The 60,131-nt window shown below is 49.8% G+C and overlaps 2 protein-coding genes across 16 annotated transcripts; both read right to left on the bottom strand.

Moving 5' to 3' along the window:
• Positions 1 to 3,752: 3,752 nt before the first annotated feature.
• On the bottom strand, positions 3,753 to 30,959 carry LOC310826726 (glutamate receptor ionotropic, NMDA 1-like). 8 transcript variants are annotated; one of them, XR_014555951.1, is made up of 22 exons: positions 30,707 to 30,959; positions 27,880 to 28,014; positions 27,061 to 27,237; positions 24,792 to 24,854; positions 23,421 to 23,521; positions 22,636 to 22,757; positions 22,281 to 22,455; positions 21,691 to 21,835; positions 21,460 to 21,543; positions 20,703 to 20,838; positions 20,281 to 20,408; positions 19,535 to 19,699; positions 19,079 to 19,197; positions 18,194 to 18,306; positions 17,579 to 17,727; positions 17,214 to 17,371; positions 16,208 to 16,369; positions 15,496 to 15,605; positions 14,414 to 14,559; positions 10,749 to 10,859; positions 5,755 to 5,845; positions 3,753 to 4,949 (listed from the first exon to the last, which is right to left on the bottom strand). XR_014555951.1 is itself a non-coding variant. In XM_083701940.1 (21 exons), exons 1-21 carry the CDS (start codon positions 30,953 to 30,955, stop codon positions 4,881 to 4,883), a joined length of 2,817 nt encoding a protein of 938 aa, XP_083558066.1. In that variant the 5' UTR covers positions 30,956 to 30,959; the 3' UTR covers positions 3,753 to 4,880. The 8 variants fall into 8 exon arrangements, 6 of the variants coding, with proteins under 6 accessions (XP_083558066.1, XP_083558068.1, XP_083558067.1 ...); XR_014555952.1 differs by lacking the exon at positions 10,749 to 10,859; XM_083701940.1 differs by lacking the exon at positions 5,755 to 5,845.
• Positions 30,960 to 33,073: 2,114 nt separating this feature from the next.
• On the bottom strand, positions 33,074 to 59,703 carry LOC310826724 (glutamate receptor ionotropic, NMDA 1). 8 transcript variants are annotated; one of them, XR_014555949.1, is made up of 22 exons: positions 59,305 to 59,703; positions 57,094 to 57,228; positions 55,965 to 56,141; positions 54,274 to 54,336; positions 52,937 to 53,037; positions 52,109 to 52,230; positions 51,754 to 51,928; positions 51,284 to 51,428; positions 51,053 to 51,136; positions 49,726 to 49,861; positions 49,046 to 49,173; positions 48,224 to 48,388; positions 47,894 to 48,012; positions 47,183 to 47,295; positions 46,630 to 46,778; positions 46,222 to 46,379; positions 45,050 to 45,211; positions 44,407 to 44,516; positions 43,529 to 43,674; positions 39,227 to 39,337; positions 34,927 to 35,017; positions 33,074 to 34,119 (listed from the first exon to the last, which is right to left on the bottom strand). XR_014555949.1 is itself a non-coding variant. In XM_083701933.1 (21 exons), exons 1-21 carry the CDS (start codon positions 59,551 to 59,553, stop codon positions 34,051 to 34,053), a joined length of 2,817 nt encoding a protein of 938 aa, XP_083558059.1. In that variant the 5' UTR covers positions 59,554 to 59,703; the 3' UTR covers positions 33,074 to 34,050. The 8 variants fall into 8 exon arrangements, 6 of the variants coding, with proteins under 6 accessions (XP_083558059.1, XP_083558061.1, XP_083558060.1 ...); XR_014555950.1 differs by lacking the exon at positions 39,227 to 39,337; XM_083701933.1 differs by lacking the exon at positions 34,927 to 35,017.
• Positions 59,704 to 60,131: the final 428 nt, after the last annotated feature.

The raw sequence follows: 60,131 nt of genomic DNA, 5'->3' as shown, positions 1-60,131 counted from the left end.
GAAGGAGAGTCCAACCTCCCAAAGGACACTTACACCCCAGAGGGAAGCCGCAAGGGAGCCTGGACTCAAAAAGGTTTAAACCCCCTGATGTACAGTATAATGTTGCAATAGAAAATGTAGTAGTAGTAGTAGCAAATGTTACTATTTGACTTTTGAGTATTTTACAAAACCAAATGAGCATATGACCAATGCACTAATAATGAAAATCAACTGATTCCCTTAAAGCCACCTACCACCTGTTTGTCCATAGCATTTTAACATTTACTGATATCCTACAAGCAATCCTCACTTAAAATCTTCTAGCACGACACAGCAAGACTTTTTCTCAATCAATATTTTAATCAAACTTGCAACTATTTTTGTTCTGCTTGCAGTAAAAATGGTTCAAATGTTACTTAAGACATTACATCAGGCGCCACAAACTGCCTTCTAGAAGGATGAATTTGCATCAGGGGTGGCTAACCTGTGGCCCTCCAGATGTTGGACTAAAACTTCCACCGTCCCTGGCTATTAGCCATGCTGGCTATCTAGTGTTACTCCAAAAACATCTGGATGGTCACAGTTCCCTATCCCTGGTTTTTGAGATGACTGCAGTCATCTATTGATGACCTGTTTTCAATTCATCGCAGACTGGCCCCCCAAGCCAGGAGCCTGACGCATAGGGTCACTGGGTGCTCCTTAGTAGGGCCAAGGGGTGCTTTGGCTAGTCTCTTAGGACTGAAGGTCCCCTAGGTTGGTTGCTAAAAGCCAAGGGGTCCCTGGGCTGGTGCCCCACGCCAAGAGCTTGTTCCATCAGGTTGAGGAGACCCCAGGCTAATTCTTTAGGACTGAAGGGGGTCCCCAGGTTGGTCTCTAGGGCCAAGGGGGCCCTAGGGTGGTGCCACAAGCTGAGAGGCTGGTCCATAGGGTGAGGAGGTCCTTGGCCAGTCCTTAGTAGGGCCATGGGATCCGTAGGCCGGTCCTTAGGGCGGTAGGGTCCTGAGCGTGGTCCCTAGGGCCAAGGGTTCCTAGGCTGCCCCCCAAGCCAAGAGCCTGACCCATAGGGTCAATTGGAACTACTTAGTAGGGTCTAGGGGTCCTTGCCTGGTCTTTGGTAGAGCCACAGGGTCCCTAGGCTGGTCCTTAGGGCGGTAGGGTCTCGAGGTCAGTCTCTGTGGCCCGCGGGTCCCTAGGTTGGTGCCCCAAGTCCACAGGATCCAGGGGACCCTGGGTGGTCCTTTCTAGGGCCAACCAGTCCATCAGGTCAAGAGGCTGGTCCATCAGGTTGAGGAGGCCCTAGGCTAATTCTTTAGGACAGGAAGGGGCTCCCTAGGTTGGTCTCTAGAGCCAAGGCGGCCCCCAGGTTTGTGCCCCAAGCCCACAGGATCCCGGGGTCCTTGGATGGTCCTTTCTAGGGCAAACAAGTCCATCAGGTCAAGAGCTTGGTCCATCAGTTCGAGGAGACCCCAGGCTTATTCTTTAGGACTGAACGGGGGCCCCCTGGCTACATGGGAGATTAGGTCCTCACAGATGGAGAGGGCCATCCGGATGGCATTGGGCTTTGGGGGACGGAGGTGCCGTTGAGCTGGATCTTCCAGGCGCCGTGGTGCTTGTTGGCCTGGCCAATGGCCTTGCGGAAGACCTGCTCGTGCCTCTTGGTGCTCAGTACCGCTCCGATGTTCACCACCTTGGGCTCGCAGTCCCCCTGTGCCACCGAGAAGCACAGCAGCACGGCCAGCAGCATGGCAGTCACTCCACCATCGCCCGGCGTGGCGCAAGGGCCCCAGGCACTGGAGAACCGCCCCGCAAGAGCGTCTATCCGTGGTCCTCAACCAGCCCTGCAGAAGGACCAGAGGCGGCCACTGTCCCTGGTGCTGAATTGCCCCCTTGCAATAAAACCCCGTAGCTATCGCTGGTGCTGAATCACCCCCTTGCAAAAAAACACAGTCTTTGGTGCTGAATGGCCCCCCTGCAAAAATGCACTTGTCCCTAGTGCTGAATTGCCCCTGCAAGAAATGCAGCTGTCCCTGGTGCTGAATTGCCCCCCCCTGCAACAACGTCACAGTCCCTGGTGCTGAATTGGCCCCCTGCAAAAACCGCATCTATCCCTTGTGCTGAATGCCCCCCCCCCCATTGCAAACAGCCACCGGATCTCCTTGCAAAGAAAGGGGGGGAATCCGCCGCTGGCTGCGGTGCTGAAGCACAATGGCACTGTTTAAGGTGCCGGAACCCCCCTGCAAAGACAGGAGGAGGAGGAGGCCCACCAATGTGGCGTCGTTTTGTGGGGGGGCAGGGCTTAGGATGGGGATAGGGAGGGAGAGATAAAAGCAGGGGGGCTGGAGAAATCGTGGGGGGGGAGGAAATCAAGAGATTGGCCGTGCCCCCAATATATAAAGCAGGGGGGCCGGGCCGCTCAAGAGATTCCTCCACCCCGACAATCTTCCTAGGATGTGCCCCCCCCAATACAAAGCAGGGGTAGAGGAAAGCCAAACCTCCCCGCTCAAGAGATCCCCCCCAAATATTTATAGAATGTGCCCAATACAAAGCAGGGGGGCTGCAGAATCCCAAAGCTCCCCGCTCAAGAGATTCGGGGGCCCCCAAATCTTTATAGAATGTGCCCCCCAATATTCTTCAGTTGGCCTTGCTAGCTAGGGGTGATGGGAGTTGTAGTCCAACATCATCTGGGGACCCACATGTTGTGAACAGCTGATATATGGTATTTTATATATATATAAATTATATATTGTACAGGTATTTTATTAATGTGGTTAGACTACAACTCCCATCATCCCTCACCACTGGCCCCGTTAGCAAGGGATGATGGGAGTTGCAGTCCAACAACATCTGGGGACCCACAGCTGCTAGTCTCTGCTTCTCAATTTGTATTGTATAATTTTATGCACTGCGGCTTGCCATTGTTTTATTGATTGTAGTATAGAAATTATTTCTCTTGAACTTTTATATGTTTATATGGATATATAACTTTTACATGTTATATGGATTTCTCTTGAACTTTTATACATTGATCTTATTCTCTTGGACTAGTCTAATAATGGTTGAACGTTCCTTAATTGGATGTTGGTTGCTTATTTTAAAGTATTCTTTTATTATCACATTTTTCTATTGCATCCGATTATCAGGTGTACATTTTTTGCTTCTCCAGCTGGCAGACCGCCTTGAGTCTTGTAAGGTAGAAAGACGGTATACAAATAAAAATGGTGATGATAATTTATTATTTATTATGATAATTTATCTCCTTCTTTCCTTTTTCCTGGGAGGTTCGGACGGCCCTCGGTCCTGGGTTCCAGATGCGAGATTGCTCCCTTGCGGTGGGTCAGACTACATGACCTGGGCTCCCCTTTCCAGCTCTTCCATCCCGTGCTCCCGATTCTGGGCAGCAGACCCCCCCCCCAAAAAAATGCACACACATCCTAGCTGATTTTCAGATTTCCCTTGAACAACCCCCCCAAAAAAACCCAGTTATATATTATAATGATATATTAATACGTGTGTGTGTGTGTGTGTGTGTGTGTGTGTGTGTGTGTAATAACCCCCCCCCACCCCCACCCCCCAATTTCAACTGGAGATCCGGTTGAAAAATCCCGCTGATACAGGATTATTGTAATTATTGTTATGTTCACAGGAGATGATTGGATGAGCAGGTTTGAGCAGGAATTTGGATAGGCATATTAGAAATTCAATTTAAATTCATCTAATTATCTACTTTTTTCTCCCTCTTTCTGTGGCTCCTTACATTTAACAACAACAACAACAACAACAACAACAATCTTTTATTTACATTTTATTTTAATAATAATAATCAATAAAATCCACAGAATCCTTGGGAGGTGATGCCCAAATTCCAGTCTGCAATTCCAGATGTTAGGTAAATATGTGAGAAATGATTTCAGATGAGTGAAAATGCTAGCAGGATTCAAGTAACAACAACAACAACAATATCAATCATAATATCAACAACAATAATATCAATAAAATCAATAATAATAATATCAATAAAATCAATAATAATAATATCATTAATAATAATAACTTATTTATACCCCACTACCCTGTGTTTCTGACAACATAATGTACAATAAAGGGAAGATCAGGGGAGGACTGGATCTCTAAGAGACCCGAATGGATCTCCAAGAAGGGAGGAAGTCAGCTCAATGGATCCATGGGAATAGGCAGGAATGTTGGGGAAATGAAAGGAAGCAGGGAAGAGGCGGTTGGGAAGTCTGGAAGGAAGGAAGGAAGGAAGGAAGGAAGGAAGGAAGGAAGGATCAAAGGATTGAAGGAAGCATGGAAGGAAGGAAAGAAGGAAAGAAGGAAAAAAGGACGGATGGACGGAAGGACAGAAAGAAGGAAGGAAGGAAGGAAGGAAGGAAGGAAGGAAGGAAGGAAGTCGCCCGTCCCCCAAAAATTGAGTGATCCCCAAAGTGGACAAAAGGAAGAGAAGCAGATTATGTACATGGACAGGATGGTCAGTCAGTCAGCCCCCAAAATTGAGCAAACTCCAATGTGGACAACCGGAAGCGGAGCACTGTACACGGACGGGATTCTCTCAGTTGCGCGCAGCTGCCTCCTCTCTCAGGAAAGCGGGCAAGCTGGGCTTTCCTGGGAGGGTGTCCTTTGAAGGGGCGCAAGGAAACGGGAAGTGGGCACCGAAGGCACATCAGAGCTCAGTCTCTGTCCGTCTGTGGTGTGTGAGCGGGGCCACTTCCTCAGCGCCGGTCCCCAAGGGAGGTCCGTGGGAGAAGAAGATAAATAGCCGGTCCATTCCGAGGCCCCTGGGAGAGTCTGAGAGGGGGTGGGCAGGAAAGAAGTGACGGGGTGTGGTGGGGCCCCCCAAGTCTTCCCTCGGGCATCTCAGCTGCCCCTTCCCAAGCTGGCGGCCGTCACACCACAGTGCTGACCGAGGGGTCCGAGAGGTTGAGCTGCCCCGCAAGGTCGGTGGGGTGGTACTGCTGCGGGAGAGACAAAAGACAAGAAACAGGAGGGCCGGCGGTCAAGCAGAGGTGGGCCAGAGCGCAGCTGAGACACACGCCACCCCTGCAGGCCGCCGCCGCCCTGGCAGGAAACTGCTCAGGGAAGATTCTGTGCCTCCGAATCGGGATGCTTTCAAGGCTGCGAGCGCCAAGCGGGGAATCTCCGGAGATCCGCTCTCTTCCCACAAAAAAAGTCAGGGTGCCACAATGTGGGCGGAGCCAAATGTACGGCCACCCTTCCCATTTTAGGGACCCTGACATACTGCCACCCTACTAATTTTGGAACCCTGACCTGTGTCGTCATGTCTTGCCCCCCGTTTCCATTCGGCTCAGCTCCTTCCCGGTTGGAGCGCATCGTCCCTCAGGGATCTCCCCCCGGGGAGCAGCCACATGGGGCAGGGGCCCCCTCCCCCACGCAGCGCAGCCCCTGCCCCCGGAAAGCAGCACCCGCTAACTCAGCCATTTTGGGCCAATCTCCTTTGGAACCACCCATCAGCTTCAACCCCTTGACAATTTCAGGTCAATCCCCTTGGAAATCTGCCGATGACTCTCCCTTCGTGGTCGCCAAGAAACTCCCTCCGGGAAAAAGCTCAGCGACTCAGCTCGCAAAGGAGCCACATTTTCCAAGATGGCCGCCCAACTCTCCCGCCTGGCCCTTTTCTGGGATGTCCCGGAAGGGGACGACCGGACGTTCCCCCCACCAGCACCACCACCCGTCCCACAAGATCAAACAGGACTTTGGATACAGGACAAAAATGCATCAACATTCACAACAAGATCCCACCCTTTGCGGAGGAACTCCTGAAGCCGGGAATTCTCTACAGGGCTTTATCTGCAGCTCACGGACTCTGGGTGTGGCGGCCTCGCGGGGGTGTCTGTAGGGAGCAGGCGCATCAAAGGGATGGTCTATTACATCGAAAGCCGGCTTTGAACCCGGGGACACTGCCGAAACCACCACCCCGGGAAAGCGGGACTCCGCCCGGCCAACCCGGCCAACCCGGAGCTGTGTTACTCCTCCTCCTCGTCCTCCCTCCGCCCTCCATGCTGGAATGCCTAGAAGGGAAAGCCACCCGAGGAAGCAGACCCTCCAAGCACCCCTCTCTCTCCCGGGATAGAAGAATCCAGCCCGGTTTCCGCCGAGATCCCGGAAGGTTCCGCTGTTCCTGGGATGTCCCTATTTTCATCGGAGAAATGTTGAAAGGGGTGGAATAGGACGTCCCTATTTTCATTAGAGAAATGTTGGAGGGGATGGACTAGGACCTCCCTATTTCCATCAGAGAAATGTCGGAGGCTATGCAAATGCCCACCGCCGAGGGAGAGACTTTTTTTATAAATCCCTGCGGTTACGAACAGGAGGAATAAACAGAGAGTCATGCAGGGGGAGTTTGCGAAGGCGGGAAGCCATCTTTTCTGGCCAAGACCTTTCCCCTTCTGGAATACCACCCTCCCAATATCTTGTGACAGACATCCTTTAGATGGGGAGAGAAAGAGAGGAAAAAATCAGAATTTCAAGATGGCTGAGAAGTTGGCTTTCGCCCCAGGTGGACCTTTCGATATCTGGGACCTTTGGAAAGACGCCAAAGGGGGGGGGATGAGGTCGAACCCGATGGCCCGCCAACTCAGAAACATGCATAATAGAGGGTCTTTAAAATGGGCCGAGGGTTTGGAGAGGGAGAGGGAACTTTCCTGCCCACATGGCGACTGTTCCAGAAAGGATGATGTGCAATGGGGAAAATATCTGGGAATTAAATCAAATTTGGTGGAATGATTTGGACAGGTTGCTTTGCTGCAATCGGCTCCCTAGTAACAGCCGGAATCCTGCAAATGTGGATCAGAATCCTGATTTAATCATTATGACAGATTGCTTTGGTGCATTCTGCTCCTTGAAAATAGCTGGAATTCTGTAAATGTTGATTAGACATGGGAGGGAGGAATGAATGGATGGATGGATATTCAGAGGAAGGAATAAAGGGATGGATATTCAGCAGAACAAGGGAATGGATGAGAGGAAGGAAGGAATGGATGAATATTCAGCGGAATGAGGGAATGGATGGGAGGGAGGAATAAATTCAGCAAAATGAGGTGGAGCCGGAATGCCACAGAGTGGTGGCTTGGGACATCCAACAAAGAAGAACCTGCCATGGGAAATGGACAAAAAATTGGGAAATGGATTAAAAATAAATAAAAAGGGATGAGAACGGATTGACATGCTGTTAAACAACTTCTTAATTCTGTTTCCTCCCTTTATGGTCTTGATTTATGGGCTACTATAGGCTACTATAGCCAGTGTGATGTAGTGGTTAGGAGCGGTAGTCTTGTAATCTGGGGAACCGGCTTCTCGTCTCCACTCCTCCACATGCAGCTGCTGGGTGACCTTGGGCCAGTCACACTTCTTTGAAGTCTCTCAGCCCCACTCACCTCACAGAGTGTTTGTTGTGGGGGAGGAAGGGAAAGGAGAATGTTAGCCGCTTTGAGACTCCTTAAAGGGAGTGAAAGGCGGGATATCAAATCCAAACTCTTCTTCTACTACGAGATGCGGGTCGCGCTGTGGGTTAAACCACAGCGCCTAGGGCTTGTCAATCAGGAGGTCGGCAGTTCGAATCCCCCCGACGGGGTGAGCTCCTGTTGCTCGGTCCCTGCTCCTGCCAACCTAGCAGTTCGAAAGCACCTCAAAGTGCAAGTAGATAAATAGGTACTGCTCTGGCGGGAAGGTAAACAGCATTTCCATGTGCTGCTCTGATTCGCCAGAAGTGGCTCAGTCATGCCAGCCACATGACCCAGAAGCTGTACGCCGGCTCCCTTGGCCAATAAAGCGAGATGAGCGCCGCAACCCGAGTCGGTCACGACTGGACCTAATGGTCAGGGGTCCCTTTACCTTTTTATAGGCTACTACTACTACTGCTAATAGTAATTAATAATAAAATAAAATAAAATAAAATAAAATAATAGTAATAATAATAATCGTTCTGATGTTTCTTCTCTTTATGGGCTTGATTTATGGGCTACTACTAAAATGAGGCTGCATTTTAAGCTGTATTTTAAGCTGTATTTTAATTAACTGTTCTTGGGTTTTTCCTATTATTTTCTATTGTAATTTATATTTGGTGTTAGCTGCCCTGAGCCTGACTTCTTCTTCTTCTTCTTCTTCTTCTTCTTCTTCTTCTTCTTCTTCTTCTTCTTCAATTTATTATTATTAAATTTATTATTATTATGTTTTATTAGAATTGTTTTTACTGGTTTTGATATGTGTGTCTTTTTAAATATATTTTTTTCATTTATTTTTTTCTGTTTTACAATCTTGAATACTCATTTCAACAGCCTTGAAATTCAAGGGTGTTTTAATGTGTGTGTTTTTTGGGGGGGCTGTGACGGTGCTCTTGGCACTGATACGGGAGGATTTGATGAGGAAATTTGGAGGAGAAGCGGTGAGGAATATTCAGGGCTGGTCTCCAAGGAAATGACAGGGAGCTTAGCATTGATACAGGAGAATTTTCAGAGGAAATCCTGAGCGGAAACAATGAGGAATATTTGGGGCTGATCTGAGAGAGGGACAGCGATCTTCACATTGATACAAGAGGATGTTCAGAGGAAATTGTAGCCCAACGCCTTTTGGAATAAGTTTGAGAAATCATGGGAGAGGTTTTGTGAAATATATTAATTTCCATTAATAATAATAATAATAATAATAATAAGTATTATTTATTTATTTATTTATTTATTTATTTATTTATTTATTTATTTAATTTCTGCTGCATCAAACCAACACAGCTGCCTACCTGGTGATAATAATGATAATGATGATTATATTATATTATATTATATTATATTGTATTATATTATTATCATCACCACCCCACCCCCACAATTATTGTTGCCAAAGAGCCATAACATAAATTAATAATAATAATACCCCACTCATCTGGCTGGGGAACTGCCTGCACATAGGAAAACAGCAGAAAGTCTGCAGATTGTGGAAGTTCAGGTTGTCCTGCCTTGGCCTCATTCTCAGCCTATCAACAGATTGGGATGAGGGATGCTAACAGATATCCCAGGGTCCCTATTTTGCAGGGACAGCCCAAGATTTGAAGAAGCCATGGCAGTTTCTGTTTGATCCGGGGTTGATCCCGCTTTTCCTAAGGACATTTCTATTTTCATGGGAGAAATGTTGGCAGGTATGAAATAGGACGTCCATATTTTCATGGGGGAAATGTCAGAGGGGATGGTAGGAAGTCTGTATTTTCATGGGAGAAATGTTGGTGGGTATGGAATAGAATGTCTGTATTTTCATGGGAGAAATGTTGGCAGGTATGGAATAGGACGTCCATATTTTCATGGGGGAAATGTCAGAGGGGATGGTAGGAAGTCTGTATTTTCATGGGAGAAATGTTGGGAGGTACCAAATAGGACGTCCATATTTTCATGGGAGAAATGTCGGCAGGTATGGAACAGGACAGGGGTTGGCAATTTTTTCTAGCAGCCGGTCGGTCTAGTGTACCACAGACCTTGTGGCGGGCTGGAGAAGTGGAACAGGGGGGTGGAGCTGGAAGAAGAGGCAAGGGGGGTCAAATTGTCCTCCTCTCCACCCCCCAGCCCCAGCTTCCCAGGGGCTGCTGCCACTGCCACCGCTGCTTCTCGTGAATAGGCAGAGTGAGCTTGTTTGCTCGCTCCCTGGCCCGTAGAATAAGGTGACCAGATTTCCCCCAATCTCCATGGATTTTGTAGGATTTGTAAATCCGGGGACGGTCCCTAGGAAACGGGGACGCCTGGGAACCTTACCCTAGAGGCACCAGGGCGGCAGGTGGCAGCGGCGGAAGAGGCCGAGCGGCGGTGGGAGGAAGAGGCGTAGTGAAGCCAGAACCCAGGATTATTGGCAACAACGATGGGACAAAGAGGCCAAGAGGTGGCAGCTCGACCAATCCCACACCGCGCCCAGATCCTAGCACAGGGTGGGGCCGTTCATGCCGATCAAATGCTGCCAGAGCAAACCGGGTGTGGCGTTGGAGCGGCCGAGCCGCCACCACTCTTGGTCCCATCAGTGTTGCCGAGAATTATGGATCCGGCTTCCCGGATTGAGGACCCGGGTGGGCCTGATCCATAGCTGTCAATGGTTCCCTTTTTAAAAGGGAAATTCCCTTATTCCAAATAGGATTCCTCGCAAGAAAAAGGGAAAGTTGACAGCTATGGCCTGATCTGGCCCGGGGGGACTTGGGTTGCCGATTCTGTCGGGTCAATGTCAGAGAGGATGGCCAGACGCCCCTGTTTCCACGGGAGAAACGTTGGCGCGGGCTAAGCAATGGAGCTCGGCCGTCCGCCCGATGACGGAGGGCCCCTCCCCCGCCTCATCGTTTCCAAGGAAGCCACGGACGGAAAGCACAGGTAAAGAAGGTGACGAGAGACACGGTGCCAGGTGAGGCCATGTCCCTTGCCTGAATCTCACAGAAAGTGCAGAGGCGGGAGACGGCTGGAGACGGCGGGGCAGGGGACGGACGAGGGGAAGACGGCATGGCGGACCGCTTTCCGGGAATGGACCAGGATGGGAAGGACTGGAAATCCAAAGGGGGGAAAGAAAAATCTGGGTTTTTTGGGGGGTCGGAACAGAAAGGAAAACAAACCACGTACGGGGAAAAGAGGGAACCCTCGATCTTTGGGACAGACGGTGGAGACAGACTGACAGAGGACGGACACGGGGCCATGGCAGCTGTGAGATGGGGCAATTGATGGGATGGCAGGAGAAAGAGAGAGAAAGAAGGCGGGCACAACCGGTTGTCTTCTTCTTACCGTGTCTCTGCAGGACCTACGGCTCTTGAAGCTGTTGGCCAGCGTGGATGTGATGGACCTAAAAGTGGTTTTCATTCTAGGGCCTGGTTCTGCTCTAGCACTTGGTCTATCCTAAAACGAACATGTACATAAGCGGTTAGATCTCCGGACGGCCGCCACCGGCCGCCGCGTCTACACTGTGCCTCGCTTTCACGGACGGCCTCACTTGCCTGGTGTGCTCCTCCTGCCCTACAGGGCAGCTGGGATCCAGAGGGCCCCTCCGAGCACTGACCTTCCGAGCGGCCATCTTAGGCTGGGCCAGTCCTGGCAGCCGACCCAGACTCTGAGCGGATCCACTGTCCTTTTCACAGACATACCTGAATTACATGGGACGGGGTGGGAGAAGATGCCCTTCTTGGAATGGAATCGGATGTCCCTCTTTTCATGGAAGGGGGAGGAACCAGACATTCCTCTCCCCTAACTCCCGGAGAAATGTCAGAGAGGATGTACAGTTGCTCTCAAACCATCCCATCCCTGGGGCAAACGGGGCAGGTTCCTGCCGAGAGGCCGATTTTGGAGGTCTTGGACGGGGTGGTTCGGGTCAGAAACACTCCAAGCATTGGTGGGAGGGGTGATAGGAAGACCCTTTTTTCCGGGGAGGAACGTCATGGTAGGACGTCCATAATTTGGTGGTGGGACTGTCAGAGAGGATGGTAGGATGTCCATAATTTCATGGTAGGAATGTCAGAAAGTGTGGTAGGACATCCATAATTTCGTGGGAGGAACGTCAGAAAGGGTTGTAGGGTGTCCATAATTTCATGGGAGGAACATCAGAGGGGATGGTAGAACATCCATAATTTCATGGGAAGAATGTCAGAAGGTATGGTAGGACGTCCATAATTGCGTGGAACATCAGAAAGGTTGCTAGGATGTCCATAATTTCATGGGAGAAACGTCAAAGGAGATGGTAGGACGTACATAATTCCATTGGAAGAACGTCAGAGGGCAAGGTAGGACATCCATAATTTCATGGGAAGAACCTCAGCGGGGATGGTAGGACGTCCATAATTTCATTGGAAGAACGTCAGAGGGCAAGGTAGGACATCCATAATTTCATGGGAAGAACGTCAGAAGGGGTGGTAGGACGTCCATAATTTCATGGGAAGAACCTCAGCGGGGATGGTAGGACGTCCATAATTTCATGGGAACCACATCAGAAAGGGTGGTAGGACGTCCATAATTTCATGGTAGGATGTTCATAATTTCATGGGCGAACATCAGAAAGGGTGGAAATATGTCCAACAGAAACTATATGTGGGGTGGACCCTTTTCTGGAACGGGTTGGGGGCAGGGCGGGGGCGGGTCTATGAGCATCGTTGGGTTCCTGCAGCATCTCTGAGGGCCTCCTCTCAGGATTTTGGAGAGCAGGGGTCCCCACCCTATTGGGGGCCGGGGATGGTCCCTGCCAGTCGCTGGCACCCCCTTCCTTCCATCTTCTAGAGGGGGGGAGAGACTTTTTCCACCTACCCCTAAATAAATAGGATCGGGGCCTTTGGTCAAGGCAGGTCCTACGGCCGGGAGATAGAGAGAAGACTGCATCAGAAGAGAAGGGAGGTCATTGTATGTTAATGGGGTGGAATGGGGGGGGGGTAAAAAATCAGAATTAAAAAAGAAAGGAAAACCAATATTGGGGGGGTGTTTGAAAAGGGTATATAGGTCACCCGAAACCGGCCGCCGGAAGCTGGGGGCTGCTTTCCGGAGGGATCCCGGGCAGGAATCCAAGAGGGGAGTTAAATGGGGAGGAGAGAGCTGAGGGTTGGGGGGGGGCAGAGCAGGAACGTAAGCCATCAAGGAGGGGGGGGAGAGGCCAGGGAATCAAGGGTAGCGGTCGGGCGGGAGGCAACCAGACCTGGTTTTGGGGGGGTTGGGGGGCATTTTTGGGAGTGGAACCCCATTTCTGACCCCACCCCTTTGGGCTATGGTGGAATTTGGGGGGGTTAGGGGAGGGGGTCCCCGATCTGAAGCCTCTGTATCCTCCCCTTGGGGAACCCCATTTCTGACCACTCCCCCTATGGATTTAGAGATTTGGGGGAGAGAGAGACCAGGTCTGGCTCCTCCACATCTGGATTGGGGGGGGGGCAACTGGAAATGAATCCATTTCCTGCTTCTGTTCACAATGTTCCTCTTCCCCGCCCCCACTCCCCTGTGCATGCATAGGAAAAAAAGCAATTAATAGGATAGAATGGATGAAGATCTATATCGAAATATATATAGATAGGGAGATACCCCCATATATATATATATATATATATATATATAGTTACATATATTGATCTAGAGGTATCAGTGCGTGGCCTGCCACAGTGTTGCGCCATGGCGGAAGGGTGACCAAAACCAAATAATAATAATAACAACAACAATTTATTAATTCTACCCTGCCCATGATTTCAAATAATAATTTGAAAAGAAACACCCGTGTGTGTATATATATATACACACACATACATATACATATATACATTATATATATATTATATGCATTATATATAGTTATATATATATTATATTTATATGTATTATATACACATATATAAATTATATATATACTATATATATATATATATATATATATATATATATATATATATATATGCTTTCGTAGATTTTCACGGGTACAGGAATGCAGGTTTTGGTGTCCTCGGGTGTCTTCCCGTGTATATATACTATATATTATATATATAGGCATATATAAATTATTTATATATTATATACATATTCATATATATATATATACACACACACATATATAATTATATATATAATATGTATATGTGTATTTATATGTATGTGTGTGTGTGTACATTTTTTTATTTTTTAAAATTGATTTTTATTTTAATTGATTTTTTAAAATTGGTATTTATTGAACAAAGAAATCTTCCCGCTTGCCTACCTTCTAGCATTGTACTAGTGGCTGGAGGGTTCCTCCTGCGGAAAAGTCTTATATTGTCAAACGGATCTCTGGAACGTCTGCTTTCCTCGTCGTCCGTGGGGTGGGTGGGCATGCTCGGCCAATGGCCCCCACCCAAAAAATCCTGGACCCCCCATATCTCGGACAGCCCCCCAAATCCCGGGCCGGACTTGCCGTCAACTCAGGGAAGTGTTTCTCCTCTGTAGAAAGTTGGCATGTGAAAAATGGCAGTGACAATTGTGCTCAGGATGCCCTACAAAATTCGAGCCTGCAGGACGCAGGGATGGACAGACCCCAATTGACAGGATGCCCCTATTCCCATTGCAGGGGATCAAATAGGATGCCCTTATTTCCATTGGGGCATTTGCCCCCCTATTTAGGAGGGTAGGGGGCCTTCAAAGGCTTTCCCAGGATGAGTGGGTCCCCCAGGGGTCATCTAAACCAACCCTCTGCCCTTCTGGAAGGAGTGACTCTTATGGGGTTCCCCCACCCCATAAGTGGGGGCCACGGAGAGGGCGTCCCTCTAATACTACTCCCCTTTGGCACCGTAGTGACTGTTGGGGTGAAGGAATGGGAAATGGAAAAGGACCTCCAAATTAAAAAACGGAAATTAAAAAATGGAAGTTCCACATGTGTTGGTGTTTTTTCTGGCGGTTTTGTGGGTTACCTGCCCCCCCGCCAGAGGTCTCTTCTCCTCCCAAAAATGGCCTCTTCCTACCTGTAGGTTCTTCCTCCAGACGTTGACGGCGGCAAAGGCCAACTGCATCTGCTTCCGTCGGGCGTCCTTGTGCCTCTTGTAGGCAATTTCGATGAAGATCAGGAAGATTCCGGCCACGATCCCACCGGCCACCAGCATGAAGACGCCTGGGAGGGGTCGAAACGCGGGAGGGAGAAGGGTCAGAGAGCCGAGTTCGAAGGAAGCACGCACACACATGCCGCCACCACAGTCGAGGGTCGTCCAGGAAGCAGAGTGAGAATCGTAATCATGGCGGCAATCATTGTGATAGTAATAACGATGAGGATCCGGAATAAGAATAGGAATCACAAATGACAATCGTAAGAAGAAGGATAGCGATAGCGATAGGGATACTTACAAATGGTGGTGGTAGCAGTAGTAGTTAGAAATGGCAATAGTAACAATAACAGTAATATATATATAACTAATAATAATAATAATGATGATGTGAATCTAAGTTTGGCACTCATCATCATCGTCATGATCACCACCACCACTATCATCTCAATAGTCTTACAGTGGTACCTCGGGTTACATACGCTTCAAGTTACATACACTTCAGGTTACAGACTCTGCTAAGCCAGAAATACTACCTCGGGTTAAGAACTTTGCTACAGGATGAAAACAGAAATTGTGCTCCGGCGGTGCGGCAGCAGCAGGAGGTCCCATTAGCTAAAGGGGTGCTTCAAGTTAAGAACAGTTTCAGGTTAAGAACGGACCTCCGGAATGAATTAAGTACTTAACCCGAGGTACCACTGTATTCTTAAGAGCCTGGCTAAGCACCCATCACCATCATCCATCACCACCACCATCTCAATATTCTGATTCTTAAGAGCCGGGCTACATATGGACCTAAACATTTTGTGAATCTAAGTTTGGCGCTCATCATCACCATGATCACCATCACCATAACCATCATCTCAGTACTCTTATTCTTAACAACCGGGCTAAGCACTGGACATTTGGTGCCTTGCCTTGGGTTGGACTGTGTCCTTCGTGCCCCTTCTTCTCCGATCCCTGAGGGAAGGGAGCTCCGGAGGGGATGGGGAGGTCTAGGAACCCACCTGCCATGTTCTCAAAGGTGAGGGTGGCCGGGGCATTACTCCTTGAGTCGCATTCCTGGTACCTCACCCACGTCTTGTCCAGCTCTTCCATGAAGCCATTTTCGTGGAGGCTGTGGGACGGGAGGAGAGAGCTGAAGTGGGGGGTACCGCCATCTTGAATAAAATATGGATCGGGGGTGGGGCGGGAGGCCAGGTGAAGCCCCGCCCCATGACTCTCAAATCTCTTAAGGGGACCCAAGGGAGTCCCAGGAAAGCCCACTTCCTGTTCCCTGGACCACTTCCTGTCCTCCAGGAGACCAACTTGGACCAAGAAGGCTCCTCGGCCATCTCTGACAGACCCAGAGGAGGTCAGGCCCAACCGGACTCCCTCTTTCTGGGTTCAATCCCGGAACAGCCTGATGATTTGGGGGCGAGGAACGTCGGAAGGGCCGGCGGGGTTCTGGTTTGATCCTGGAACACCCCAATTTTGGGGAGAGGAACTTTGGAGTGGCTGGCAGCTTTCCGGTTCAAACCCCGGATATTCTATTTTCCCGATTTCCCCCGGAGGGGATGCCTGGACCTTTCTCCCGTGAAAAGAGGTCCTCTCGTGTTTCTCCTCCAGAGTGGGAAAGGGAAGTTCCGGGATTGATCCAGGATGCTCACAGGGTCCTGTGTTCTCCAACCCCACCCCCTTCCCCAGATCATTCCCGTGGGCGGGGGAAAGGGTACGGACTTGAGGATGGCCAGCGAGACGTTCTGCTTCCAGGGACTGTCCTTCCTCATTCCGATTCCGAATCCAGACCGGAAGAAGAGTTCTCCAGTGGTCACCAGGTCGCACTTCTGGGAGGCTTCGAACTCCAGGACGGCCGAGTCCCAGATGAAGGCGTGGAGCTTGCTGGGTGGAGACACAAGTGGGAACAGTAACCAGGAAAAGGGGGTCGACTTCAACGCTCCCGGCAAATTCTAGAAGCCTTCCCTCCCCCTCTTCCAATGGAGGATTTTCGCAGGATGAAGCGGTCCCGAAAGGAAAGGATCAGAAATCCCGGCAAATTCGTTCCTGAGAAATTCCCACAAAACCATTTCTGAGAAATTCCCACAAACCATTTATGAGAAATCCCACCAAACCTTTCCTTAGGAATCCCTGCCAAACCATTTCTTAAAAATCCTACCAAACCACTCCTTAGAAATTCCTGCCAAACAATTTCTTAGAAATTCCAGCAAAATGTCTTATATATTTCTGCAAAACAATTTATTAGAAATCCCCACAAAACATTTTGTTTAGAAATCCCAGGAAAATTTCTTAGAAACCCAGCAAACATTTCTGAGATATCCCAGAAAAACAATTTCTTAGAAATCCCAGCCACATTTCTTGGAAATCCCAGCCAAATTTCTTGGAAATCCCAGCAGAATTTCTTAGAAATCTCAGCCAAACAAATTCTTAGAAATCCCAACAAAATTTCTTAGAAATCCCAGCAGGATTTCTTAGAAATCCCAGCAAAATTTATTAGAAATCCCAGCCAAACAATTTATTAGAAATCCCAGCCAAATTCCCACAAAACATCTTCGCCTTTGCTTTGGCTTCAAATCAGTGGGTTGTTAATTGGTCAAAATACGTGGAAATTACCTGGATGAAAAATAAAAATAAAAATGGAATTCCATAATCCAACGCCTCTTTCTCCATTGGTCCCCCATGTCCTCCCAGCCCACCCGCCTGGAAAAGTCAAAGGAGTCTGACTCACTTGTCCCGGACGGCCTGGATGGCTTCGGCGGCACTTTCGTAGTTGTGCTTCTCCATGTGGCGGTACATGGTGCTGAGCTCCACCTGCCGGCGGAAGTAGATGTCCACCGAGCTCTGCTTGACCGTGGCGTAGATGAATTTGTCGGACGGGTTGCGCAGCTGGGAGAGGGGAAGGTAGGACGTCCGTATTTTGGTGGGAGAAATGTCAGAAGGGGTGGTAGGACGTCCATAATTTCGTGGGAGAAATGCTAGAGGGGATGGTAGGACATCCCTATTCTCATGGGATAAATGTTAGAGAAGATGGTAGGACGTCTATATTTTCATAGGAGACATGTCAGAGGCTTGGTGTTCTCCTTCCATGCTTACCCTGGGATCATTGATGCCCGTGATCCGTTCCTCGGGTCTGTCCAACACCAGGAAGGCCGCCAGGTTGGCAGTGTAAGAGGCCACGATGATCATGGCGAATCCAGCCCACACCATCCCCAGGATCCGTGCGGAGAAGCTCCGGGGAGCGCCTGGAAGAGATAGGGCAGCTCGGGATGGTCCTCAAGCATCTGAAGGACCGAAACCCTGGGGAGATAGACCTCACCCAAGCTCTCTAGTGCCGCCCCTTGAGAAGACCATCTAATGAGGGAAGAACCCATAGGGGAAGAAGTTGAGTTGGACATCCCTATTCTCATGGGAGAAATGACAGAAGTCGGAGAAGATGGTAGGACGTCCATATTTTCATCAATGTCAAACGAGATGGTAGGACCTCCATATCAATGTCAAAGGGGATGGTAGGACATCCATATTTTCATCCATGTCAAAGGGGATGGTAGGACCTCCCTATTTTCATCCATGTCAAAGGGTATGGTGGGACCTCCCTATTTTCATGGGAGAAATATCGGAGAAGATGAGATGGGGTCAGTGGCACCAGCCTTTGCTTTGCAGCCTCTTACGGACGGACCCATCCAGATCATTCCCACTGGAGAGACTCACCTTCTCCGATGCCAGAGTTGAGCAAGACTCCCCAGGAGAACCACATAGCAGATGACAGGGTCAGGGCATCCTCTTCCTCTTCCTCGCTGTTGACTTTGAAGCGGCCAAAGGGGCTGCAAGAGAGCAAGCGGGGCCAGCGGTCAGCCATCCATCAAGTAGCAGGTCTTAGAAGATGGAATAAGTGATACAAAGTCAGTGGACAGAGGTACCTTTGCATCATTGATGGGTACGTAATTTGGTGACATCTTGAGGAACAGCCTGTCCAGTTCCTTGTCCCTTCCCCCATTCATGGGTGGGAGGAAGCAGAGCTGGATAACTTTTCCTTGCTCCTCTGGGAGGAGGAGGAGGAGACCAGGAAGACCAAGGGGTAGAGGAAGGGTTAGAGGGATGAGGAGGAGGGGGAAGAGGAAGAAAAGAGAAGGGAGGAGGAGGAGGGGAGGGGGAGTAGAGGGAGGAGGAGAATGAAAGAGGAAGGAGGAGGAGGGAGGAGGAGACCAGGAAGACCAAGGGGTAGAGGAAAGAGGAGAACGAGAAGGAAGGAAGGTGAAGGAGGAGACCAGGAAGGCCAAGGGGTAGAGGAAGGGTTAGAGGGATGAGGAGGGGGAGGAGGAAGGGAGGAGGAGAAGGGAGGAGGAGAATGAAGGAGGAAGGAGGAGGAGGGAGGAGGAGGAGACCAGGAAGACCAAGAGGTAGAAGGAGGGGTAGAGGGAGGAGGAGGAGGAGGAAGAAAGGAGGAGCAGGGAGAGGAGGGGGAGGAGGGGGAAGAGCAGAAGGAAGGAGAAAGGAGGAGGAAGGAGGAGACCAGGAAGGCCAAGGGATAGATGGAGGAGGAGGAGGTGGAGGTGGTGGAGAAGACCAGGAAGACCAAGGGGTGGCAGCAGTTACCTGAAACGGTCCAGGAGATAGAGCATCACAGCCACCACATGGACCGAGAGGCCCACCAGGAGCCACAGGGTGCTCTGGAACGGCTGCATGAACGAGTCCAAGGTGCTGCGGGGGATTTCCTGCAACGGAGAACCGGAAGTGGGCGTCAGTAGCTGGGGGAAGACCCCAGCAGGGGCTGCTTAGGGTTCCTCACAAAGGTTGAGGAGATCGCAGCAAGAGAACGGTTCTCTTCTTCTCCCCAGGCCTTTCAAGGATGGACCTTGATGTCATATATGGGTGGTTTTTAATGGATGCTGATTATATTATAATATATTATATTATATTATTCACAAGAAATTCCATCGGGACTTTGCAAAGGGAAGGAGATTGACAACGGGAACGGCTGGACCAAAGCAGAGCGTGGCCACCTCTGGAGGGCACAGTGATGCCTAGTGGTCGTTGGCCATGTCTACCCACCTTCTTCACCAGGATGGTGAGTCCCTGGTACTTAAAGGGCTTGGAGAACTCAATGTACTGGGCCCGCTCGTTGTTGATGGTCAAAGGAGCCACGATCATGTCCGCCTGACCGCTCAAGAGCTCCCCCATCATGCCGTTCCACTCCTTCTTGTTGCTGTTGTTCACCTGTGGTGAGACAGAGCCAGGGTGAGAATGGCAAGGAGGTCCGTATTTCCATGGGATGAGCATTGGTGTTGATGGTAGAACATCTGTATTTTCGTGGGATGAATGTGGGAGATGATGGTAGAACGTCCGTAATTTCATGGGATAGATGTGGGAGGTGATGGTAGAATGTCCATAATTTCATGGGATGAATGTGGGAGATGATGGGAGGACGTCTGTATTTTCATGGGATGAACGTCAAAGGGGATGGTAGGACGTCCATAATTTCATGGGAAGAACCTCAGAGGGGATGGTAGGACGTCCATATTTTCATGGAACAAATGTCAAAGGGGATAGCAGGAAGAAGCTATGGGAAGCAAGTTCACGAATGGACAACCCTCCAGGCCTCTCCTGAAGGTTCCTCCGGTCACCCCAGTGTGGGCGGAAAGCCAATGGGGACAGCCAACCATTCCAGGAACGACGTCCCACAAATCCTCTTTTTCAATGGGACGCCGTCTGTCCGTCCCCAGCCAAGGGGCTGGACCCTCGGAGGTCTTCTGAGAAGTTGGAGGGTGGCCCGTCCGGCCTTCCCGAGGCCCGCTCACCCTCTCCTGTGTGCCAAACTTCCCATCGCCCACGAGGTGGACCTCGTAAGTGAAGTTCATGGTCTTGGCCAGCTTGATCAGGAGGTCGACGCAGAAGCCATAGCAGCAGAGCATCACGCTGGGGCGGCCTGGTGGGGCAGGAGAAAGGGGGACCATTGAGGCCCGGTCCAGAAGGTCCCCAACAGAGAGGACTTTCTCAATCGCTCCACCTCCCCATTGTTCCTGACCACCGGTCCTGCTAGCTAAGGATCATGGGAGGTGTAGGCCAACTACATCTGGAGGAGCCTGGTCTAGACTAAGAGGATCTCATCTCCACCATGCAGTGCAGACCCTCCCAAGAAGGAGAGACGCCTGCCGCACAATGGAGATGCTTGGCGGGGGAGCTTCTGACCCGACGCCCCGGCTGTGGGTTCGAGACATACCCGGCATGGTCACGTTGGGCCCCGTACAGAGGACCTGCTGCACCAAGCCACCGGTGCTGTTGGTGAGGGCTTTGCACTTGCCATCGGCCAGGGTCTCCTTGACATAGACAAACGGCTCCTGGTGAATGGTGACAATCTGAAAGAGATTGAAAGAGAGCCATCTCCTTCAACCGTTTCTGCTAAGGCTAAACTTCTAGGCCCTCAACCATCTTGAGATGTTTGAAGGTGGTTCCCATATCTCCTTGGTCTCCTCTTCTCCATCTCCTCCTAAGTTCCTAACCGTTCCTCCTAAGGCTCAGTTTCTAGACCCTCAAACATCTTGAGATGTTTGAAGATGGCCCTAACATCTCCACTCAGCCTGTTCTTTTCTGAGCTAAAGAGAGCCATCTCCTTCAACCTTCCCTCTAAGCCTCAGCTTCTAGACCCTCAAACATCTTGAGATGTTTGAAGGTGGCTCCCATATCTCCTCTTCTCCATCTCCTTCAACCGTTCCTCCTAAGGCTGGGCTTCTAGACCCTCAATCATCTTGAGATCTTCAAAAGTGGCCCTAACATCTCCTCTCAGCCTCCCCTTTTCTGGGCTAAAAAGAGCCATCTCCTTTGACTGTTCCCCCTAAGGCCTGGCTTCCAGACCCTCAATCATCTTGAGATGTTTGAAGGTGCCTCTCATATCTCTTGCTCTCCTCTTCTGCAGCTCCTTCAACTGTTCCTCACCAGGCTGACATTAGTGAGGGAGGGAGGTGGAGCAGAGATGATACCTTGAGCTTGGTAGACATCTCATAGCCCTGGGGTGTCTCAGTTTCTCCTCCTGGCCAGATAATCTTGCGGTCGTTGGGCAGAAACTGCAGAGGTGAGGAGAGAAAGGTTGGGACCAGACCTTCTCTACCAGCCTTCCCTGTTAAACGACCATAGAGTCAGAATGGTACCCCTAAAGGTCAGCCAGTCTGACCCCCGGATCAGGCAGGGCCCTCCCATCCAGGGATACTTACGTGGCTGCCATTGTAGACGCCGACCTGCACCAACTTGTTGTTCTGCAGGTTCATGACGCTGTAGTTGGCGTACTTGCGGTCCCCATCCTCGTTGAACTCCACCCGGCCCGTCACACCCTCGGCGTACTTCGTCTGCATCAGTACCCTGGGGAGAAAGCGGGTTGATCGGGATGGAAATGTCTCCAACGAAATTATGGACGTCCTACGATCCCCTCTGACATTTCTCCGATGAAATTACGGATGTTCTACCATCCCCTCTGATGTTTATACCACAAAATTACGGATGTCCTACCATCCCCTCTGATGTTTATACCACAAAATTACGGATGTCCTACCATCCCTTCTGATGTTTCTCCCACAAAATTATGGACGCCCTACCACCCCTTCTGACATTTATGCCACCAGATTATGGACATCATACCATCATCTCCAACATTCATCCCATGAAAATACGGACATCGTACCATCCCCTCTGACGTTTATACCACAAAATTACGGATGTCCTACAATAATCTCTGACGTTTCTCCCATGAAATTACAGATGCCCCACCATAAAGAACCCAGGTCCAAGGTGCCCAGGATGCTCTTACCTCTTGAAAAGTGGCCCCGTCTTCCAGATGTTGGTGTTCCCCACGCACCCCCTGGGTGGGTCGGTGATGTTCTCCTTCTCAAACAAGTCGTGGACCGCCTGGGCCACTATGGCCACCGCGTCCCGGATGTGAGCTGACTCGTTCTTGCCGTTCATGAGCTGCAAACCGATGAGACCTGGGATGGGGATGGGGTGGGGGCGGAGACAGACGACTGGGTTGGCTGGGACCCAAGAGGTCATCCAGGCCAACCTACTGCAGGGCGGAGACCTCCGAATGGATTTAGAGAAGGGAAGGAGAGCACCGCTGGGTGATCAACCATGGGGCAGCTGGACCATGGGGAGGGGTCCCAGGTTACCTTCTGGCGCATTACGTAGGGCATTGCCGGAGATTTCCCGTTCCCCCACCAGCCAGACGTAGCCGGGACCTGTCATGTTTTCTTTGGCTGCGGCCGTGTAGACGGTGGTGGCATCGTCCTCACTGGAGAAAGAGAAGAAGGCTGTTGGGATGGTAGGACGTTCGTATTTTAGTGGGAGAAACGGCAGAGGAGATGGAATAGGAGGTCCCTATTTCCTTGGGAGAAATATCAGAGGGGATGGTAGGATGTCAGCATTTTAATGGGATAAATGTCAGAGTGGGTGATGGACATCCATAATTCCATGGTAGAAACAGCAAAGGGGATGGTAGAAGTCCATATATTCATGGGATGAATTCTGGAAGGGATGAAATAGGACGTCCCTGTTTTCATGGGAGAAATGTCAGAGGCGATGGTGGAAGTCCATATTTTCATGGGAGAAACATCGGAGGGGCTAGTAGGACATCCCTATTTTCATGGGATGAATTCTGGAAGGGATGGAATAGGAGGTCCCTATTCTCATGGGAGAAACGTTGGAGGGGATGGTAGAACGTACATAATTTCATGGGAGAAAGGTCGGAGGGGGTGGTAGGATGTCCCTATTTCCATGGGATAAATTCTGGAAGGGATGGAATTGGAAGTCCCTATTTTCATGGGACAAACCTCAGAGGGAATGGTAGGACGTCCATAATTTTGTGGGAGAAACATCGGAGGAGTTTGAACGAGGGAAAAATGGGGGTCGCCTCCACTCACCTGTCCCCAACCCCGCCCCACCAGCCGGCCCTCACCTGGCAGACAAGATGATCACCCTGGCCTCCAGTTCCTTGGCTTCCAGGAGGAGAGACGTCACGTTCTTGGTGCCCGGCTCAAACTGAAGGACCTTCTCGGCCTGCAAGGTTGGCGCGAGCAAATGGGGTCAGTCGGCTGGGCCCTGATCCCCCATGCCAGAGCCATGCTTTCCTCAGAAAGATACCTCCTTCTCTCTTTCCAAGGTCTAATTGGAAAGGACTCAGTTGTTCCTCATTTCTTTTCCACGGTTTTTTTTCTCTCCTCCCCCGTTCTTTTTCTTCTTCTTTTCTCCTGGTGGGGTTCATTTCCTCCCCACCCCCCTTAAAAAAATAAAAATCTAATTTTTTATTTTATTTCTATTTTTAAAAAAGAATCATTTTTCTTTGTTGTTGCACTGGGCATGCAAACAGAAGTCACTCCAGCCCCAAAAGAAGGTCGTGCATTGGTACAGGAAAGAGGAAAAAAGGCATATATAGAGATACACAGCGGCCGCCAAAGTGATTCCACCCACCGTGGCAAATTGATTTCTTGCTATTTGTTTGTTTTGCAAAAATTTAAAAAAAAACGTTTTGCAGAATTTGCAAAAAAATAAATAAATTTCAAAATGTGCAATTAATTTTTCCAAAATTTGCAAACTTTTTTTTTTTTTTTTGCAAATTCTGCAGAATCCCCGCTGTATCGTGAATTGCCGAGCTGCCTTTTTCACTCCGCTGTCACCGTCTTTGCGACGGCAAGGGAGCCCCTCGGGCGGTGACTGCACATATCCATATATCGGTTGGCTGGCTGGTTTCACAATGTAGTTGACTGCTCAAACGCCTGTTGCTTTTCCAAAAAATAATTTAAAAAAACAACAACAGGAAAAGGTGAGAAAGGGGGAGGGGAAAAACACGCAAGGGGTCCGCCTTGCAAGGGAATCGAAGTGAGCATCTCGCATTTCCTGTTGGGACAGGAAGGGGCAGAGCAGGAAGAGGAGAACAGGAAGGGGGAATCAGATGGTCCAGGAGAAAACAAGGGGGGGGAGAATAAACTCGCAAATTCGCTCTGGCTCCACATGCATGGTCTTCCGAAGAAAGACGTCCAGGATGGGATTGCTCCTCAAACTCAAGCTCAAACCAAGCATATCTCAACGGAAAAGAACGTGCGACCCAAAAAAACCCCCAATGGAGTCTGCTTGCTGGCTCCAGAGATATTTTTATTTTTTTTCCCTTAAAAAAATAATATATATGTATATATCTCTCTAAAATTTATTCTGATTTTTTGTGGGGTGCCCTTGGGCCTAGGCGGCCTGATTGATGAATTTTATGAATTTTTTATTTTAATTTTTTTGCTCGTTAGGTTGGTGGGCGGCGTGCATTTCCATGCAAATATACCTTGGGTCCTCGCTTGTTGTCAAAGGATAGCGGTTCGAGGCTGTCAAAGCTCCTTTTTTTACTCTGATGGATAATGTGCACAGAGAAAATATGCAGACACAGAAGAAGATTATAAACAGTTGAAAGAAGAAAGACGGGCACTCAAAGCAAATCCCATATCCAACTCCTCCTGATCCGGGGTGGGGGGTGGGGCGTAACAGAGGAGCAGGGAAAACCCCCTACAAGCTTTCCTATTCAGTTTCCTACAAGGTTTCCTACAAACTTTCCAACAAGGTTTCCTATTAAGTTTCCAACAAGGTTTTCTGCAAAGTTTCCTACAAGGTTTCCTATTCAGTTTCCTGCATAGTTTCCTAGAAGGTTTTCTATTAAGTTTCCTTCAAAGTTTCCTGTTAAATTTTCTGCATTTTTTCCTACAAAGTTTCCTATTAAGTTTCCTACAAGTTTTCCTGCAAAATTTCCTACAAGGTTTCCTATTAGGTTTCCTACAAGGTTTCCTATTCAATTTCCTGCACAGTTTCCTAGAAGGTTTCCTATTAAGTTTCCTACAAACTTTCCAACAAGGTTTCCTATTAGGTTTCCTAGAAGGTTTCCTACTAAGTTTCCTACAAAGTTTCCTATTAAGTTTCCTGCAAAGTTTCCTATTACGTTTCCTACAAAGTTTCCTACAAGGGTTCCTATTAAGTTTCCTACAAAGTTTCCTGTTGAATTTCTTGCATTTTTTCCTACAAAGTTTCCTACAAAGTTTCCTTCAAGGTTTCCTATTAAATTTCCTACAAACTTTCCCGCATGGTTTCCTATAAAGTTAATAAAATGTTTCCTAGAAGGATTCCTCTGGGGGTTACTAGAGGGGCTTCTTAAAATGTTTCTGATGGGGGTTCCTGACCAGGTTTCCTATGGGGTTTTCCTATTAAATTTCCTACAAAATTTCCTAAGACGTTTCCTACAAGATCTCCTATGGGGGTTTCCTAGGAAGTTTCCTTGGAGCTTCATGCAAGTTCTTCCTCTCCTTTAAATCGGTGTAGGTACCTTGCGAGTTTCTGAGGGCAGCTGGACATTTTCATGGGAGAAATGTTGGAGGGGATGGTGGGTTGTCCCTCTTCCCAAATGTTGGTAGACCTCTGAATGCTGGCCGCTTGGAGTGAAAAGCAGGGGCAAGGCCGCCACCCTCAGCTCCTTCCTCCCTGCAGGATTCTTGACGGCCACCGAGAAGAGGATCATGGACCGGATGTCCTGCTTTGGTCTGATCTAGGAAAGCTTCCCATATATGTTGCCTTGGCTGACGTGGAGCCACCGCTCACACCACGCGCCAAGGAGGGTCAGCTTCAAAGCCCCGCTCCACCATTTCTGCCATAGAAATGTCGGAGAGGATGGAGCCACGTGGGCCCCCAACCCAGGAGAGAAGGAACTGGACCTTCAGAAGAAGCTGGGATTAGAGAGGTTGTGGACGATTGGACCTTTTATGGTGTTCTTCTGGATGTTGGAGCGTCTGGGGCAACCCAGTCTGATGGGTGGGGGTATAGATGACAAAATTATGACCATTATGACTGATCAGATTGTTGCATTGACCATGAGCTTCTTTGGAAAAGAGGAAGGAAGCAGGTAAAGGGAGCTGCCTATCCCTGCCTCACAAGTCTCTCTTGGGGCTCCTTCCCAACTCTATGATTCCATCTTGAGGTTCCTGCCTTGGTTGAACCAGACAACCATTCCATGATTCTATGTTGAGTTGCCTGCATTGTTTGGACCAGACAACCCTTCTAGGTCTGTTCCAACTCTATGATTCTATGTTGAGATTCCTGCCTTGCTTGGACAAGACAACCCTTCCAGGTCTTTTCCAACTCTATGATTCTATGTTGAGATTCCTGCCTTGGTTGGATCACACAACCCTTTCAGCTCCTTCCCAAGTCCATGATCCAAGCCTACTCTCCTAGACACTCTCTTCCAATAAGGAAATGGGTTTTTGGCCCAGCTCCAGGTTACGTCTCCTCCCTCGTTTCCCCGTTTTTGCCTCTTTCCGATTTTGGATTTCGTTTTTTTTTTTTAATGTAGTCGGAGATTTCGGTTTTTTTCAACCATGGCAAAGCAAGTGAAATGAATAAGGAGTAACAAACTTTGGTCAAGGACTTAGATGGCCAGTGCCTAAGAGCACAATGTGGGTCATGTTTAACAATGGGAAGAAGAGAGAGAAGGTGTATTTACAGATGTCAATCTACACACGGATGACAAAGCTCGAGACTTTCGAGAAGAGCGTGGGTGGCGGGAAGCTACTGACCTTGGACTCTTTCTCCTCCAGGAGGGTCTCCAGCTTCTTCTGAGCCGCCCGGCCCTCGTGGTCATCGCTGACGATGAGGATGATGTGGTTCCATTTGTAGAAGCGCATCATCTCAAACCAGACATTGGACTGGTGAGAGTAAGGCGGTACCGTGCGGAGGAACGAAAGATGGATACTCTGGGGAGAGAAGGAGCCAGAGGGAGCGTCACTGCGGACCAAGCGGGGGCGTCTGGGTTGAAGCGCCGTCCCTCCTACGGGGTGGAAGGAGCCTCTGGAGAAGTTCCATCTTGAGACCCCACCTGCAGAGAGGTCCATGCTCTGCTCAGCTAAAGCGTTCTCCATGGGGCTACCTTGGAAGTTGACCTAGAAAGGAGTTGGGGCAACGTCCCTCCTATGGGGTGGAAAGAGCCTCTTGAGGTCTTCCATCTTGAGACCCCACCTGCTTCTCCAGAGAGGTCCATCCTCTGCTCATCTCCTGCTGTCTCCATTGGAAGGTGACTTGAAGATGAGATTGAGGAACATCCCTCCCCTGGGGTGGAAGAACATCTCTAATACCAGCTCCATCCAAAACCTGGCCATCTGCTTGGTCTACTGCCCTGCTTTCTCCATGGGGCTACCTTGGAAGGGGACCTGGGAACCATTGTGGAAAACAGCCTTCCTGCGCAGTGGAAGGGCCTCTTTAGGAAGCCAATGGGAAAGATCTCCAGACGGACGGATAGACATTGACTACTGAGAAGAACGAATGGCTGTATCAAGGCCTTCTCCCACCAGATGTCCAGGAGAACGGCGGGTCCCGACCAGCGGGAGCTGTGGGCTTACCTTGTCCGAGTAGATGGACATGCGCGTGGTCAAACCAATGACCGGGATCCGGTAGAAGCCAGCAGTGTATGACACTGGCGTCGGCGTGAGGTGGTCGTTGGGAGCCGGTGGGTGACTCACCAAGATGGCGTAGACCTGTGGGAGAGACGTTTTCCCCATGGAATTATGGACGTCCTAACATTCCCCTCCGACATTTCTCCCATGAAATTATGGACGTTCTACCATCCCCTCTGACGTTTCTCCCATGAAAATATGGACATCCTACTATCCCTTCCGACATTTCTCTCATGAAATTATGGATGTCCTATCACCTTGGCGACAAAGATCCATATACTTCAAGCTATGGTTTTCCCACTAGTGATGTATGGAAGTGAGAGCTGGACCATCAAGAAGGCTGATCGCCAAAGAATGGATGCTTTTGAATTCCGGTGCTGGAGGAGTCTCTTGAGAGTCCCATGGACTGCAAGAAGATCCAACAGACCTATTCTGAAGGAAATCAGCCCTGAGTGCTCACTGGAAGGACAGATCCTGAAGCTGAGGCTTCAAGACTTTGGCCACCTCCTGAGAAGAGAGGAGTCCCTGGAAAAGACCCTGATGTTGGGAAAGATGGAGGGCGCAAGGAGACAGAGGATGAGATGGTGGGACAGTGTTCTCGAAGCAAGCAACATGAGTTGGAAGACAGGAGGGCCTGGCGTGCTCTGGTCCATGGGGTCACGAAGAATCAGACATGACTAAACGACTGAACAATAGCAACAAGAAGCCATTCCCCTCCGACATTTCTCCCATTAAATTATGGACGTCCTCGAATGCCCAGGCTTTGACAGGCGGAGAGAGAAGTCGGCCGAGCCAGATTGCAAGATAATATGATTTCCTTAACCGCACATTTAAGACCTAAATGCCATTTCCCCTCCAGGGACCATTTATGATGAAATGGTCTGGCAAGAAGGAGACGAAGAGCAATCGATGGAAGGAGCCAACCCTATGGAAGCAACTGAGATGGCGTTTCCATGGAAACTTCATCCTCCCTTTGCTGGCTTCTCCTATAAATGGCCTTTTCTGCCATTTATAGGGGGAAGAAGGAAGTCTGTAAATGTTGATCAGGTCTGCAATTTGGGTGGCTTCAAAGGAGATCCCAAATGAGACGTAAATGGGGTCAAAATAGCACCATTTGATAACTTTGGGACCCGGTTTGTTCCTTGGGAAATGGGCTGTGTTGTAGTATTTTTAAGGTCCCAATATGTGGGTGTGTAAGAGGGAGGGAGGGAGGGAGGGGGGAGGGGGGAGAGAAGGAGAAAAAGAAAAGAGAGGGGAGAGTGAGTGAGGGAGGGAGAGAATGAGAGAGGGGAGAGAGGTAGGATAAGAAATAAAGAGGGAAAAAGAGGGAGAGGAAGAGAGGAAGAGAAAGAAAAAGAAAGAGGGAGAGGAGAAGAAAAAATATAGAGAGAAAGAGGGGGAAGAGAGGGAGGAAAAGGGGAGAGAAACTGGGGAAGGTAGGGAGAGAAATAAAGAGAGAGAGAGGAAAAAAAGAAAGAGGGTAGGCATAGACAGGGAGAGGAGGAGAAAAAGTAAAGAGAGAAAGAGAGGGGGAGCAAGGGGGGAGAGAAAATAAGGGAGTGAAAGAGAGAGGGGAGAAATAAAGAGAGAAAGAGAGAAAGAAAGAGAGAGAGAGGGAGGGAGGGATAGAAAAAGAGGGAGAAAGAGGGAGAGAGGGAGGGGGAGAGGGACGAAGGAGAAAAAATAAAGAGAGAACATGAGAGGGGAGAGAGAAATAAAGAGAGGAAAAGAGTGAAAGAGAGGGAGAGAAAGAAAAATAAAGAGGGAGGGAGTGGGAGGTAGAGAAGGAGAAAAAATAAAGAGAGAAAGAGAGGGGAGCGAGGGAGGAAGAGAAAAAAGTAGAGAAATAGAGAGGGGAGAGAGGGGGAGAAATAAAGAGCAAAAGAGAAAGAGAGAGAAAAGGGGAAAAGAAAGAGAGGGAGGGAGGAATAGAAAAAGAGGGAGAAAGAGGGGGAGAGGGAGGGGAGAGAGGTAAGGAGAGAAATAAAGAGGGAAAGGGGGGAGAGAAAGAAATAGAGGGAGGGAGGGAGGTGGCAGAGAAGGAGAAAAAATAAAGAGAGGGGGAGCGAGAGAAAGAAAGAAAGAAAGAAAGAAAGAAAGAAAGAAAGAAAGAAAGAAAGAAAGAAAGAGGGGGTTGTCCCTGGGCTGGTGCCCCAAGCCAAAAGGCTGGTTCATAGGGTCAAGGAGTTGTTGGCTGGACCTTAGTAGGGTCAAGAAGTTCCTAGGCCAGTCCTTAGAGCTGAAGGTTCCCTAGGTTGGTTTCTAAAGCCAAGGGCTCCCTGGCCTGGCCCCCCAAGCCTGATCCATAGGGTCCCTGGGTGCTCAATAGTAGGGCCAAGGGGCCTCTGATCGTCTCTTAGGGCTGAAGGTTCCCTAGGTTGGTTTCTAAAGCCAAGGGCTCCCTGGCCTGGCCCCCCAAGCCTGATCCATAGGGTCCCTGGGTGCTCAATAGTAGGGCCAAGGGGCCTCTGATCGTCTCTTAGGGCTGAAGGTTCCCTAGGTTTGGTTTCTAAAGCCAAGGGCTCTCTAGGTGGGTGCCCCAAGCCCACAGTCTGGACCATAGGGTCAAGAGGTCCTTGGCCAGGTCTTGGGGCGGTAGGGTCCCTAGGTTGATCTCTGTGGCCTGCGGGTTCCTAGGTTGGTGCCCCAAGCCCACAGTCCACAGGATCCAGGGGTCCCTGGGTGGTCCTTTCTGGGGCCAACCAGGTCAAGAGCTTGGCCCATCACGTCGGGGGTTCCCCCGACCGGTTCTTGGGCGGCGCGGTGCGGCTACCTGACTGGAGATGAGGTCCTCGCAGACGGAGAGGGCCATCTGGATGGCGTTGGGCTTGTGGGTGACGGAGGTGGCGTTGAGCTGGATCTTCCAGGTGCCATGGCGCTTGTTGGCCTGGTTGATGGCCTCGCGGAAGACCTGCTCGTGCCTCTTGGTGCTCAGCACCGCCCCGATGTTCACCACCTTGGGCTCGCAGCCCCCCCGCGCCACCGAGAAGCACAACAGCACGGCCAGCAGCAGGAGGCGCATGGCGGTCACCCCACCGTCGCCCGGCGCAGCCCAAGGGCCCCCCAGGCGGCGGAGAACTGCCACGCAAGAGGGTCTATCCGTGGTCCTGAAACGGCCCTGTAGAAGAAGCAGAGACGGCTGCTGTCCCTGGTGCTGAATTGGCCCTTGCAAAAGACTGCTGTCCCTGGTGCTGAATTGCCACCGCTGGCAAAAAGTCACAGTCCCTAGTGCTGAATCGCCCCCCCCCCCCTGCAAAAAGACGCTGCCCCAGGTGACGAATTGGCCCTTTGCACAACGCCGCTGTCCTGTTGCTGAATTGGGGCCCTCCTGCAAAAACCGCCGCTGTCCCTGGTGTTGAATTGCCCCCCCTGCAAAAACACCGGAGCTGTCCCTGGTGCTGAATTGCCACCCCCGTTTGCAAGCAGCCGCCGGATCTCCTCGCAAAAAACCCGCAATGGCGCTGAAGCGCAATGGCGCTGTCCGCCGCGCCGAAATCCCCCTGCAAAGACAGGCGCGCACCCGCGCGCGCGACCGCGCGCGGGAGAGGAGGAAAAGGAGGCAGCCGGCCAATGCGGCGGCGTTTGATGTCGCTGGGGGGGGGGAGGGCATAGGGGGAGAGGGGGGAGGGTTAGATAAAGCGGGGTGGGGTGGGGTGGGGGGCAGGAGAAATCGCGCGGGGGGGAGCATAGGAAATCAAGAAATTGGCCGCCCCCCCAAAAAATCTTTATAGGATGTGCCCCCCATTATACAAAGCAGGGGGGCCGCTCAAGATATTCCCCCCCGCCCCGTCAACCTTCCTAGGATGTGCCCCCCAATATACAAAGCAGGGGTGGAGGAAAGCCAAACCTCTCTACTAAAGAGATTCGGGCCCCCCAAATCTTTATAGATTATGCCCCCCCCAATATTCTTCAGTTGGCCTTGCTAGCTAGGGGTGATGGGACTTGTAGTCCAACAACATCTGGGCACCCACATGTTGAGAAAGGCTACTATATGGCATTGCATATATATATATTGTGCAGGTATTTATTTGATGTGGTTGGACTACAACTCCCATCATCCCTGAGCTCTGGCCTTGCTAGCTGGGGGGGGGGGGAGTTGTAGTCCAACAACAGCAATAAAATGCATATGGATTGATATGTTTATATGGATATATAACATTTATATGTTATATGGATTTCTCTTGAACTTTTATATGTTTCTAACCCCCCCCCAAAAAAACCCAATTTTATACATATGTGTGTGTGTGTGTGTGTGTGTGTGTGTGTGTGTGTTTGTGTATCCCCCCAAAACCCACAATTATTATAAATTTATATTATATTATATTATATTATATTATATTATATTATATTATATTATATTATATTATATTATATTATATTAATGTTATGTTATGTTATGTTATGTTGTTATGTTATGTTATGTTAACCCCCCAAAATACCCACAATGTACATATATATATATATATATATATATATATATATATATATATGTAATATTATAATAACCCCCCAAAACACACATACACACACATATCTAATGATACTATGATAACTCCCCCCAAAACCCACAATTATATATATTTTTTATACACACACACACACACAAATATATAATATTATAATAACCCCCAAACACACACACACACACACACACACACACACACATATAATGATACTATAATAACTCCCCATAAGACCCACAATTATACATTATAATTATATATTATAATATGTTATTATTATAATATGTGTGTGTATAACCCCCCCCAAAAAAACCCCCACAATTATATATTAGTCCCCACATCCAGTTGAAAAATCCCGCCGATACAGGATTATTGTAATTATTATATTTGCAGGAGATGATTGGATGGGCAGATTTGAGCAGGAATTTGGATAGGCAGAAGATATTAGAAATTCAATTTAAATTCATTTAACTTGCTCATCTAATTATCTACATCCTCCCTCCTCCTCCTGCGGTTCCTTAAATTTATTTCCGGATATCTTCCGCCTACCCAAATTCATTTACCTTGCTCATTTAATTATCTAGGTACTTCCTTCCCCCTTTTCTGCGGTTCCTTACATTTATTATTATTAATTTTAATAATATAAAATAATTATAATAATATATAATAATTATAATAAAATAATAAAACAACTTTTATTCACATTTTATTTTAATAATAATCATTAATAAAATCTACAGAATCCTTAGGAAGAGACGTCCAAATTCCAGCCCGCAATTCCAGATGTTAGATAAATTTCAGACGAGTGAAAATGCTAGCAGGATTCAGGTAAATAACAACAACAACAACATAATATCAATAATAATAATATCAACAACAATATTAATAAAATAAATAATAATAATAATATCATCAATAATAATAAGAACAATAACAATTTATTTTTACCCCACCATCTGGCTGGGTTTCTGAAAGCATAATATACAATAAAGGGAAGATCAGGGGATGAGTGGATCTCTAATAGACCCAAATGGATCTCCAAGAAAATCAGCTCAATGGATCCATGGGAATAGGTAGGAATGTTGGGAAAATGGCAAGAAGCAGGGAAGGGGTGGTTGGGAAGTCTTGGAAAGGAAAGGCGAAGGAAGGAAGGAGGGAGGGAAGGAAGGAAGGAGGGAAGGAAGGAAGGAAGGAAGGAAGGAAGGAAGGAAGGAAGGAAGGAAGGAAGGAAGGCAGTCCCCCCAAATTGAGTGATCCCCAAAGTGAACAGTAGGAAGAGAAGCAGATTATGTACATGGACAGGAAGGTCAGTCAGTCAGTCAGTTGGCTCCCCCAAATCGAGCAAGCCCCAACGTGGACAACCAGAAGCGGAGAACTGTACAAGGACGGGACTCTCCCAGTTGCGCACAGTTGCCTCCTCTCTCGGGAAGTGGGAAAGCCGGGCTGCCCCAGGAGGGTGTCCTTCAAAGGGGTGCAAGGAAACGGGAAGCGGGTGCTGGAGGCACTCCAGAGCTCGTTCTCCGTCCGTCCGTGGCACAGTGGGCGGGACCACCTCCTCGGCACCAGTCCACAAGGTAGGTCCGTGGGAGAAGAAGAGCTGGTCCATCCCGGGGGTGTCTGAGATGGGGTGGCAGGAAAGAAGCGACGGGGGCCCTCACACCACAGTGCTGACTGAGGGGTCTGAGAGGTTGAGCTGTCCCGCAAGGTCAGTGGGGTGGTACTGCTGCAGGGGAGACAAAAGACAAGACACGGGGGAGGGGCGGTGGTCAGGCAGAGGTGGGTCAGAGCAAGGCCGAGACACATGCTGCCCCTGCAGGCTGCCACCACCCCGGCAGGAAAACGCTCAAGGAAGATGCTGCGCCTCCAAACCGGGATGCATTCAAGGCTGCGAGCACCAAGCGGGGAATCTCCGGGGATCCACTCTATTCCCACAAAAAAGTCAGGGTGCCGCAATGTGGGCAGAGCCAAACGTAGGGCCACCCTTCCCATTTTAGGGACCCTGACATAGGGCCACCCTACTAATTTCAGAACACTGAGCTGTGTCGTCGTGTCCCGCCCCCAGTTTCCATTTGGCTCAGCTCCTTCCCGGTTGGAGCGCATCATCCCTCAAGGATCTCCCCCGGGGGCAGCCACGTGGGGTGGGGGCTCCCTCCCCCTCGCAGCGCAGCCTCTTCCCCCGGAAAGCAGCACCCGCTAGCTCAGCCATTTCGGGCCGATCCCCTTTGGAATCGCCCGGCAGCTTCGACCCCTTGACAATTTTGGGCCGATCCCCTTTGAAATCTGCCGACGACTCTCCCTTCATGTACGCCGAGAAACTCCCTCCGGGAAAAAGCTCGGCGACTCAGCTCGCGAAAGAGCCACTTTTTCTAAGATGGCCGCCCTACTCCTCTCCCGCCCGGCCCTTTTCTGGGATGTCCCGGAAGGGGACAACTGGTTGTTCCCCCCACCAGCACCACCACCCGTCCCACAAGATCAAACAGGACTTTGGATACAGGACAAAAATGCATCAACATTCACAACAAGATCCCACCCTTTGCGGAGGAACTCCTGAAGCCGGGAATTCTCTACAGGGCTTTATCTGCAGCTCACGGACTCTGGGTGTGGCGGCCTCGCGGGGGTGTCTGTAGGGAGCAGGCGCATCAAAGGGATGGTCTATTACATTGAAAGCTGGCTTTGAACCCGGTGCCAGCACCCGGGGACACCACCAAAACCACCACCCCAGGAAAGCGGGACGCCGCCCGGCCAACCCGGCCATCCCAGAGCTGCGTTTCTTCCTCCTCCTCCTCCTCCTCCCTCTACCCTCCACTCTGGAATGCCTAGATGGGAAAGCCACAAGAGGAAGCAGACCCTCCAAGCACCCCTCTCTCTCCCGGGATAGAAGAATCCAGCCCAGTTTCCGCCAGGATCCCGGAAGGTTCCACTGTTCCTGGGATGTCCCTATTTTCATAGGAGAAATGTTGGAGGGGGTGGAATAGGACGTCCCTATTTTCATGGGAGAAATATTGGAGGGGATGTAATAGGATGTCCCTGTTTTCTTGGGACAAATGTTGGAGGGGATGGAATGGGATGTCCCCATTTTCATTGGAGAAATGATGGAGGGGATGGAATAGGATGTCCCTATCTTCATTGGAGAAATGTTGGAGGTTATGCAAACGCCCACCGCTGGGGGGGAGACTTTTTTATAAATCCTTGCAGTTATGAACAGGAGGAATAAACGGAGAGTCATGTGGGGGGAGTTTGAGAAAGCGGAAAGCCATCTTTTCCAGCCAAGACATTTCCCCTTCTGGAATACCACCCTCCCAATATCTTGTGACAGATGTCTTTTTGATGGGGAGAGAGAGAGAGAGAGAGGGGAAAAAAATCAGAATTTCAAGATGGCCGAGAAGTTGGCTTTCGCCCCAGGTGGACCTTTCAATGTCTGGGACCTTTGGAAAGACGCCAAAGGGCGGGGATGAGGTCAAACCCTATGCCCCCACCAACTCAGAAACATGCATAATAGAGGGTCTCCAAAACGGGCTGGGTTTTTCGAGAGGGAGATGGAACTTTCCTGCCCATGTGGCGACCGTGCCGGAAAGGATGATGCGCAATGGGGAAGATATCTGGGAATTAAATCAAATTTGGTGGAATGATTTGGACGGGTTGATTTACTGAAATTGGCTCCTTGGAAACAGCTGGAATCCTGCAAATGTGGATCAGAATCCTGATTTAATAATTTTGACAGATTGCTTTGGTGCAATCTGCTCCTTGGAAATAGCTGGAATTCTGCAAATGTTGATTAGAAACCTGATTTAATCATTTGGACGGATTGCTTTGGTGCAATCTGCTCCTTGGAAACAGCCTGAATCCTGCAAACATCGAGAGCGACCCGAATTCGCAATCATTTGGATTGTGACCGCCCAGAGTGGAAGATGGAATGAAAGAGAAATTCCCAACGAAAGAGCGACGGCGGGAGGGACGGGCAGAAGATGGAATGTGCTGAGGTGAAAGCGGAAAGGAGGGTTTGGAGGAGGAGAAGTGGAGAGGAGAGGAGAGGAGAAGGCTGACTGGGAGTAAGAATGGCGGGAGCGGTGGGAAGAACGAGGAAATGGAGAGGAGGGGAGGGGAGGGAGGGAGGAATGGATGGGAGGATATTCAGAGGAAGGAAAGTATGGATGGATATTTAGAGGAAGGAAGGAATGGATGCACATTCAGCAGAACAAGGGAATGGAGGGGAGGGAGGAATAAATTCAGCAAAAGGAGGTGGAGCCAGAATGCCACAGAGTGGTGGCTTGGGATGTTCAACAAGGAATAACCTGCCGTGGGAAATGGACAAAAAAATTGGAAATGGATTAAAAATAAATAAAAAGGGATGAGAACGGATTGACATGCTGTTAAACTGCTTTTTAATTCTGTTTCCTCCCTTTATGGTCTTGATTTATGGGCTACAATAGGTTACTACTACTAACAGTAAGTAATAATTAAAATAAAATAAAATAGTTCTGATGTTTCCTCCCTTTATGGTCTTGGCTTATGGGCTACTACTAAAATGAGGCTGCATTTTAAGCTGTATTTTAAGCTGTATTTTAATTAACTGTTCTTGGGTTTTTCTATTATGTTCTATTGTAATTTATATTTGGTGTTAGCCGCTCTGAGCCTGACTACTACTACTTCTTCTTCTTCTTCTTCTTCTTCTTCTTCTTCTTCTTCTTCTTCAATTTATTATTATTATGTTTTATTATAATTGTTTTTACTGGTTTTGATATGTGTGTCTTTTTAAATATATTTTTTCAATTATTTTTTTTCTGTTTTACAATCTTGAATACTCATTTAAACTTCCTTGAAATTCAAGGGTGTTTTAATGTGTGTGTTTTTTGGGGGGGCTGTGACGGTGCTCTTGGCACTGATACGGGAGAATTTGATGAGGAAATTCAGAGGAGAAGCGGTGAGGAATATTCAGGGCTGGTCTCCAAGGAAATGACAGGGAGCTTAGCATTGATACAGGAGAATTTTCAGAGGAAATCCTGAAATGAGGAATATTTGGGGCTGATCTGAGAGAGGGTCAGCAATCTTCACATTGATACAGGAGGATGTTCAGAGGAAATTGTAGCCCAACGCCTTTGGGAATAAGTTTGAGAAATCATGGGAGAGGTTTTGTGAAATATATTAATTTCCAATAATAATAATAATAATAATAATAATAATAATAATAATAATAATAATAATAATAAGTATTCTTCTTTTTCTTTTATTTCTGCTGTGTCAGACCAACACGGCTGCCTACCTGATGATAATAATGATAATGATGACGATAATAATATATATATAAAAGATTATGGTTATTATTATTATTACTATTATTTTATTTCTGCTATTTATTTTATTTCTGCTGCATCAGACCAACATGGCTGCCTACCTGATGATAATAATGATTATGATGATAATTACAATGATGATAATAATAATAACAATAATAACAATAATGTTTTATATATATTATCATCATTATTACCACCACCACTACAATTATTGTTGCCAAAGAGCCATAAAATAAATTAATAATAATGATAATGATGATAATAAGAATAATAACAATAATATTTTATATATATTATCATCACCACCACCACAATTATTGTTGCCAAAGAACCATGAAATAAATTAATAATAATAATAATAATAATAATAATACCCCACTCATCTGGCTGGGGAACTGCCTGCACATAGGAAAACAGCAGAAAGTCTGCAGATTGTGGAAGTTCAGGTTGTCCTGCCTTGGCCTCATTCTCAGCCTATCAACAGATTGGGATGAGGGATGCTAACAGATATCCCAGGGTCCCTATTTTGCAGGGACAGCCCAAGATCTGAAGAAGCCATGGCGGTTTCCGGTTTGATCCGTGGTTGATCCCGCTTTTCCTAAGGACATTTCTATTTTCATGGGAGAAATGTTGGCACATATGGAATAGGACATCTGTATTTCATGGGAGAAATGTCGGCAGGTATGGAACAGAACAGGGGTTGACAATTTTTTCTAGCAGCCGGCCAGTTCAGTGTCACGCAGACCTTATGGTGGGCTGGAGAAGCAGAACTGGGGGGTGGAGCTGGAAGAAGAGGCGAGGTTCCCTTTTTAAAAGAGAAATTCCCTTATTCCTAATAGGATTCCTTGCAAGAAAAGGAAAAAGTTGACAGCTATGGCCTCATCTGGCCCGATGGGACTTGGGTTGCCGGTTCTGTCGGGTCAACGTCAGAGAGGACGGCCAACACCCTGTTTCCACGGGAGAAACGTTGGCGCGGGCTAAGCAATGGAGCTCGGCCGTCCGCCTGATAACAGAGGGCCCCTCCCCCGCCTCGTCATTTCCAAGGCAGCCACGGACGGAAAGCACAGGTAAAGAAGGTGACGAGAGACATGGTGCCGGGCAAGGCCATGCACCTTGCCTGAATCCCACAGGAAGTGTGGCGGCAGGAGAGGGTGGTGGCAAGGAGTCCTGCTGGCCACTGCTTGCGGAGCCGTGCAGTTACCACAGGCAGAGGGAGACGGTGGAGATGGCAGGGCAGGGGACGGACGAGGGGAAGATGGCACGGCGGACTGCTTTCCGGGCAGGGACCAGGACAGGAAGGACTGGAAATCAAAAGAGGGGAGGGGAGAAAATTCTGGGTTTTTCGGGAGGTCAGAACAGAAAGGAAAACAAACCATGTATGGGGAGAAGAGGGAGCCCTCGATCTTTGGGACAGACGGTGGAGACGGACTGACAGAGGACGAAACGGGGCCATGGCAGCTGTGAGATGGGGCTGTTGATGGGATGGCAGGAGAAAGAGAGAAAGAAGGAGGGCACAACCGGTTGTCTTCTTCTTACCGTGTCTCTGCAGGACCTACGGCTCTTGAAGCTGTTGGCCAGCGTGGATGTGATGGACCTAAAAGTGGTTTTCATTCTAGGGCCTGGTTCTGCTCTAGCACTTGGTCTATCCTAAAACGAACATGTACATAAGCGGTTAGATCTCCGGACGGCCGCCACCGGCCGCCGCGTCTACACTGTGCCTCGCTTTCACGGGCTGCCTTGCTTGCCTGGTGTGCTCCTCCTGCCCTACAGGGCGGCTGGGCTCCGGAGGGCCCCTCTGAGCGCTGACCTTCCAAGCAGCCATCTTGGGCTGGGGCGATCCTGGGAGCCACCCCAGACTCTGAGCGGATCCGCTGTCCTTTTCACAGATGTCCCTAATTTCACAGGATGGGGTGGGAGAGGACGCCCCTCTTGGAATGGAATCGGAAGTACCTCTTTTCATGGAAGGGGGAGGAACCAGACACTCCTCTCCCCCAACTCCCGGAGAAATGTCAGAGAGGATGTACAGTTGCCCTCAAAACCATCCCATCCCTGGGGCAAACAGGGCAGGTCCCCGCCAAGAGGGCGATTTTGGGTGTCTCGGACGGGGTGGTTCGGGTCAGAAGCACCCCAAGCATTGGTGGGAGGGGTGATAGGAAGACCCTTTTTTCCGGGGAGGAATGTCATGGTAGGACGTCCATTATTTGGTGGTGGGAATGTCAGAGAGGATGGTAGGACGTCCAAATTTCATGGGAGGAACGTCAGAAGGGGTGGTAGGACGTCCATAATTTCATGGGAAAAACATCAGAAAGGGTGGTAGGACGTCCATAATTTCATGGAAAGTACGTCAGAAAGGGTGGTAGAACATCCATATTTTTGTGGGAAGAACGTCAGAAGGGGTGATAGGACGTCCATCATTTTGTGGGAAGAATGTCAGAAAGGGTGGTAGGACGTCCATAATTTCATGGGGAAAATGTCAGAAGGGGTGGTAGGACGTCCATAATTTCATGGGAGGAATGCCAGAAAGGGTGGTAGGGCGTCCATAATTTCATGGGAGGAACGTCAGAAAGAGTGGTAGGACGTCCATAATTTCATGGGAAGAATGTCAATGGGGATGGTAGGATGTCCATAATTTTGTGGGAAGAACGTCAGAAGGGGTGGTAGGACGTCCATAATTTCGGTGGAAGAACGTCAAAGGGGATGGTAGGACGTCCATAATTTCATGGAAAGAACCTCAGAGGGGAAGGAAGGATGTCTATAATTTTATGGGAAGAACGTCAGAAGGAGTGGTAGGACATCCATAATTTCATGGGAAGAATGTCAAAGGGGATGGTAGGAAGTCCATAATTTTATGGGAGGAATGTCAGAAGGGGTGGTAGGACATCCATAATTTCATGGGAAGAATGTCAAAGGTGATGGTAGGACGTCCATAATTTTGTGGGAAGAACGTCAAAAGAGGTGGTAGGACATCCATAATTTCATGGGACGAACATCTGGCAGAAACTGTACGTGAGGACCTTGTATGTGGGGTGGACCCTTTTCTGGAAGGGGTGGGGGGAACGGGGCGGGACGGAGCTACAAGCAACCTTGGGGTTCCTGCAGCAGCTCAGAGGGCCTCCTCTCAGGAGCTTGGAGAGGAGGGGCCCCCACCCTATTGGTGGCCTGGGAGGGGGCGGTCCCTGCCGGTCACTGTCACCCCCTTTCTTCCATCATCTAGAGAGGGGGGCAAGAGACTTTTTCCACCTACCCCTAAATAAATAGGATCGGGGCCTTTGGTCAAGGCAGGTCCTACGGCTGGGAGATAGAGAGAAGACTGCATCAGAAGAGAAGGGAAGTCATTGTATGTTAAGGGGGGAATGGGGGGTAAAATATCAGAATTAAAGAAAGAAACAAAAACCAGTATTGGGAAATTAAGGAGGGTATATAGGTCTCCCGAGATCGGCGGCCGGAAGCTGGGGGGCTGCTTTCCGGAGGGACCCCGAGCAGGGACCCCGAGCAGGAATCCGAGGGGTGTTAAGTGGGGAGGGGGCAGCTGGAGTGTTGGGGGCAGAGCGGGAACGAAAGCCGTCAAGGAGTGGGGAGGGGAGAGAATCGTGGGGGGAGGTTGGGTGGGAGGCAACCAGACCTGGTTATGGGGTGGGTGGGAGGAGGCCTCCATTTTTGGGGAAATGAGGGGAACCCCGTTTCTGATCCCAACCCTTTGGGCTACAGTGGAATTTGGGGTTTTGGGGGGATTGCCCCCCAATCTCTGTATCCTCCCCTCGGGGAACCCCGTTTCTGATCCCCCCCCTTTGGATTTAGGTAATTTTTTGGTGGGGGGGAGAGAGAGACCAGGTCTGGCTCCTCCGCATCCGGGTTGGGGGGGGGCTGACCGGAATTGAATCCATTTCCTGCTTCCGTTCCCGATCTTCCTCTCCCCCTGCCCCCCAGGCATGCACAGGAAAAAAGCAATTGATAGGATGGAATGGATGAAGATCTATATCTAAATATATATAGATAGGGAGATACCCACATATAAAAATATATATATATATTTACATATATTGATCCAGAGGTATCAGCGCATGGCTTGCCACGGCGTTGCGCCATTGCCGAAGAGTGACCAAAACCAAATAATAATAATAGTAATAATTTATCATTTCTGCCCCGCCCATGATTTCAAATAATAATTTGAAAAGAAACGTGTGTGTGTGTGCGTGTGCGTGCGCATATATATATATATATATATATATACACACACACACACACACATACGTATATACATATATACATTATATATATATTATATGCATTATATACTTATATGTATTATATATTATATACGCATATAGACACACACACACACACACACACACACACATGTTATATATAGACATATAAATTATGTGCTTTCGTAGATTTTCACGGGTACAGGAATGCAGGTTTTGGTGTCCTCGGGTGTCTTCCCTCTACAGTATTTATAGGAACTCAAACATTGAGATCCCGCTCTGTTCCAGTAACAAGAAGCCGAAAGCACCAGCCTGAAGATGACGAGTGAGACCTCGTCGAAACGTCGCCTAGACACCCCAACTTTTACACGGGAAGACACCCGAGGACACCAAAACCTGCACATATAAATTATATATATATATACATAAACATATATATAATATGTATATGTATATGTATGTATGTATGCATGTGTGTGTATATATATATAATTTTTTTGGTCATATTTTGATTTTTTATTTGACTTTTATTTTATTTTATTTTTTAAAATTGGTATTTATTGAACAAAGAAATCTTCCCGCTCGCCTACCTTCTAGCATTGTACTAGTGGCCGGAGGGTTCCTCCTGCGGAAAAGTCTTACATTGTCAAACAGATCTCTGGAACGTCGGCTTTCCTCGTCGGCCGTGGGGTGGGGTGGGATGGCCCCCACCCAAAAAATCCTGGACCCCCCCCCCCACATCTCAGCCAAACCCCGGACCGGACCCACCGTCAACCCAGGGAAGCGTTTCTCCTCTCTAGAAAGTTGGCAAGTGAAAAATGGCAGTGACAATTGCACTCGGGATGCCCTACAAAATTCGAGCCTGCCTCGTTTGGGTGGCGGAGGGGGCAGGACACAGGGATGGACAGACCCCGATTGACAGGACGACCCTATTCCCATTGTAGGGAATTTAATAGGATGTCCCTATTCCCATTGATGGGGATTGAATAGGACACCCCTATTTCATTATAGGGGATCGAATAGCACACCCCTATTTCCATTGTAGGGGATTTAATAGGACGCCTGCATTCCCATTATATGGGATTGAATAGAACGCCCCTATTTCATTATTGGGGATCGAGTGAGATGCCCCTATTTCATTATAGAGGATTTAATAGGATGCCCCTATTCCCATTGTAGGGGATTTAATAGGATGTCCCTATTCCCATTGTAGGGGATCGAATAGGATGCCCCTATTTCATTATAGGGGATCAAATAGGATGCCCCTATTTCCATTGGGGCATTTGCCCCCCTATTTAGGAGGGTAGGGGCCCCTCAAAGGCCTTCCCAGGATGAGCGGGGTCCCCCAGGGGTCATCCAAACCAACCCTCCACCCTCTTGGAAGGAGCGACTCTTATGGGGTTCCCCCACCCCATAAGTGGGAGCCACGGAGAGGGCGTCCCCTTAATTCTACTCCCCTTCGGCACCGTAGTGACTGTTGGGGTGAAGGAATGGGAAATGGAAAAGGACCTCCAAATTAAAAAATGGAAATTCAAAGACGTCCCACTTGTTTTGGTGTTTTTTCCGGCGGTTTTGTGGGTTACCTGCCCCCCGCCGGAGGTCTCTTCTCCCCCCCAAAATGGCCTCTTCCTACCTGTAGGTTCTTCCTCCAGACATTGACGGCGGCAAAGGCCAACTGCATCTGCTTCCGTCGGGCGTCCTTGTGCCTCTTGTAGGCAATTTCGATGAAGATCAGGAAGATTCCGGCCACGATCCCACCAGCCACCAGCATGAAGACACCTGGGAGGGGTCGAAACGCGGGAGGGAGAAGGGTCAGAGAGCCGGGTTCGAAAGAAGCGCACACACACACACCACAGTTGAGGGTCGTCCAGAAAGCAGAGTGAGAATCGTAATCATGGCAGCAATCATTGTGATAGTAATAACGATGGGGATCCGGAATAAGAATAGGAATCACAAATGACAATTGTAAGAAGAAGGATAGCGATAGGGATAGGGATACTGGCAAATGGTGGTGGTAGCAGTAGTAGTTAGAAATGGCAATAGTAACAATAACAATAATATAGAATAATAATAATAATAATAATAATAATAATAATAATAATGTGAATCTAAGTTTGGCAGTCGTCATCATCATCATCATCCATCATCATCCATCATCCATCCACCAACACCACCATCATCTCAATATTCTTATTCTTAAGAGCCTGGCTAAGCACCCATCAGCATCATTCATCACCACCACCACCACCACTATCTCAATATTCTGATTCATAAGAGCTGGGCTAAGCACTGGATGATGGGTAGGCAAACTAAGGCCCATCATCGATCACCATCACCATCATCTCAATATTCTTATTCTTAAGAACCGGGCTAAGCACTGGACATTTTGTGCCTTGCCTTGGGTTGGACTGGATGACCCCCGGGGGTAGGGGTGGTGTCCCTCGTGCCCCTTCTTCTCTGATCCCTGAGGGGAGGGAGTTCCAGGGGGAACGGGGAGGTCTAGGAACCCACCTGCCATGTTCTCAAAGGTGAGGGTGGCCGGGGCATTACTCCTTGAATCGCACTCCTGGTACCTCACCCACGTCTTGTCCAGCTCTTCCATGAAGCCATTTTCGTGGAGGCTGTGGGACGGGAGGAGAGAGCTGAAGCGGGGAGTCCCGCCATCTTGAATAAAATATGGATTGGGGGGATGGGGCGGGAGGCCAGGTGAAGCCACGTCCCGCAACCCTCAAATCTCTTACAGGGACCGAAGGGAGTCCCAGGAAAGGCCAAGTGAGTCCTCCAGGAGACCAACTTGGACCAAGAAGGCTCCTCGGCCATCTTTGACAGACCCAGAGGAGGTGAGGCCCAACTGGACTCCCTCTTTGATGCTACTGGGTTCGATCCCAGAACATCCCGAGTTTGGGGGGCGAGGAACGTTGGAGGGGCTGGCAGCTTTCCAGTTCGAACCCTGGATATCCTATTTTCCCAATTTCCCCCAGAGGGGATGCCTGGACCTTTCTCCCGTGAAAAGAGGTCCTCTCGTGTTTCTCCTCCGGAGTGGGGAAGGGAAGTTCCGGGATCGATTTGGGGTGCTCGGAGGGTCTGGTGTTCTCCACCCAACCCCAACCCCCTTCCCTGGATCATTCCCGCGGGCAGGGGAGAGGGTACGGACTTGAGGATGGCCAGCGAGACATTCTGCTTCCAGGGACTGTCCTTCCTCATTCCGATTCCGAATCCAGACCGGAAGAAGAGTTCTCCCGTGGTCACCAAGTCGCACTTCTGGGAGGCTTCAAACTCTAGGACAGCCGAGTCCCAGATGAAGGCATGGAGTTTGCTGGGTGGAGACACAAGTGGGAACAGTAACCAGGAAAAGGGGGTCGACTTCAACACCCCCGGCAAATTCCAGAAGCCTTCCCTCCCCCTCTTCCAATGGAGGATTTTCGCAGGATGAAGCGGTCCCGAAAGGAAAGGATCAGAAATCCCAGCAAATTCGTTCCTGAGAAATTCCTGCCAAACCTTTCTTGATAAATTCCCGCCAAACCTTTCCTGAGATATTCCCACAAAACCTTTTCTTAGAAATTCCCGTCAAACCATTTCTGAGAAATTCCTGCCCAAGTATTTCTGAGAAATCCCGCCAATCCTTTCTTTAGAAATTCCTGCCAAACCACTGATTAGAAATCCCAGCAAAACAATAAATTAGATTGCAGAATTTACAAGAAACCCAGCAAAACCATTGATTAGAAATCCCAGCCAAACAATTTCTTATTCCCGCAAAACATTTTGTTTAGGAGACGCAGACATTTCTTTGAAATCCCAGGAAAATCTCTTAGAAACCCAGCAAACATTTCTGAGATATCCCAGTCAAACAATTTCTTATAAATCCCAGCCAAATTTATTGGAAATCCCAGCAGAATTTCTTAGAAACCCCAGCAGAATTTCTTAGAAATCCCAAACAATTTCTAATAAATCCCAGCCAAACAATTTATTAGAAATCCCAACAAAATTTCTTAGAAATCCCAGCCAAATGTCTTAGAATTCCCAGCCAAACCATTTCTAAGAAATCCCAGCCATATTTCTTAGGAATCCCAGCAGAATTTCTTAGAAATCCCAGTCAAATTTCCTAGAAGTCCCAGCAGAATTTCTTAGAAATCCCACCCAAATTCCCACAAAAAATCTTTGACTTTGCGTTGGCTTCAAATCAGTGGGTTGTTAATTGGTCGAAATTCATGGAAATTAACTGGCCGAAAAATAAAAATAAAAATGGAATCCAACACCTCTTTCTCCATTGGTCCCCCATGTCCTCCCAGCCCACCCGCCGGGAAAAGTCAAAGGAGTCCAACTCACTTGTCCCGGACGGCCTGGATGGCTTCGGCGGCACTTTCATAGTTATGCTTCTCCATGTGGCGGTACATGGTGCTGAGCTCCACCTGCCGGCGGAAGTAGATGTCCACCGAGCTCTGCTTGACCGTGGCGTAGATGAATTTGTCAGACGGGTTGCGCAGCTGGGAGAGGGGAAGATAGGACATCCGTATTTTGGTGGGAGAAACATCAGAAGGGGTGGTAGAACGTCCACATTTTCATGGGAGAAATGTCAGAAGGGGTGGTAGGACGTCCATAATTTCGTGGGAGAAATGCTAGAGGCGATGATAGGACGTCCCTATTCTCATGGGATAAATGTTAGAGAAGATGGTAGGACATCCATATTCTCATAGGAGACATGTCAGAGGCTTGGTGTTCTCCTTCCATGCTTACCCTGGGATCATTGATGCCCGTGATCCGTTCCTCGGGTCTGTCCAACACCAGGAAGGCCGCCAGGTTGGCAGTGTAAGAGGCCACGATGATCATGGCGAATCCAGCCCACACCATCCCCAGGATCCGTGCAGAGAAGCTCCGGGGAGCGCCTGGAAGAGATAGGGCAGCTCGGGATGGTCCTCAAGCATCTGAAGGACCGAAACCCTGGGGAGATAGACCTCACCCAAGCTCTCTAGTGCCGCCCCTCGAGAATACCATCTAACTGGGGAAGAACCCAGAGGGGAAGAAGCTGAGTTGGACATCCCTATTCTTGTGGGAGAAATGACGGAGGTCGGAGAAGATGGTAGGACGTCCATATTTTCATCAATGTCAAACGAGATGGTAGGACCTCCATATCAATGTCAAAGGGGATGGTAGGACCTCCCTATTTTCATCCATGTCAAAGGGGATGGTGGGACCTCCCTATTTTCACGGGAGAAATGTCGGAGAAGATGAGCCTTTGCTTTGCCTTACGGACGGACCCATCCAGATCATTCCCACTGGAGAGACTCACCTTCTCCGATGCCGGAGTTGAGCAAGACTCCCCAGGAGAACCACATGGCAGATGACAGGGTCAGGGCATCCTCTTCCTCTTCCTCGCTGTTGACTTTGAAGCGGCCGAAGGGGCTGCAAGAGAGCAAGCGGGGCCAGCAGTCAGCTGTCCATCAAGTAGCAGGTCTTAGAAGATGGAATAAGTGATGCAAAGTCAGTGGACAGAGGTACCTTTGTACGTAATTTGGTGACGTCTTGAGGAACAGCCTGTCCAGTTCCTTGTCCCTGCCCCCATTCATGGTTGGGAGGAAGCAGAGCTGGATAACTTTTCCTTACTCCTCTGGGAGGAGGAGGAGGAGACCAGGAAGACCAAGGGGTAGAGGAAAGAGGGGTAGAGGGGGGAGGAGGAGGCCAGGAAGACCATGAGCTAGAGGGAAGAGGGAGGAGGAGACCAGGAAGGCCAAGGGGCAGAGGAAAGAGGGGTAGAGGGGGGAGGAGGAGGCCAGGAAGACCATGAGCTTGAGGGAGGAGGAAGGAGGAGGAGACCAGGAAGGCCAAGGGGCAGAGGAAAGAGGAGAACAAGAAGGAAGGAGGAGGAGGAGACCAGGAAGGCCAAGGGGTAGAAGGAGGGGTAGAGGGATGAGGAGGAGGAGGAGGGGAGGAGTGGGAGGAGGAGAAGGAAGCAGAAAGGAGGAGGAGAAGACCAGGAAGACCAAGGGGTGGCAGCAGTTACCTGAAACGGTCCAGGAGATAGAGCATCACAGCCACCACGTGGACCGAGAGGCCCACCAGGAGCCACAGGGTGCTCTGGAACGGCTGCATGAACGAGTCCAAGGTGCTGCGGGGGATTTCCTGCAACGGAGAACTGGAAGTGGGCGTCAGTAGCTGGGGGAAGACCCCAGCAGTGGTTGCTTAGGGTTCCTCACAAAGGTTGAGGAGAACGGTTCTCCTCTTCTTCTCCCCAGACCTTTCAAGGATGGACCTTGATGTCATATATGGGTGGTTTTTAATGGATCACTGAGGGCACAGTGATGCCTAGTGGTCGTTGGCCATGTCTACCCACCTTCTTCACCAGGATGGTGAGTCCCTGGTACTTAAAGGGCTTGGAGAACTCAATGTACTGGGCCCGCTCGTTGTTGATGGTCAAAGGAGCCACGATCATGTCCGCCTGACCGCTCAAGAGCTCCCCCATCATGCCGTTCCACTCCTTCTTGTTGCTGTTGTTCACCTGTGGTGAGACAGAGCCAGGGTGAGAAGGGCAAGGAGGTCTGTATTTCCATGGGATGAGCATTAGTGATGATGGTAGAACGTCTGTATTTTCGTGAGATGAATGTGGGAGATGATGGTAAAACGTCCGTAATTTCATGGGATGGATGTGGGAGGTGATGGTAGAATGTCCATAATTTCATGGGATGAATGTGGGAGATGATGGGAGGACGTCCGTATTTTCATGGGATGAATGTCAAAGGGGATGGTAGGAAGTCCATAATTTCATGGGAAGAACATCAGAAAGGATGGTAGGACGTCCATAATTTCATGGGAAGAACATCAGAAAGGATGGTAGGACATCCATAATTTCATGGGAAGAACCTCAGAGGGGATGGTAGGACGTCCATATTTTCATGGACCAAATGGCAAAGGGGATAGCTATGGGAAGCAAGTTCACGAATGGACTACCCTCCAGGCCTCTCCTGAAGGTTCCTCAGGTCACCCCAGTGTGGGCGGAAAGCCAATGGGGACGGCCAACCGTTCCAGGAACGACTTCCCACAGATCCCCTTTCTAAACGGGACGGTGTCTGTCCATCCCCGGCCAAGGGATTGGACCCTCGGAGGTCTTCCGAGAAGTTGGAGGGTGGCCCGTCCGGCCTTCCCGAGGCCCGCTCACCCGTTCCTGCGTGCCAAACTTCCCATCGCCCACCAGGTGGACCTCGTAAGTGAAGTTCATGGTCTTGGCCAGCTTGATCAGGAGGTCGACGCAGAAGCCATAGCAGCAGAGCATCACGCTGGGGCGGCCTGGTGGGACAGGAGAAAGGGGGACCATTGAGGCCCATTCCAGAAGGTCCCCAACGGAGAGGACCTTCTGAATCGCTCCACCTCCATGCCCGTCCGTCGAGGAGATGCCATTTGACCCGGCCCCTTTAGGACAATGTGGATGGCTTCCTGGTGGGGATCTGACCCGTTCCCCATCGATCCGTTTTGTTCCTGGACTGCTGAGCTGGATTCCTTCCTGGTCGTATGTGGAAGAAATCATCTGAACCAGGCTTCCTCCACCTCGGCCCTTCAGGTGGTTCCGTTCCATATATGATCAGGAAGCGATCCAGTTCTTCAGGCTTGATCAATGGGGAACGGACCTCCCCATTGTTCCTGACCACCAGTCCAGCTAGCTAAGGATCATGGGAGGTGTGGGCGAACCACATCTGGAGGAGGCCTGGTGTAGACTAAGAGGATCTCATCCCCACCATGCAGTGCAGACACTCCCAAGAAGGAGAGATGCCCGGCGCCCAATGGAGACGCTTGGCAGGGGAGATTCTGACCTGATGCCCCCACTTTGGGTTCAAGACGTACCCGGCATGGTCTTGTTGGGCCCCGTACAGAGGACCTGCTGCACCAAGCCGCCGGTGCTGTTGGTGAGGGCTTTGCACTTGCCGTCGGCCAGGGTCTCCTTGACGTAGACGAACGGCTCCTGGTGAATGGTGACAATCTGGGGGGGAGGGGAAACAGCCCCCCAAAAAGTGAGAAGATGGATCACTGTCCTCTTCCCAGCCAAATCGGCTTCTCAACCCCTCTGCTGCCTTCTCCTGGAAGGGGAGAGTTGGACACAGGGATGCCAACATAGAATTCAGAAGTGGTTGAGATGGAAGGGGCTCCATGGTCATCTAGACCAACCCCCCCCCTGAGGTGCAACGATCTTCACTCAAGCACCTGGGACTCCAAGGAAGGAGAGCCGGGTTGCTTGCGTCCCACAAATTTCTCCTGGACGTCAGGCACGGGTTCAAGTCGTACCCTCTGGAGCAGGAGGACTTGTTCTTTCTTCCAGGCGAAAGCCCTGGAGATATTTGAAGATGGCTCTCATATCTCCTCATCCTCAGACTGAGTGTTCCTATCTCCTTCGGCCGTTCCTCCGAAGGCTCGGCTTCTGGACCCTCAATCATCTTGAGATGTTTGGCTCTAAAGAGAGCCATCTCCTTCAACTGTTCCTCCCAAGGGACCCTCCGTCATCTTGAGATGTTTGAAGATGGCCCTAACATCTCTTCTCAGCCTCCTCTTTTCTGAGCTAAAGAGAGCCATCTCCTTCAAACGTTTCTGCTAAGGTTGAGCTTCTAGACCCTCAACCATCTTAAGATGTTTGAAGGTGGTTCCCTATCTCCTTGGTCTCCTCTTCTCCATCTCCTCCGAAGTTCCTAACCGTTCCTCCTAAGGCTCAGCTTCTAGACCCTCAAACATCTTGAGATGTTTGAAGATGGCCCTATCATCTCCTCTCAGCCTCCTCTTTTCTGGGCTAAAGAGAGCCATGTCCTTCAACCTTTCCTCTAAGACTCAGCTTCTAGACCCTCAAACATCTTGAGATGTTTGGAGATGGCTCTCATATCTCCTTGGTCTCCTCTTCTCCATCTCCTTCAACCGTTCCTCCTAAGGCTGGGCTTCTAGACCCTCAATCATCTTGAGATCTTCGAAAGTGGACCTAACATCTCCTCTCAGCCTCCCCTTTTCTGGGCTAAAAAGAGCCATCTCTTTTGACTGTTCCCCCTAAGGCTTGGCTTCCAGACCCTCAATCATCTTGAGATGTTTGAAGGTGCCTCTCATATCTCTTGCTCTCCTCTTCCCCAGCTCCTTCAACTGTTCCTCACCAGGCTGACATTAGTGAGGGAGGGAGGAGGAGCAGAGATGATACCTTGAGCTTGGTAGACATCTCGTAGCCCTGGGGCGTCTCAGTTTCTCCTCCCGGCCAGATGATCTTGCGGTCGTTGGGCAGGAACTGAGGAGGTGAGGAGAGAAAGGTTGGGACCAGACCTTCTCTACCAGCCTTCTCTGATAAATGACCATAGAGTCAGAATGGGACTCCCGAAGGTCAGCCAGTCTGACCCCCAGGCCAGGCAGGGCCCTCCCATCCAGGGATACTTACGTGGCTGCCGTTGTAGACGCCGACCTGCACCAACTTGTTGTTCTGCAGGTTCATGACACTGTAATTGGCGTACTTGCGGTCCCCGTCCTCGTTGAACTCCACCCGGCCCGTCACACCCTCAGCGTACTTCGTCTGCATCAGTACCCTGGGGAGAAGGCAGGTTGATCGGGATGGAAATGTCTCCCACGAAATTATGGACGTCCTACCATCCCCTCTGACATTTCTCCCAAGAAATTACAGACGTCCTATCACCGCTTCTGACGTTTCTCCCACAAAATTATGGACGCCCTACCACCCCTTCTGACATTTATACCACCAAATTATGGACATCGTACCATCATCTCCAACATTCATCCCATGAAAATACGGACATCCTACCATCCCCTCTGACGTTTCTCCCATGAAATTATAGACATCCCACCACCCCCTCCATAAAGAACCCAGGTCTGAGGTGCCCAGGACACTCTTACCTCTTGAAAAGTGGCCCCGTCTTCCAGATGTTGGTGTTCCCCACGCACCCCCTGGGTGGGTCGGTGATGTTCTCCTTCTCAAACAAGTTGTGGACTGCTTGGGCCACCATGGCCACCGCGTCCCGGATGTGAGCCGACTCGTTCTTGCCGTTCATGAGTTGTAGACCGATGAGACCTGGGACGTGGGTGGGGTGGGGGCGGAGACAGATGACTGGGTTGGCTGGGACCCCAGAGGTCATCCAGGCCAACCCACTGCAGGGCGGAGACCTCCGAATGGATTTAGAGAAGGCAAGGAGAGCACCGCTGGGCGATCAACCATGGGGCAGCTGGACCATGGGGAGGGGTCCCAGGTTACCTTCTGGCGCATTGCGTAGGGCATTGCCAGAGATCTCCCGTTCCCCCACCAGCCAGACGTAGCCGGGACCTGTCATGTTTTCTTTGGCTGCGGCCGTGTAGACGGTGGTGGCGTCGTCCTCACTGGAGAAAGAGAAGAAGGCTGTTGGGATGGTAGGATGTTCGCATTTTGGTGGGAGAAACGGCGGAGGGGATGGAATAGGAGGTCCCTATTTCCTTGGGAGAAATATCAGAGGGGATGGTAGGATGTCAGCATTTTAATGGGATAAATGTCAGAGTGGATGGTAGGACATCCATAATTTCATGGGGGAAAGGTCGGAGGGGATGCTAGGATGTCCCTATTTTCGTGATGAATTCTGGAAGGGATGGAATAGGACGTCCCTACTTTCATGGGATAAATGTCAGAGGCAATGGTGGAAGTCCATATTTTCATGGGATGAATTCTGGAAAGGATGAAATAGAAGGTCCCTATTTTCATGGGAGAAACATCAGAGGGGATGGTAGAAGTCTATATTTTCATGGGATGAAATCTAGAAAGAATGGAATAGGAGGTCCATATTTTCATGGGAGAAACGTCAGAGGGGATGGTCGGACGTCCATATCTTCATGGTAGGAACATCAGAGGGGATGGTAGAAGTCCCTATTTCCATGGGATAAATTCTGGAAGGGATGGAATCTGAGGTCCCTATTTTCATGGGACAAACCTCAGAGGGAATGGTAGGACGTCCATAATTTTGTGGGAGAAACATCGGAGGAGTTTGAACGAGGGAAAAATGGGGGTCGCCTCCACTCACCTGTCCCCAACCCTGCCCCACCAGCCGGCCCTCACCTGGCAGACAAGATGATCACCCTGGCCTCCAGTTCCTTGGCTTCCAGGAGGAGAGACGTCACGTTCTTGGTGCCCGGCTCAAACTGAAGGACCTTCTCGGCCTGCAAGGTTGGCGCGAGCAAATGGGGTCAGTCGGCTGGGCCCTGATCCCCCATGCCAGAGCCATGCTTTCCTCAGAAAGATACCTCCTTCTCTCTTTCCAAGGTCTAATTGGAAAGGACTCAGTTGTTCCTCATTTCTTTTCCTCGGTTTTTTTCTCTCCTCCCCCCCCCCCCCGTTCTTTCTTTCTTTTCTTTTCTCCTGCTGGGGTTAATTTCCTCCCCACCCCCCCTTAAAAAATTAAAAATCTATTTTTTTATTTTATTTTCTATTTTAAAAAAAGAATCATTTTTCTTTGTTGTTGCACTGGGCATGCAAACAGAAGTCACTCCAGCCCCAAAAGAAGGTCGTGCATTGGTACAGGAAAGAGGAAAAAAGGCATATATAGAGATACACAGCGGCCGCCAAAGTGATTCCACCCACGTGGCAAATTGATTTCTCACTATTTGTTTTTTGCAAAAAAAAAAAAAAAAATCTTGCAAAATTTGCAAACCTTTTTTTTTTTTTTTTTGCAAATTCTGCAGAATTCCCACCATCTCGGGAATTGCCGACCTGCCTTTTTCGCTCTATCATCGCCGTCTTTGCAACGGCGAGGGAGCCATTCAGGCGGCAACTGCGAATATCCATATATTGGTTGACTGGCTGGTTTTGCGATGCAGTTGACTGCTCAAACGCCTGTTGCTTTTCAAAAAAACAAAATAATAATAATAATAATAATAATAAAAAACAGGAAAAAGGGAGGAAGAGGGAGGGGAAAAACACGCAAGGGGTCCGCCTTGCAAGGGAATCGAAGTGAGCATCTCGCATTTCCTGTTGGGACAGGAAGGGGCAGAGCAGGAAGAGGAGAACAGGAAGGGGGAATCAGATGGTCCAGGAGGAAACAAGGGGGAAGGGAATAAACTCGCAAATTCGCTCTGGCTCCACATGCATGGTCTTCCGAAGAAAGACGTCCAGGATGGGATTGCTCCTCAAACTCAAGCTCAAACCAAGCATATCTCAACGGAAAAGAACGTGCGACCCAAAAAAAAAAACATGGAGTTTGCTTGCTGGCTCCAGAGATATTTATATATTTTTTCCCTTTAATATATATATATATATATATATCTAAAATTTATTCTAATTTTTTGTGGGGTGCCCGTGGGCCGAGGTGGCCCGATTGATGAATTTTATGATTTTTTTAATTTTAATTTTTTTGCTCGTTAGGTTGGTGGGCGGCGTGCATTTCCATGCAAATATACCTTGGGTCCTCGCTTGTTGTCAAAGGATAGCGGTTCGAGGCTGTCAAAGCTCCTTTTTTTACTCTGATGGATAATGTGCACAGAGAAAATATGCAGACACAGAAGAAGATTATAAACAGTTGAAAGAAGAAAGACGGGCACTCAAAGCAAATCCCATATCCAACTCCTCCTGATCCGGGGTGGGGGGGCCGTAACAGAGGAGCAGGGAAAACCCCCTACAAGCTTTCCTATTCAGTTTCCTACAAGGTTTCCTATTAAGTTACTACAAAGTTTCCTATTAAATTTCCTACAAATTTTCCTGCAAAGTTTCCTTCAAGGTTTCCTATTACATTTCCTGCAAAGTTTCTTATTAAGTTTCCTAGAAACTTTCCTACAAGGTTTCCTATTAAGTTTCCTACAAGGTTTCCTATTAAGTTTCCTACAAGGTTTCCTATGGGGGTTACTAAGGGGGTTTCTTAAGACATTTCCAATGGGGGTTCCTGAGCAGGTTTTCTATGGGGTTTTCCTACAAAGTTTCCTATAGGGGTTTCCTATTAAATTTCCTACAAAATTTCCTAAGACGTTTCCTACAAGATCTCCTATGGGGGTGTCCTAGGAAGTTTCCTTGGAGCTTCATGCAAGTTCTTCCTCTCCTTTAAATCAGTGAAGGTACCTTGCGAGTTTCTGGACATTTTCATGGGAGAAATGTTGGAGGGGATGGTGGGTTGTACCTCTTCCCAAATGTTGGTAGACCTCTGAATGCTGGCCGCATGGAGTGAAAAGCGGGGGCAAGGCCGCCACCCTCAGCTCCTTCCTCCCTGCAGGATTCTTGATGGCCAGTGAGAAGAGGATCATGGACCGGATGTCCTGCCTTTGGTATGATCTAGGAAGGCTTCCCATACATGTCGACTTGGCCGACGTGGGGCCACCGCTCACACCACACACCAAGGAGGCTCGTCTTCAAAGTCCCCCTCCGCCACTTTCTCTGGAGAAATGTCGGAGGGGGTGGAGCCACGTGGGCCCCCAACCCAGGAGAGAAGGAACTGGACCTTCAGGAGAAGCTGGGATTGGGGAGGTTGTGGATGATTGGACCTTTTATGGTGTTCTTCTAGATGTTGGAGCATCTGGGGCAACCCAGTCTGATGGGTGGGGGTATAGATGACAAAATTATGACCATTATGAATGATCAGATTGTTGCATTGACCATGAGCTTCTTTGGAAAAGAGGAAGGAAGCAGGTAAAGAGAGCTGCTTATCCCTGCCTCACAAGTCTCTCTTGGGGCTCCTTCCCAACTCTATGATTCCATCTTGAGGTTCCTGCTTTGGTTGAACCAGACAACCCTTCCAGGTCCTTCCCAAGTCCATGATCCAAGCCTACTCTCCTAGACGCTCTCTTCCAATAAGGAAATGGGTTTTGGGCCCAGCTCCAGGTTACGTCCCGCCCCCGTCTCCCCATTTTTGCCTCTTTCGGTTTTTTTTTTTTTACGTAGTCGGAGATTTCGGTTTTTTTCGACCATGGCAAAGCAAGTGAAATGAATAAAGAGTAACAAACTTTGATCAGGGACTTAGACGGCCGGCGCTTAAGAGCACAATGTGGGTCATGTTTAACAATGGGAAGAAGAGAGAGAAGGTGTATTTACAGATGTCAATCTACACACGGACGACAAAGCGCGAGACTTTCGAGAGAAGCATGGGTGGCGGGAAGCTACTGACCTTGGACTCTTTCTCCTCCAGGAGGGTCTCCAGCTTTTTCTGAGCCGCCCGGCCCTCATGGTCATCGCTGACGATGAGGATGATGTGGTTCCATTTGTAGAAGCGCATCATCTCAAACCAGACATTGGACTGGTGAGAGTAAGGAGGGACTGTGCGGAGGAACGAAAGGTGGATGCTCTGGGGAGAGAAGGAGCCAGAGGGGGCGTCACTGCGGACCAAGCGGGGGCGTCCGGGTTGAAGCGCCGTCCCTCCTACGGGGTGGAAGGAGCCTCTGGAGAAGTTCCATCTTGAGACCCCACCTGCCTCTGCAGAGAGGTCCATGCTCTGCTCAGCTAATGCGTTCTCCATGGGGTTACCTTGGAAGGGGACCTAGAAAGGAGTTGGGGCAACATCCCTCCTATGGGGTGGAAAGAGCCTCTTGAGGTCTTCCATCTTGAGACCCCACCTGCCTCTCCAGAGAGGTCCATCCTCTGCTCATCTCCTGCTGTCTCCATGGGAAGGTGACTTGGAGATGAGATTGAGGAACATCCCTCTCCTGGGGTGGAAGAACATGTCTAGTACCAGCTCCATCCAAGACCTGGCCATCTGCTTGGTCTACTGCCCTGCTTTCTCCATGGGGCTACCTTGGAAGGGGACCTGGGAACCATTGTGGACAATGGCCCTCCTGCTCAGTGGAAGGGCCTCATTAGGAAGCCAATGGGAAAGATCTCCAGAAGGTTTGAGCTGGGTATCCACCAGTATGGGGAAGATACAAAGCTCTACCTTTCCACCAGAAGGTTTGGGCTGGGCGCTCACCAGTATGGGAAAGATACCCAGTGTCCTTTCAACCAGTGAAGGTGGTGGGGGTCTGGAGGAGCTCGGAAGATAGACAGACGTCGACTCCCGAGAAGAATGAATGGCGGTTTCTGAGGAGCATGGGGCACCAGGCATGGTCTGATATGGAGTCACCATGCCTCTAATGGACCAGCCATTCTGGACTCACCGGGGTCCATGTCCGAGGGTCTCCTGGCGGCTCCCTCCAAGCAAGAAGCGAAGTGGCGGGGAGCCAGGCAGAGGAGAAGTCAAGGCCTTCTCTTGCCAGATGTCCAGGAGAACGGTGGGTCCCGACCAGCGGGAGCTGTCGGCTTACCTTGTCTGAGTAAATGGACATGCGCGTGGTCAAGCCGATGACTGGGATCCGGTAGAAGCCAGCAGTGTATGAGACCGGCGTCGGCGTGAGGTGGTCGTTGGGAGCCGGCGGGTGACTCACCAAGATGGCGTAGACCTGTGGGAGAGACGTTTTCCCGATGGAATTACGGACGTCCTAACATTCCCCTCCGGCGTTTCTCCCATGAAAATATGGGTGTTCTACCATCCCCTCTGACGTTTCTCCCATGAAATTATGGATGTCCTATCACCTTGGCAACAAAGATCCATATACTTCAAGCTATGGTTTTCCCACTAGTGATATATGGAAGTGAGAGCTGGACCATCAAGAAGGCTAATCGCCGAAGAATGGATGCTTTTTTGGTGCTGGAGGAGACTCTTGAGAGTCCCATGGACTACAAGAAGATCCAACAGACCTATTCTGAAGGCCCTGAGTGCTCACTGGAAGGACAGATCCTGATGCTGAGGCTTCAAGACTTTGGCCACCTCCTGAGAAGAGAAGAGTCCCTGGAAAAGACCCTGATGTTGGGAAAGATGGAGGGCACAAGGAGGAGGGCGCAAGGAGACAGAGGATGAGATGGTGGGACAGTGTTCTCAAAGTGATCAACATGAGTTTGATCAAACTGTGGGAAGCAGTGGAAGACAGGAGGGCCTGGCGTGCTCTGGTCCATGGGGTCACGAAGAATTGGACATGACTAAACGACTCAACAATAACAACAAGAAGCCATTCCCCTCTGACGTTTCTCCCATTAAATTATGGACGTCCTCGAATGCCCAGGCTTTGACAGGCAGAGAGAGAAGTCGGCCGAGCCAGATTGCAAGATAATATGATTTCCTTAACCGCACATTTAAGGCCTAAATGCCATTTCCCCTCCAGGGACTATTTATGATGAAATGGTCTGGCGAGAAGGAGACGAAGAGCAATTGATGGAAGGAGCCAACCCTATGGAAGCAACTGAGATGGCGTTTCCATGGAAACTTCCTCCTCCCTTTGCTGGCTTCTCCTATAAATGGCCTTTTCTGCTCCGTTTGGGGAAAGAAGGAAGTCTGTAAATGTCGATCAGGTCTGCAATTTGGGTGGCTTCAAAGGAGATACCAAATGAGACATAAATGGGGTCAAAATAGCACCATTTGATAACTTGGGGACCCGGTTTGTTCCTTGGGAAATGGGCTGTGTTGTGGTATTTTTAAGGTCCCAATATGTGGGTTTGTAAGAAGGAGGGAGGGAGGGAGAGAGGGGGAGAGAGAAGGAGAAAAAGAGAAAAGAGAGGGGAGAGTGAGGGAGGGAGGGAGAGAAAGAGAGAGAAAGAGAGAGGGGAGAGAGGTGGGGAGAGAAATAAAGAGGGAAAGAGAGGGAGAGAGGGAGAGAAAGAGAGGGAGAGAAAGAAAAAGGAAGAGGGATAGAAGGAGAAAAAATAAAGAGAGAAAGAGGGGGAGAGAGGGAGGAAAAAAGGGGGGAAAGGGAGAGAAAGGGGAGAGGTAGGGAGAGAAATAGAGAGAGAAAGAGAGAAAGAGAAAGAGAAAGAAAGAGGGAGAGACATGGAGAGAAGGAGAAAAAATAAAGAGAGGAAGAGAGGGGGGCAAGGGAGGAAGAGAAAAAGGGAGAGAAAGATAGGGGAGAGAGGGGGAGAGAAATAAAGAGAGAAAGAAAGGGAGAGAAAGAAAAAGAAAAGGGGAGGGAGGGAGGGAGGGAGAGAAGGAAAGAGAGAGAGAGAGAGAGAGAGAGAGAGAGAGAGAGAGAGAGAGAAAGAAAGGGGGTATCCCTGGGCTGGTGCCCCAAGCCAAAAGGCCCTTAGACGGGTCAAGAAATCCCTAGGCCAGTCCTTAGGGTGGTAGGGTCCCAAGGTTGGTCTCTGTGGCCCACAGATCCCTAGGTTGGTGCCCAAACCCACACTCTGGTTCACAGGATCCTGGGGTCCCTGGGTGTTCCTTTCTAGGGCCAACCAGTCCATCAGGTCAAGGAGCCCCTAGGCTAATTCTTGAGGACTGGAAGGGGGTCCCCTAGGGTGGTCTCTAGGGCCAAGAGTGCCCTATGCTGGTGCCCCAAGCCCACAGTCCACAGGATCCAGGGGTCCCTGGGTGGTCCTTTCTGGGGCCAACCAGTCCACCAGGTCAAGAGCTTGGCCCATCACGTCAGGGAGGATTCCCTAGGGGGAGTCCCCCAACCGGTTCTTGGGCGGCGCGGTGCGGCTACCTGGCTGGAGATGAGGTCCTCGCAGACGGAGAGGGCCATCTGGATGGCGTTGGGCTTGTGGGTGACGGAGGTGGCGTTGAGCTGGATCTTCCAGGTGCCATGGCGCTTGTTGGCCTGGTTGATGGCCTCGCGGAAGACCTGCTCGTGCCTCTTGGTGCTCAGCACCGCCCCGATGTTCACCACCTTGGGCTCGCAGCCCCCCCGCGCCACCGAGAAGCACAACAGCACGGCCAGCAGCAGGAGGCGCATGGCGGTCACCCCACCGTCGCCCGGCGCAGCCCAAGGGCCCCCCAGGCGGCGGAGAACTGCCACGCAAGAGGGTCTATCCGTGGTCCTGAAGCGGCCCTGTGGAAGAAGCAGAAGCGGCTGCTGTCCCTGGTGCTGAATTGCCACCGCTGGCAAAAAACGTCACATTCCCTGGTGTTGAATTGGTCCCCCTGCAAAAAGCCGCTGTCCCTGGTGCTGAATTAGCACCACTGAAAAAAACTGCAGCTGTCCCTGGTGCTGAATTCGGGGCCCCCCTGCAAGACGCCGCTGTCCCTGGTGCTGAATTGGCCCCCTGCAGAAAAAACACTGTCCCTGGTGCTGAATCCCGCCCCGCCCCCGCAAAAAAATCACACCACCTTGCAAACAGCCGCCGGATCTCCCCGCAAAAAAAGGGGGGTCGGCCCCGTCCGCGGTGCTGAAGCACAATGGCGCTGTCCGCGGCGCCGAAATTCCCCTGCAAAGACAGGCGCGCACCCGTGCGCGCGGCCGCGCGCAGGAGAGGAGGAGGAGGAGGCAGCGGCAGGCCAATGCGGCGGCGTTTGGTGTCGGGTGGGGGGGCA

Source organism: Podarcis gaigeae (genome assembly GCF_964106915.1).
Source record: "Podarcis gaigeae genome assembly, chromosome: 11".
In the NCBI taxonomy this organism is placed as follows: Eukaryota; Metazoa; Chordata; class Lepidosauria; order Squamata; family Lacertidae; genus Podarcis; species Podarcis gaigeae.
This window is presented reverse-complemented; position numbering and strand designations above follow the sequence as displayed.

Bases quoted from the DNA above. Each gene is read 5' to 3' on its own strand.
- LOC310826726 (XM_083701940.1), bottom strand. From the start codon at position 30,955: ATGCGCCTCCTGCTGCTGGCCGTGCTGTTGTGCTTCTCGGTGGCGCGG. The intron at 14,560-15,495 runs GTGGGTTCCTAG...GACCCCTCCCAG, and splicing joins CACCTTTGAGAACATGGCAG to GCGTCTTCATGCTGGTGGCC. The intron at 4,950-10,748 runs GTAAGAAGAAGA...TCTCTCCCGCAG, and splicing joins GTAGGTCCTGCAGAGACACG to CAGTACCACCCCACCGACCT.
- LOC310826724 (XM_083701933.1), bottom strand. From the start codon at position 59,553: ATGCGCCTCCTGCTGCTGGCCGTGCTGTTGTGCTTCTCGGTGGCGCGG. The intron at 45,212-46,221 runs GTGAGTTGGACT...GTCTCCACCCAG, and splicing joins ATCCAGGCCGTCCGGGACAA to CAAACTCCATGCCTTCATCT. The intron at 44,517-45,049 runs GTCCGTACCCTC...CCCGTCCCACAG, and splicing joins GTCTCGCTGGCCATCCTCAA to CCTCCACGAAAATGGCTTCA.